Source organism: Peromyscus eremicus, chromosome 10 (genome assembly GCF_949786415.1).
Source record: "Peromyscus eremicus chromosome 10, PerEre_H2_v1, whole genome shotgun sequence".
Classification (NCBI taxonomy): domain Eukaryota; kingdom Metazoa; phylum Chordata; class Mammalia; order Rodentia; family Cricetidae; genus Peromyscus; species Peromyscus eremicus.
In genome coordinates, this window is record NC_081426.1 from 78,440,024 (window position 1) to 78,506,315 (window position 66,292).

General features: G+C 36.1%; 2 protein-coding genes and 1 pseudogene across 6 annotated transcripts; all 3 read right to left on the reverse strand.

Moving 5' to 3' along the window:
- Positions 1-1,399: 1,399 nt before the first annotated feature.
- Positions 1,400-13,385, reverse strand: LOC131920428 (UDP-glucuronosyltransferase 2B7-like; annotated as a pseudogene).
- Positions 13,386-15,036: 1,651 nt separating this feature from the next.
- LOC131920733 (UDP-glucuronosyltransferase 2B17-like) lies at positions 15,037-31,360 on the reverse strand. 3 transcript variants are annotated; one of them, XM_059275173.1, is made up of 6 exons: positions 30,885-31,360; positions 29,025-29,169; positions 27,841-27,972; positions 16,722-16,809; positions 16,034-16,253; positions 15,037-15,435 (listed from the first exon to the last, which is right to left on the reverse strand). In XM_059275173.1, exons 1-6 carry the CDS (start codon positions 31,358-31,360, stop codon positions 15,156-15,158), a joined length of 1,341 nt encoding a protein of 446 aa, XP_059131156.1. In that variant the 3' UTR covers positions 15,037-15,155. The 3 variants fall into 3 exon arrangements, with proteins under 3 accessions (XP_059131156.1, XP_059131154.1, XP_059131155.1); XM_059275171.1 differs by having other exon boundaries at positions 29,025-29,173; positions 30,637-31,360; XM_059275172.1 differs by having other exon boundaries at positions 30,633-31,360.
- An 11,496-nt stretch (positions 31,361-42,856) lies between these two features.
- Positions 42,857-54,664, reverse strand: LOC131920734 (UDP-glucuronosyltransferase 2B17-like). 3 transcript variants are annotated; one of them, XM_059275177.1, is made up of 6 exons: positions 53,938-54,664; positions 52,508-52,656; positions 49,041-49,172; positions 48,226-48,313; positions 47,238-47,457; positions 42,857-43,133 (listed from the first exon to the last, which is right to left on the reverse strand). In XM_059275177.1, the coding sequence occupies exons 1-6, from the start codon at positions 54,659-54,661 to the stop codon at positions 42,857-42,859; spliced, it is 1,590 nt and encodes a 529-aa protein (XP_059131160.1). In that variant the 5' UTR covers positions 54,662-54,664. The 3 variants fall into 3 exon arrangements, with proteins under 3 accessions (XP_059131160.1, XP_059131159.1, XP_059131158.1); XM_059275176.1 differs by having other exon boundaries at positions 54,190-54,661; XM_059275175.1 differs by having other exon boundaries at positions 52,508-52,652; positions 53,934-54,661.
- Positions 54,665-66,292: the final 11,628 nt, after the last annotated feature.

Genomic DNA, 66,292 nt, shown 5'->3' on the forward strand with positions numbered 1-66,292 from the left:
AGTATCTCTGCTCCTTTCCCATACCATGTTTTCTATTTTGTTCAGTAAATATAGACAACAACCTTTGTAAGAGACAAACAGGAAATAAGAAATATGGACAGGCAACAGAGGCAGACACAGATCAGACATATAATAAACAAGCTACAAAGCACAAACTATAGACACACTGAAATCATGGGAGAGATGTGGAAAATTCAAATTTGGGCTCACTCTTCTTTTCAACTACTAGAAGAGGAATTATTTTCTCTCTATATTTCTATTTCATGTGATATTACCACAGCTATTGTCTAGGGTACTAGACTTACAACATTTGGGATACTAACAAATGCAGTTTTGAGTAATATTATATGGCTTACCAATTTCTATTTTCTTTCAGCTCCAAAATTTTGTTTTTCTAAATATTGTATCCTACAAATGCTTCTACTTTCTCAGATGGCTTAATGTTAATCTTCATTAACAAGAAGCAGTGGAGTACATATTTTAAAATATTAAATAATTTATTTAAAAGTTTAGGACAATACCTTCTATTGGTATCTGAATATTTATTTTAAGGCCTTTTTATTGGTGGCTAGACCAAAAGTATGCTTTATCCACCAAAAATTATCCTCATGCCCAACTTCAGAGATCCAGACTTTTAACAGGCAAATCTCACAAAGATACATCAACATTAGATGAGGGTCAGAGTAACCTTGAAATCTTTACTCCTGGCAGAGCATGGTAGTTATTTTAGACCTAATTTGTCAATTATTTTAGTTAATACATCTGGATGATGGTCAAGGGCATGATAATCTCAAACGTGTGGCCTGGGCTGCTATGACTATTGGGAGAGGAAGGGATAGAATGGAGAAATGTCTAACCAAATACAAAATGGAGTCAGAACAGCTGTCTTTTTCTTATAGAGTTAGGTTCAATGTATCCTGAATTCTCTTCCCTCTGCTTTGCTGGTTTAAAGAAAATCTGCTTTGTCACTTTTTAAACAGATCATGCTTTGGTTTTCTTTGACAGATACTGAATGTCCATTTCCTTCCATTTTACTTTAAAAAAATGATATATCTGAAAATTCTCAATAAAATGACTGACCTTCTATTTTTTCCTCTGGTAACAGGTTGATGTTTCTGTGATTGTCATTATTCTCAAGATTATTATATCAATAAATTAGTTTGAAATATAATTATGTGATAAAATAAAGATTTGGAATTGTTAATCTTTTAAGTTTTAAACTGTAAAATACATAGATAAACTAAGTAGCCAAATATCTTCTAAATTAAGGAGGATAATCTTGCTGCACTGAATACACAGTGTTAGAACTGAATGGAATAGTCTTCCCCATTATGGCTGTAGATATTATCCATGTGATTAAAGAGCCCTATTTTTTTTTCTTTCTCATCTTTACAAAGAGTCAGTAAACAGTCAAGCAGCATTTTACAGCAAGGAAAGCCATGGCTGCCACACAGGTGAGTAGGAATCCAACCACATCCAGAGAGTGGTACTGGTACCAGGTGAGGTTAAAGGCAAATGGCTTCAGATGCTTGGCCCCTTTGTGGTGCATGACAAACTCAATCCAGAAGACTGCTCTGTCCAGGGGCTTCATAGGCTGGTCGTGGTGATTGGCTGTCAGCCACATAGCTTTCTCTTTATAGCTAAAGGAAAATACCATGCAAATAAACTCAGAGAACAAATTAAAAACATACATGTTTGTTTTTCCACAGGTAGTAGAAGTGATTACAATAAATGTAGAACAAAATAAATTATTTTTTCACTCATCATTAAAGAGATCTTAATATTCAGGCAAAAAATTGCCCACAAAAAATTGAACACACATGAAAAGAAGACAAGGACAAATATTTCTAAGCAACAGACTGGACCTCTAACACCCTAAATACAAACAGAAAAATAAATAGAACTGAATTGTCATTTGTGTTTATGAAACTTGAGTTATCTAGTAAGTAATTATTAGTTTCGTAGGTGTACAAAGTTCATGCCAGTACCACAGTTTAGAGACAGGGACAAATCTCTGTCAAGTTATGGTTGTGGTGCCTATGTAGGCAAAGCTGAGAGGGAACTGGAATTGTTTTGGACTTTGTATTGACCATTTATCAGCGATTGATTATAACTATCATTGTGGGTCATTTCTTTTACTTAACGACCCTGATTGTTCCTTTCTGCCCTTTATATACCTCTCTGTGAATTTGAGCCTTTTGATAAATTATTAATGTCCTCTAGAAAATTTTTTCCTTTTGCAGTTGAGGACATGGCTAATCCAGCCTGAATTCTGATGTGTGCTATACCATAACACAGTAGAACGGCAGTGGAGGTAACATCCTTCCCTGCTATTATAAATATCATAGTGAGAAGACTGTTTCTCATGTGAGAGTGCTTATCTTAATGAGTTTTATAACATAATACATTATTTTTCAAATAAAATAAAACAAACCATGTTCCAGAAAGTGCTGGTTTAAATAACCTATATCTCCTAAAATCCTAGAAACGTTGTGTATAAATGTGTGTTTTTTTAATCACCTCTGTACAAACAAAAGTGTTTTCTTGTTATTTAAAGTCAGTAAAGAAAAGGAAAAATACAGAGAATATTTCTGATGAGAAGAGAGATGATATAATACAACTAATATTGATGTATATACTGAAGATTTGAAAGGTGAATTTTTGTACTTTGCATAGCTTAGGTTTTAAATAAATGTTTTCCAAGTTGTAATTTTGAGAGGAAACTTTTATTATTATTATTATTATTATTATTATTATTATTATTATCCAAAATAAGACAAACACAGCTCTGACTCCTGAGAATCTGCACAGATGTAAAAAGCAGCCTCATCTCTCCCCACTGGTGTTAAATGGGTCAAATATAAAGCCCTAGTTCTTTGCCATTTGTCAGCAATGGAGTCAAAATACTTGCTCAAAATCCTCGGGGAGCATTAATTACTATTCAAAGGAGAGCTTGATTATGTCCGGTTGATTATTATTAATAACATAAGTCATTATAGAAGAATTTTAAAAAGCAAAGAATTATATGCAAAAGAAGTATTTTGATCATTTGTTTCACTAAAATAATGTTTTTAAAACATAAAATTATTCTCAATTAAAGGTTCTATACTTTAAATATCTACAATTCATTTATTTATGTTTAAGGTTTATTTTGTTAATGTTTCTGAATATTTTGCATGCATTAATGTTTGTTCACTATGTGAATTCCTGTTGTGCCTGGAGACAAGAAGAAGGAATCCAATCTTCTGTAAATGGGATTATGTAAGCCTGTGAAGAACCATGTGGGTGCTGGAGACCGAGGCCCAGTCTTCAGCCACAACAGCAGGTTTTTTTAACCACTGAGCCACAAATCAAGCTCTGAATTTTTACATTAACCTCCCTAGTGAAGTCTAATGCTAAAAATGATAGTTCTAATAAGTGATAGTTTGATTATTTGCATTACACTAATGACTTTTTCCAAAATGATGTACTGTCCTTCAAATTCTGTCAATGGTTTTCCACTGAAAGAAGGAAAAGGGAAATTGTTCAGGGTGGTAGCACATGCCTATAGTCTCAGCACTCTGAAGATGAAACAAGAAAATTGAAATTTTAAAAACATATCTCATCTCTATATATAGTCAGACCTACCTTGTCAAAAACCCAGAAAACAGCAAAAGTAATTCCACTGTGACAATCATACTGATTTATCTTTGCCCTATTTATTTTTGCCTTTACTCTTATAACGGCACCTCTGCTATACAACAAATAGCTAAGAAATAAATACTGAATAATGAATGTATAAATGAATAGGTAACTATTCATAAAATCAGATGAAGACAGAGCTCACTGGTAAAGCACATGCCCATCTTGTGTAAAATCCTGTTCAAAGGTAGGACAAATAAATCAGTAGACACATAAGCACATATGGAAGAGGTTATACTCACACAGGATTGTTAATGACTGCCTTCAGTGCATTACGCAAATCTGAACTGGACATCGTGCTGAATTCCAACCCAACAGCGGCTCCTTTGGCTTTCATGTGAGCAACGTTATCACGTTGTTCCCCCAAATAAAGGGATGCCGACCATGGGGATCCCATGATGGATCTCCTCATAGACCCCATTGGCTCCATCATGAATTTCAAAAGCTTTGTAATTTGGGCATTACCTAACATCAGATGACAGACAGTAAATACCCTGAGAAAGCATAAAACAGAACATAGAAAGTGGAAGGACTTTCTGTAGGTATTATGTCTTGTAATTGCATTTAAATTGCTTTTGTATATCAGAGCAACAAGCACCCAAGCTTACATATAACACAATGGAAGATCACATAGCACCTGTTGCATTTGACCTGAGACCTGAAAAAGAAAACCTGATTATTGTTGAAATTATTAAGGCAACTCCACGTAGTTAAACGGAGGTTTATTTTATGGGATAACTCACAAGTGAAGGGATAGGTTGCAGGGTCTGAGAAAGGTGTAGCGCAGTCTGGCGCTGTTCTCTGGAGAACTCTGCACGGTCTACCTCCAGAATCCAGGGTCCAGGAACCAAGAGAGCTGGTGCATCTGGATCTCGGGTCTTCAGGGTCCTCTCTTGGCCCCGCCTTGTAGGCATGACAGTTACTGAAGTCTCAGTGGGGGTTGGAACTTCCAGATCAAAGCTGGAATGGCTACCCACTACACCTGATTGTCAGCTGAACACACTGAAATCATTTAATAGGTCAAGTGAAGCACTGTGAGAAGAGTCCAAGGACGTGTCAGAACTGGTTTTCCTACAGAAACAGTGGGTTCACTCTATTGGGCATAAAAGTGTTTAAGAGAATCAGGAGAGCATATGTGAATCACAGGAAGTATGTGATCACTTCATGATAAAGACTGTGAATCTTTAAGCACTTACAATAGAATAACTAATAATAAAACAGAATGAAGAATGTTTCTTAATGGTATTTGGGAAACAGCTTCATTCAGAAAAAAATGTGATAACTGAACTGGAAAAAGAAAGTTAAACTCAAGTAATTATAGAAAATTCTCTTTCAGGAGCAGTTTCAATTAAAACATACTTTATGTCCAATCAGAAATATTATTATAATCAAAAGATTCCCATTAAAACTCAAAAGACATTTAAACAGCGATATTCCTTTGAATTTTCCATGACTAAAATCTCAGTTGTTTTTCTTTGTGCTATCTATCTATGAGAGATTGCCTTTCACTCATCATTCAGTGTTCCAGCCTTACCCAGAAGGTCGTTCTGGGGGATCCACTTGTACATATGAGTATTTGGTCCTAAATTTTTTGGTTCCTTGCCCTCAAATCTCCATAGAACCTGTTAGTTGTAGGACAATGCTTTATTACAGGAGTCAGGGTTTTCAATGTAGTATTTAAAATTCAGAGATTGTATAACTAAATACCTTTCATAGGACAGATGAGGAAGTGGAAGAAGAGAAATTGAGTATTTAGAATTATAAAAAAAGAATGCAACAGACAGTATAAGCTTATTTTCATATTCATTCAGGTTGAATGTAGTCACATTTTCCCAGACATGTTAGACAAATGAGATAAATAATGTTTCATGGCTATATTTAGATACTGTTTTGTCTCAAAAACTCTGTAATGAAGTGTAACAAATTACCAATGATTCATATTTTGCATATATTTACTATAACAGCTAAGATGAAGAAATTACGTTTACATGAGATGTCTAAAGTTCATGCTACATTAAAATCTTTCAATACAAATTAATATTATTGTGCTAGTGCAGTTATTAAGTAAAATTTACCTCTTCCCTGAACTATCTTTAGCTTACACATAATCCTCAGATAATCTTCAAGAAAAAGGAGCAAGTGAGTTGGCAGAGTACTTTTGTTCTCTGTACTCCTGCTAGTGTTATCTCCAGATCAACATAGTGTCTCACGTCTAAACTACTTAATGTAATTTAGAGTATAATGTTTTTTATCTCTCACATACTAAATACTTGAATTGTCTTTCATATATATTTGGTATCTCAACCTCAAGAGAAAGCAGCAAGTGACTGGGCAGAATTGGTTGTTTTTCTGTACTCTTGCTAGCAATACCGTCAGAATACCAGAATTCCTCACTGTGTCCATTAACCACTCTTCTCTGTATTCATGAAACTTTTTTTATCAGTGCCACTGTCAATCAAAAACTCATTCTGTATTATTGGATAATTTACCATGTATAACTTTTACTTAGAGCTATCATAATTTTAATATATTACATACTAAACATCTGTAGTTAGCCTTTCCCAGATTTTAACAGACTTGATATATAGTGCATTCCATGGGAGCCCATTACCTCCACCTTTTGGGGAATCTGTGCAAAGGATGATGCAATTTCCTTAGCCTTTTCTTCTGTCAAATTTCTGTCATTGACCCCAGAGAAAACACCTTCACACCATACTCTCCAGAGCTCTAAATGAAGTTTTCCACTTCTTCTAAAGAATTTGTTTCATCAGGAAATAACAATAATAAATACAACTGAACAGGTTATTATGAAAATGTTTGTATTAAATATAAAAGGTTACAAATTATTAGAGGATTATACCAGGTAAAAGGCACAGAAGACGAAATATTCCATCTTATAAACTTCATATTTTATAGATATCCATACTAAGTATATTCACATTGTTGTAAAACTAATAGTCCTGATACTTTCATTTGAAACAATATAGACTTCATAGTCAGTAAGAATTATTAGAGGTGTTCCTAAAATTATTATCCTCACTTAAATTTATTTTTTATCTTATAAAAGTATGATTTTAGTTTTCTTTGTTGCTCTGTTTCCTGGAAAACTTCTTATAATAGTTGTTTGGTAAAACAAAGTCTAATGATGTGTCATATACATGCATAAGTTAGCTCATGTAAATTCTAGTGTTGTGTTATACACACACATAAGTTATTAATCTAAATGTCCCCTCATGGCTCATTCAGAGTTATTAAATATATTTGGTACTATAATTTTAAAGGTGTAATGTACACACGTTTAAGTCTTATAATCATCCTTTAATATTGTGTAGAAGTTGAGTACTTCCAATGTTGACTGTATATACAACTGATGTATATAGCAAGTATGCACACTCTAACTGCTTCTCTTTATTATTCAAATAGATATCCTATACAGTGATATGGTAGAGGAATTCATAAGACACACATTAAGAAATTTCTTTTTTTCTTTATTATTATTATTATTATTAAGAAATTTTCTATTCACTTTACATACCAACCACAGATTCCCCCTCCCTTCCCTCCTGTCCCCCAACCTTTCCCTCCAAACCACGCCCCATTCCCACATCCTCCAAGGCCAGGCCTCCCATGGGGAGTCAGCAGAGCCTAATACATTCAGGTGAGGCAAGTCCAAGCCCCTTCCTCAGCACCAAGGCTGTGTAAAGTGTCCCACCATAGGCAGTGGGCTCCAAAAAGGCTGCTTATACACTAGGGAGGGATTTTGATCCTGCTGTCAGGGGACCCCTTGAGCAGATCAAGCTACAGAACTGTCTTGCCTATGAAGAGGGCCTAGTTCAGTCCCATGGAGGCTCCACAGATATTGGTCCACAGTTCATGAGTTCCCACTAGTTTGGTTTGGCTGTCTCTGTATGTTTTCCCGTTATGATCTTGATGCCCTTTGCACATAGAATCCCGCTTCACTCTCTTTGACGGACTCCTGGAGCTTGGCCTGGTGCTTGGCTGGGATCTCTGCATCTGCTTCCATTAGTTACTGGATGAAGGCTCTATGATGACAGTTAGGGTATTCACCAGTTTGATTTCCAGATTTTTAAATTTTTCTTCCTGTATTTGTTCTTTGATAATTGTGTGCAAGTCCATCCATTGACTTACAGATTCATAATTTTGTTCTTAATAGGTGAATAATTTTTTTATTGTATAAAATAGCACATTTTCATTATCCATTAGTCAGTTGACGGGTGTATAGATGAGTGTATAGGTTGTTTCCATTTCCTTGCTGTTGTGAAATTAACATATTAAACATTGATGTCTAAATATAATTATAATATGATACAGAATCCTTTGGGTATATGCCTAAGAGTGCTATTATCTATTTTTAGGTTTTTGAGGATTCTACACACTGATTTCCATGCACAAATTGAAAAATCATCTCAAGTTTCATATGCAAACATAAGTGACCCAGCACAATCAAAACAATCCTGAAAAAACAAAACTGCTAGAGGTATCACCATCCCAGATTCCAAGTTGTACTGTAGAACTGTTAGAGTAAAGCCAGCACTGTACTGACATAAAAACATACGGACTGATCAGTAGAATAGAGAAGACAAGCACAAACCCACATTCTTACAGCCACCTGATATATGACAAAGAGGCCACTGATATTGACACAGAGGCCACCAATATACATTGATAAAAGACAGTATCTTTAAGTAGTGGTGCTGGTCAAGCTGAACAGCTACATGTAGAAGAGTCAAACTGGATCCTTATCTCTCACCCTTCATAAAACTCAACTCCAAATGGATCAAGGACCTCAATGTAAGACTTGATCATCTAAATTTGATAGAGGAGAAAGTAATGAATAAACTTGAAAACATGGTCACAGGAAAGGACTTTATGAACAGGACTCCAGTACCACATGCATTAAGATCAACGATTAATAAAAAGGACCTCATGAAACTAAGAAAAAAATCTGGACAACAAAGGACACCATCATTTGAGTGAAAGAGAAAAGTTACAGAAAGGAGAAAATTGTGACTAGCTATACAGCTGTCCTGTTTTTGTTTGTTTTTGTCGACTTGACACAAGCTGGAGTGATCTGGGAAGAGGAACATCAACTGGTAAAATGCCTTGATCCAGATTGCCTGTAAGTCTGTTGCGAATTTCCTTAATTAATTGATGATTGATTGATTGATATGGCCAGGTCCAGCACACAGGGGTTTGGCCCACCTCTGGGAAGATAGTAATAACTTGTGTTAAAAAAAAAAACTGATGTAGGGAGAAGAAGTCATAAGGGATATTAGTAACTACCCACTTTAAGAAACCCTGTAATACACATACACACAGACTCACACACACACACACACACACACACACACACACACACCCATACACACTCAAATACATGCATGCACACACATAGGAATATGCACATATATACACACTTGCAAACGTACACACACATACATTCACACAAACACACACACACACACATATATATATACATAGACACACATATACACACACACACATATATATATATGCAAACACATATACAAACATACACATACATACATGCCCTCCCACTCAAACACACACATGCATTCATACATATACACACAAACACAAACAAACACACAATGAAAATTTACGAACTGGGCTCACAATGTCTTCTGCAACAATGAAAAGCCATCTAAAAAAACTTGATATCAGGCATAAAACCCCCTGGTGAGTCATTAGCCAGAGTTGTATAAGATACTCTCCAAACATTACAGACTATTGTTATTGCCCTTGGTTGCCTCCTGTAGGTGGAAGGTAAGTCCCTGGTGCCGAAGAAATCATGCACTTCAGACACAGGGCCCAGAGACCCCTGAGTTGCAATTGATCTGAAAGTCTTCTATATGAGTACTAGCTTTCTGTACCAGAAGGCACCATGCATTCTTCCAAAGGAGGGGAGCAACCAACAGTCCTACCCAGATATGCTGTCTATGAATCCTAACAGTAGCCAGCATGGCAGAAAAACCCTAAGAGTGTAGTAGTGGCATGCATATCTTGGCAATGACCAACAGCTCTCTAGATTTAAGGCCCATTCAATAAGATGGATATCATGCCAAGTACTAGAAACCCAGTCAAGTACCCAGGGCTTGTAAAGTCATGGATCTTGGAGAAGAACCTTCAAATGCCAATTTACAAAACTAGCATAATATTGAACTACATTCTCAGTATTTGTCCTTATAAAAATAGGTAAGTTAAGTGCAGTCTTCATTCCTCACTAAGGAAACTTCTCTTTTCATCAGACAGAAACTCTTACAGAAAACCACAACCAATTGAAATGCAGAGTTGGAGAGCATTGTATTCATCTACAATGTAACTCCCTCAACAAAGGATCATGCGTCACTGCTGAGGAGACTGTGAAATATATTGGAAAAGCCAGAGTAACAATGCGTTTGCTGTCAGATTGTGTCTCCTAGGAATGTTAGCAACTCCATGAGGTCTCATGAACATGACTGTCTATACATGTGATGAACAAGGACAAGAACAGATATACTAACTTGGAAGGAGGAATGCTCATAAGGCCTCAATCATATACAAAGAACTACAAGCTGAGAAACAGTTTTAAAACTTTTCAACATTCTTAGCCATCATGAAACCATGAATTATAACTACTTTGAGTTTTGATGTTATCCCAATAAGAAGAGCTAAGATTAAAGGAAAAAAAAAACAAATAATGGCAAACCCTAACATAGATTTGAGGGGATAGGAAAACATCATTGACCATTCATTTACACTATTAATAGAGACACCATGATATAAACTCACAAAAATCACAAAACTTACATAATCTTATATCAAAAAAAGGAAACCAGTCCTGGTGTAGGTCAAAAAGTTGGAAACTGAATCCTAAAACATCAAACAAATAAGAGAATGAGTATATCTAATACCAGAATGGGAGCACAATCAGCCCTTCCATGTAGCTAGCTTAAACTTAGCTTTCAGAGAATACAGATCAGCAAGATCTTGTTATTATTCTCCTGCTATTTATATTGGCAATATTTGTTGCTTGATGACCCTTAAGAGTTCAGAAGTCACTACGTGGATTGCTGTAGGATAATTCTCTTGTGTACTGTAAAGATTTGTTACTAAAATTGGTTTAATAAAATGCTAGTTGGCCAGTAGTCTGGCAGGAAGTGTAGGTGGGGCGACCAAACCAAGAATGCTGGGAAGAGGAAGGGCAGAGTCAGGAGTCGCCAGCCAGATGCAGAGGAATCAAGATGAGAATACCAGACTCAGAAAAGGTACCAAGCCTTATGGCTAAACATAGATAAGAATTATGGGTTAATTTAAGCATAAGATCTAGTTAGTAATCAGCCTGAGCTACCAGCTGAGCATTTGTAAGTAATATTAAGCTTTCAAATCAATTATTTGGGAAGCAGCTGCTGGGTACTTGGGAGTTGCTGGCCAGACAGAAACTACTACCTACAGTGGAAGGAGGGTCTTCATGAGTACTGAATAGTCAATACTGCACCAAAAGAAAGGACCCAATGAGATTCTATTTTGTGATTTATGAGTTTCTGCCTAAAAAAGAAATATATATATATATATATATATATATATATATATATATATATATATATATGATAGGAAGGAAGGAAGGAAGGAAGGAAGGGTGAGAGGAAGAAGTATGTCTGAAAGTATTGCTAACTAGTCTGCCAAATCTTCAGCTCAGTTGAGTAAATTACCAGACAGGGAATTGGTATATACATAAGAGCATAAAATTAAAGCAATGAATTTAACATATCCTAAGGTCAACTTCTCATAGTCATGCAGTTGGACATTAATTCTACTTGACTTCTCAGAACTTTAAGCTCTAATCAGAAACACAAAATGCTGAGTCACAGAGTTAAGCTGCAAGTATTAAATTTTATCACATCACTAGAACTGTAAATGTTAGCATCCGTTAACATGACTCAACAAAATATTGTCAGTTATCTCTAGACACACCAGCTCAAAAGCTTGTTTACTTAGGGCTGTAATCTAAATGTTGGTATCCGTTAACATGACTCAACAAAATATTGTCAGTTATCTCTAGACACACCAGCTCAAAAGCTTGTCTACTTTCAAAGTCTATGTTAAAATGCAATGTCCAACATTAAATCAGATTAAAACACTTTTATTGTTTTATAACATGCTTACTTCATTATAACTGCCACAGATTGAGGCTTTATGACACACTATCTTGCAGTTTCCTAAAGCATGATCTGTACTTTATTACTGTAGTAGACTTTATGACTTACTTTGATTTTACTTTTTGCTTTTACTCTTTCTCTTACATCTTCCTACTTCAGACAAAGATAGAGCTACCCTTCTCTTTTCGGGCTGATTTTTTGGTGTCTCTTAAAGACATTTGGCTGGGAAGGTACCTGGACTCAGAGTTGGTGTATCCCATTCATCTTTCTCTCTGAATAACTCTTTAAGAAGCATAGGGCCATGACTTTTTCAATATGTAAGCAATACAAATATGATCAGATTGTATATCAAGCATATACCACATAATACAAATCAGAATTTCATAATTTTTTATACTGTATCAAACTAATCTACTAAACCAACTTGAACTTCTCTGATAGCATCTTTAGAGGGTGCCACACTGCCTTTAGGAATTTTGCTAGCGAAAGCAAGCTAGAGGACATCACTTAATTATTCTATATGCTTGTCTGCAGTACTATTATAATGTTTAAATTTACATTGTACTTATTAATACATTCCTTTTTAAAAATGATAATATTAGGCTGAAAAGATGACTCAGCAGTTAAGATTACTAGCTTCTTTTCCAAAAGACCCAGATCAATTTCCAGGAACCACATGGTAGCTCACAACCATCTGTAATTCCAGTCCCAGGAGAGATGACACCAGGCAGCCCAGATAGAGCCAAGCTAAAGATAGTGCTAATGATGTGCTAATGAACTAACCACAAGGTAGCACTGATATGTGAGTAAACAAGATGTAAGCTGTGACCCCTAATAGCAAGAAGCTAAAGCAAAATGAAAAGAGACAAGCCTTGGAACTTTGGAAGTAGCCCCTTGGATCACGTGCTGTGCTCTTTCTGAGAAACAGCTTATTGAGCCTTCCTGTTGATACTCATCTGCAAGAGGACTTTGAAACTGGCCTGTGTGTGACCCTAGATTTGGTTACCATCACACTTCCAGCATTGTTGCTAAGCTCACACATGCCCAGTTGTGCTCTCAGAGACCTCTTGGACCCTCACATGTGCTGGCCTGACACAACTGATCAGGACCATGGCTTCCTAAGCATCCTCATGGGAGATTTCCCAATGGAAACCTGTAGCAGCATTTTCTGCCTATCAACTATTCCCTGCTTGGTGAGGTTTTTGCTTGACTTTTATTAACATGACATTATAAGAAATGTTTGTTGTAATAAACCGAGTATATTCAAAAGACAAATCTTGTGTGTGCATGCTAGTTGCTGAGGTCCTCACAGCCCACTGGCCATGCCCTCTGAATCCTCACTCTTACTTGGTTGCCTAATTCAAAATCGTACAGCTGATAATAAAGTGCAATTTTGAGAGCAACATTTAACCTTAACCATAAACTTTGGTCTTTGACAAAAAATGCTAACTGGGCAAGGATGTTTGCCAGGTAGTGTATTTCCAAATTTATTAAATATAGAACTTTCTTTATTTCATTCAGCATTTCGACAAAAAAGACAGTATATTTTATTTACATTTCCCCCCTCTTTTACAATACAATTTCATTCTTTTCTTAAATTCCACTTCACATTGTCTGCTTTTCCTATTCTGAGGCAATTATCAATACGATATTATAATAAAATGTATGAATTTTTTAGTTAATTGTTTTTTAAATTAATGATTGAACTAACTCCCTCATATACATGTAATTACCCAACATCCAGCTGTAATCATGACACCTACGAATATGAGAAGGGGGGACAGGATGAGATCACTACTCTTTTCAATTTTTTTCACACTATTATTTCATAATAGAATGTGGGTGATTTCTTTGTTTAAATTTCTTCCAATAATTTTTTATTGACTCTTTGTGAATTTCACACCCTGCACCCCAATCCCACTCATTTCCCAGTCCTTCCATATCTGCCTTCCACCCCTATAACTCAACCACACACACACAAAAATTAAAATTACAAAAAATCTCATAGTAGAAGCTGCAGTGTGCCATGGTCTCTCATGCAGTATACTCTTTTGTACAAACAGCTTACTAGCAAATGCTCATTGCAATGAGTCGTTGGTCTGGTTCAAGGCCTCTGGCTTCTGCTACACTATTGGTACTGGACCCTCCCTAAGACTCCTTTAGGATATCCTGTTGTTGCCCTGTGTCATGGAGATCCTTCAACTTTGGTTCTGCTGGTCCAGGCCCTTCATGAACTCCAGCAGTTCATAGATGCTGGTTGGGCCAGCTCAAAGCCCTACATCTGGGCCTGGGTGGTAACTGAGTTGGTCAGCCCTCCAGCTCTCCCTTGCCCATGACATCAGAGCCAGCTCTCCCATAATGCCCAGGCAAGGACTGGGGCTGTCTCTCCTGTGCCCATGCTACCTGGGCCAGCTCTTCTACACTGCCCAGATGAGGGGCAGGGCCAGCTCTCCCATACCAAGTTATGAGGCTAGCTCTTCCACACCTCATCCAGAGCCAGCTCTCCCACACTGCCCAGGCAAATGGGGCAGGGCCTTCTCTTCTGTGCTCATGTCACTGCTGGTGCTACTGTGTGGTGGCTGATGAGTGGTTGGACCAGCTCATCACAGTACTCAGACATTAACATGGCCTCAAATGGCAGCCCAGACCAAGGAGGTCCACATCACCATGGACATTGACACAGACCCCTGATACAGAAAGTCCACGGACCCAGATATGGCCCTCTGTGGCATCACAGGTATCACCGTGGCCTCAGGTAGCAGTGCAGGCCTCTGACATCCAGTTGTTCCCTGCTGCCTTCTCCTCTGCAGTTCTGCCTCTCTTCATAGAGCACAAACTGCTTCTACTTCTCTTTCTCTCCTGTGTCTCCACCACTTATTTACTCATCATAGTGGTGCCTGCCCCTGCCCAGGCCCAGGCCTCTCTTTTGTTTGAATTTTTTTAATGTTCATTTTTATTTGAAAAAGGGGAGGGTTTATTTCATCTCATAGCTCCATGTCCATTACTGAGGAAAAGTAGGTCAGAGGTTAAAGACACGAATCATAAGGCAGAACTGAAGCAGATATAATGGAGGAACTTGCTTACTATATTGTTCCTTACAGCTTGCCCAGCTTTTTCCTTTTAATTATGGTTTTTATTTTTTGAGATTATAATATAATTACATTATTTTCCCCTTCCCTTTCCTCTCTCCAAAGAAGATATGACTTGATAAATTAATCAGTGAATATTTAGAAGGCAGTTCATAAATTAGAATGATGCTGAAATTTAGTTCATGTAGTACATTCCCAATGAGCTCTACTCACTCTTCATTTTCTTTCCCATCTTTGCAAACTTTTGATAAATGAATAAGCAGGATTTTATGGTAAAGAAAGTCACGGCTGCCACACAGGCTAGTAGGAATCCAATCACATCCAGAGAGTGATACTGGTACCAGGTGAGGTTATAGGCAAGTGGCCTCAGATGCTTGGCCCCTTTGTTGCGCATGACAAACTCAATCCAGAAGATGGCTCTGTCCAGGGGCTTTATGGGCTGATCATGGTGAATGGTTGATAACCACATAGCATTCTCTTTATACCTGAAATTAATAAAATGGACATAAACTTATCTAATGAATGGAAAATGCACATGTATAATTTTTGGGGAGATAGTACAGATAATTATACAAAAGTGGAAGGAAAATGAATTATGTTTTATGTTCATAACTAGAAAGAGCTTCAGAAGCATGTTTGAGCTCCTTGAGTATGCAAGATTCAGCATATAAAAAAAATGGAAAAGATCAAATATTCCTAAGGTAGAGTTTGGAGACAGCTAAGCCTTAAATACAAAATATATCAAAAATGAGATACTATTTGACTATATAAAACTTTAGTTATCCATAAGCAATTATTAATAACTTTGTGTGCAAAGTGCATACTAGTGTTGGGAGGTATAAGTAGAAGGAAAACTCTTCTCAAGTCTCCATGGTGGCTCATATCTCTGTAAAGCAAAGAGAGAGAAAAACCTATGACACTGAATCATGCTCTAATTTGTCTCTGTACCTACCGTTATTTTTGCCTTCAAGATAATTCTTGTTCTTTTGGCCATCAGTAAGAAGGACAATAAATAATAAATAAATAAATAAATAAAGTAAAAAAATGAATAATGAATACACATTTTTAAAAGGTTATACTCACGAAGGATTGTCTATGACTGCCTCCAGTGCATTGAGCAAATCTGACCTTGACATTGTTCTAATATTTAATGCAACAGCTGCTCCTTTGGCCACCATGTAGGCAATATTATCATGTTGTTCTCCAAACAAAGGAATGCCAATAATTGGGATTCCAAAATGGATCGCCTCATAGAGGCCATTGGCTCCACCATGAGTTACAAAGGCTTTGGTTTTTGGATGACCTAGAATAAGATGAATTCTGGTTAGCATTAATTAGCTGACTTAGACATGAAATGAGAAATGTATACTATCAGGAACTGAAAGGAGATTTTCTACATGAAGAATCTTTTTTTTTAATTAATTAAATTTATTTAGTTAGTTTAAATCAGTATTGCAGTTTCCCCTCCCTCCTCATCATACGAAAACCTGTGTGAAGATTCTTATGCCCTCAACCCGAGTGAAATGTTTTCCTGTCTTAGAGCAAGATACTTAATTTACAGAGAGATGTTTGCAGATTGGCTTGTGACTTGAGACTTGAATACTGATTTCCAGTTGAACACATGGAGCACATGGTAGATAAGAGTAAATGAGTGTTAAAAAAGACCAAGTGCACACCAGAACTTGTTATCTTAAATAAATAATACATTCACTAAATGTAGTATAAGGGATTTTGAAGTCAACTAGGATAGGTTTGCTTTCCAGAGTCTTACCTAGAAGGTCATTCTGGGGGAGCCAATTGTAGACTCTGGTATTGGGTCCTAAGGTATCCGGTGTTTTACCATCAAATCTCCAAAGAACCTGTTAAATGTTAGATAATCTTTATAGCCTGAGCCAAATTTAATAATTATACTGACTGAGCAGGTTGTGTTTAGGAATCTAAGTGTATATTCATTGCATGTATGTGCATAACTACATTAATGAATAAAGATCTATGAATTGAAAGAGCACAAGGAACATGGATATGAGAGGGTTTGGAGGGAGGAATGAAAAGGAAAAAAATGATACAATTATATTGTAATTTCAAGACCAAAATAGAGCCTTTTTTTCTTTTCATTTGTCTTTATTATGAAATTTTCTACTCACTCCACATACTATCCACAGATCCTCCCTCCTCCCTCCTCCCACCCCCCAGCCCTCTTTCCCAAGTCACCCCGATCCCCACATCCCCAAAATCGAGGTCTCCCATGGGGAGTCAACAGAGCCCAGCACACTGAGCCTAGGCAGGTCCAAGCCCCTTCCCATTGCACCAAGGCTGTGCAAGGTGTCACACCACAGGCACCGGGTTCCAGAAGCCTGCCCATAGACCAGGGACAGATCCTGATCCCCCTGCCTGGGTGCTGAAAATAGAGCCTTTTAAGTTTACCTATAACTTAGCTAAATACCTGCCTGAGGAGGGAGGAAGAAATCAGAAGAGGTGAGCAGTGAGAACTATTGAGAGACTGAAATGAAGAATGTGCCAGCAGTTTCTGTGTTAATTTTTACATTCATACTGGTTGAACATAATCATCATTTTCCAAGTGGAGATCTTTAGACAAATGAGATAGTTAATGATGCATGAAAATATTGAATACACTGCCATGGTGATGTAATTCAGTTTCAGAGAAGAGTGGCACATTACTAATAATTTATATTTTACATAAATATATTTTGATAATTCTAATAGTCTAGTTTTAATATCATTATATTGTAAATGCTTTACAGTTTACTTTTATTCACTTGTTCTATGTTATTTTTAATGAATTTCAAGGTTTTGTCTTTGATTATTTACTTATGACAAATATTCCTGATCCACAATTCTCTGTGGTCTGGAGTTCTTTGATACATTGCCATCGTGTTTGCCAATAGGAATAAGGAGTCATCTGATTCATCTCAGAGTAAACTTGCATAGTGTAGAGTTGGAACATTGTCCAGGAATGGAGTCACATGAGTGTTGTAGCCCACTAGGCTTCCTCATGGCTGTACCCAGCAGGACTGCATAGAGAGGATGACTGGACCACGGACCTGAATGCAGGTATTTTGTAAAAAGCAAGGGGGAGGTCTTTTGCTCCACCCCTTAACATTGTTATAAATAGAACTTTGGAATAAAGATCTGGGCCCATTTGGATAATGATCCTGGCCCACCCAAGTCAATCCTGTGTTTTCTCTCTGTTTCTCACTACCTCTATTTCTAAATAAGTCACTTATCCCTCATTCTTCAAGAGTTCCTGGGGTAAATAAGTGTGGGGGGGGGTGGGGAAACCTCCACATATGAGGAGAATTCTGAGTGCTTGAGAGAACACTCTAAGAAAACAGGACAAGAATCTTGTGACCTCAGTTTCCTCAAAACACAGGATTGTTCCTGGTGTGTGTTTTCACCCTCCTCCCAGGTGTAGGGAGTGGGTCTACTTCAGGTTAACCACTGCTGCTTGCTATTGTTATCCAGAGAATGTTTAAACTGCCCTTTCTGTGCCTCTGTGGTGGTTTGCATAAAATGGTCCCTTAAGGGAGTGGCACTATTAGGAGGTGTGGCCTTGTTGGGGGAAGTGTGTCACTGAGGGGGCAGGCTTTGAGGTCTCTTTTCCTCAAGCTTCCCTCAGTGTGACTTTCAGTGGAGTTCCTGTTGCCTGCAAGATGTAGCACTTTCAGCTCCAATGCCATGTCTGCCTGCATGCTGCCATGCTCCCCTTCATGATGATAGTGAACTGATTCTCTGAAACTATAAGTGAGCCACCACAATTAAATGCTTTCTTTATAAGAGTTGCCTTGGTCATGATGTCTCCTCACAGCAATAAAAACTTAGCTAAGACAGCCTCTATGGAAAAACACATTTTTTGGGGGGCACACATGATTTGTCTTTATGACTATATACAGCTTCAACTCATGTGATCTTTGCTCATGTGACCTTTCTTAACCCTCAGAGTATGCATTGTCTGATTCTCTGAATAAAGTTGGCTACTGCATGAGACTTTAGACTGCCTCATTTATTTTCTCCTTTCTCCCAAGATCCACTGTCTCTGGAACTGTAACAAGGGACTTCTGAACAGGGAGATGAAATTGGCTATGTGAAAGGAGAGGGAGAACCCTCACAGAAGGAGGTAAATGAGAATAATGGGGCAGAAACCAGGGAAGGCTTTTTGCCTTATGTTGAGGCTTGTGCATCCTTTTTTTTTTTAAAAAAAAAAAAGAAAGGAAAAGCACAAGTTACCAACATCACAGCTATTAGACCGCATACAAATGGCTTGTGATTATAATCCCTAGTTTCCAGAAGAAAGGCTTTAGATGAATATATGGGAGAGTGCTTGAGTGAATACTGAAAAAGCATATAATAAGGAGAAAAGATCCTCATTCAATTTTGTGTCACTTGGGCATTGATTTGGACTATTATTAAAATACTTAAGGAAGATAAGGGGGTTATTAACCATGAGGAAGAGATGGCTAATTCCTGGCATGAATATAAACTGAATGATCACATCTTAAAATTGGTAAAGGAGGCAAAGAAAAAACAAGAGAAGATTTTCCCAGTGTAGATAAATCAAAAGTAAAAACAGCACCAGTGATATCTGTGCAGGAGATGGCTCCCTCAGTTCCCTTACTGGAGTCTCCTTTAAAGGTGTTTCCTTTATTGCCTAAAGAATATCCTGAATTATGGGGTGAGGAGTGTGATAATTAATCTAATATTGAATTCTCTCCAATTTTTTTTTATGAGGATTTAGGAGAGCCTGTGAAAAAGCTAATTTACAACCTAGACAAGCTAGAGTATGGCATAGACAAGGAATTACTTTGCCAATTCTCTCCCTGGCCTCACAAGCTGAGCTTGGTATTTGCAGTGAAATTTCAATAAAATTAAAATGATTATCAGGGACTAGATATGGATATAATGAAAGATTTTAAGAACTCTTGTGCTTCTTGTGGACCTACTGTTCCATGTAGTAATGAATATCTTTTTGGTTGTAACAATAATTCACAATGGTTGCCATATGATTTTCATATAATTGTTAAAATGGTTCTTGGCCCTTTTAAGCTTCTTCAGTGGCAAATGTGGCCAGCAGATAAAGTCCATAAAAAAGTTCTACAGCTAGGACTGGCGGGGGAGGTAATCCTAGAAATGTCACATTTATAGGAATATGATGACAGGGAATGGTAGATGGGTATCATCTGACTATTAGCTGCATAATATGCCTCCTGCAGCTCACCCACACATTAGGGATGTAGCTATGGCTGTCTGGATGAAAACTGATATGGAGTCTGACTTCAGATCTAGTTATATAAAAAATGTACACCATCCCTCTGAGCCTTATGCTGATTTCATAGACTCAAAGATGCTATTGAAAATCAAGTAAAAGGGGAACAAATTCAAGAGTTATCATTAAAACAGTTAGCTTTTGACAATGTCCATGAAGATTTCCAAGGATTAATCAAGCCTCAAAGAGAGATAGAAAATATTATGGACTTTCTGAAGTAATGTAGAAATGTAGGGACCTCCAAACAAAAGCAAAATTAGCTGCTATAGAAAGCTATGCTATACAAAAACAGATATTAGCACAGTGGCCACTTAAAGAAGCAATATAAATTGACCCTACACAAACTGAATGTTCAGAATCAATGAGCTCCTGGCTAATGCCCTTTATGAAAGAAAGGAAAACATTGGCTTAAGAAATGCTGATCTAAATGTGATAAGGATAGCAATACATTGCCTGACAACAATAACAGTACCAGTCAACAATAGGGAAGCATGTTGAGGGGGTTTCCTAAAGACTCCACAAGATTAGAGGGTTTAAATCCAAAAACAATAACATTTATGGCAACTTCTGATTGTAATCAATCTATTCTTTTGTTATAAGATGCTCCTCAAGGAAGTACTTTTGGTAGTCCTTTCCTCTCTTCAATGCCCCTTTAAGCTACACACTGGATGTGGGGGACCTATACTGCCTCAAACATTTGGACTTTTATTGGGTTGCAGTAGTTTATCCATGAAAGGAATCATAGTTCATACAGGAGTCATTGATGAAGATTATACAAGAGAAATTGCAGTCACAATCACAGTGCCTTCTAATTGGCCAGGCGAAATGATTGCAGTTATTATTACTGATTATATAGTCCCTTCATGAAAAAAATTGCTTTGTGACTGAGGATGTATTAGTACAGATAAGACTGTAGCATTAAGCACCTTATTTAAAGAAAATGATAAACCATCATTGGATTTTAAAAAATGTTTACAGGATTAATTGGTCATGGAATTGATGTTTCTCTTATAACCATGGAATAATGACCACCTAAATGACCTGTTATGGGAGGTAAATTCAACACAGATAGGGTTGGGATCTGTGAGTTCTAACAAGATTAAACAAAATGCTACAAAAATTTTAATGTGTGGGCCCAGAATTTATGGAAGTTCTCCGGTTTTACATTATTCAGGTTCTAATTAGTCTTTGGGGAAGAGACTTTCTACAAGGTCATGCAGAAATCTATATTCCCACCTCAAAAGCTGCCCATTCTTCACAATCGCAATTGCTGATGAAAAGAATGGGTTATCAAAACCGAAAAGGATTAAGAAAAGAGTTACAAGCGATTAGGGAACCTATATTCCCACATGGACAAGATCATAAGCATGGTTTGGGTTTTGCATAGGAACCCAAAATTGTACAAATATCTGGATACTTCAGTGGCCTGTTCCTAATCACAAGTTAGTCAGAGAATAGTGAGAATGGGCACACAGAGCTCTCTTTTTCTCTCTGCAAGTCTCCTCTTTTTGTAATTAAAAAATATTCTGGTAAATGGAGATGGTTGATTGACTTATGAAATGTTAATGCCACCTTGTGGCCAATGGGAACTTTACAGCCTGGTTTACCTACAGACAGCTATTTTTTTAAATTAGTATTTAATTTTTTTGTTGTTGTTGCTTTACATATGGACCACAGTTTGCCCTCCATTCCCTTCTCCAACTCCCCTTTTACCTCCCCCACCCCCATAAACACTCCTCAGAGAGGATAAGGCCTCCCTTGGGACTCAACAAAGTCTGGCATACAAAGTTGAGGCAGGACCAAGCCCCTCTCTCCCTGCATCAAGGCTGAGCTAGCTATCCCACCAAGGGATGGACTCCAGAAAGCCAGTTCATGCAACAGGAGTAAATCCTGGTCCCACTCTGGGGGCCCCACCAATAGATCAAGCCACACAAGCATCACCCACATTCAGAGGGCCTAGTTCAGTTTCATGCAGGTTCCCCAGCTGTCAGTTCCGAGTCCGTGAACTCCCACTAGCTCGGGTCCACAGTCCCTGTGGTTTTTCCCATGATTATCTTGAACTCCCTTGTCATATAATCCCTCCTCCGTTTCTTCACCTGAACTCCAGGAGCTCGGCCCAGTGCTTAGCTGTGGATCTCTGCATCTGCTTCCATCAGTTACTGAATGAAGGTTCTATGATGACAATTAGGGTACAACAAAGGAACTTCTGGAGGCATCACCATCCCTGACTTAAAGCTCTACTCTAGAGTTATAGTAATAAAACAGCTTGGTATTGACATAAAAACAGACACATAGATCAATGGAATTGAATTAAAGACCCTGACATTAATCCACACACCTATGAACACCTGATTTTTGACAAAGAAGCCAAAATTGTACAATGGATAAAAGAAAGCATCTTCAACAAATGGTACTGGCATAACTGGATGTTGACATGTAGAAGAGTGCAAATATATCCATATCCATCATCATGTACAAAACTCAAGTCCAAATGGATCAAAGACCTCAACATAAATCCAGTTACACTGAACTTGATAGAAGAGAAAGTGGGAAGTATCCTTGAATGCACTGGCACAGGAGACCACTAAATATAACACCTAAATATAAACCTAAATATAACACCAGTAGCACAGACACTGAGAGCAACAATTAATAATTGGGACCTCCTGAAACTCAGAAGATTCTGTAAGGTAAAGGACACAGTAAATAAGACAAAATGGCAGTACACAGAATGGGCAAAGATCTTCACCAACCCCACACTTGACAAGGGGCTGACCTCCAAAATATATAAAGAACTTAGTAAACTAGCCATCAAAATACCAGACAAGTATTGTTAAAGATTGGCCTTTAATAGTTTTACATTTAAAAGGTTGATTTTCTATTATACATATTCATCCTGATAATAAGGTACGTTTGGCCTTTTCTGTTCCTACATTCAGTTATAAAGAACCTCAGCTCTGATATCAATGGATTGTATAACCTCAAGGCATGACAAATCCTCTATTACGTGTCAATATTATGTAGGAAAGCTTGTGAGGGAGGCCCTCCCTCAGGCTTGTATTTGTTAGGTTTCAAACCTGGGACAAATGGCTGAGGTGCCTATTTCACATTTCAAGGCTGACCTGGCCTCCTGGTTTTCCCTGCAATCCCTCAGTCCCTACCTGTCACAGGGCCCTTCTGGATGGCATACCCTGCCCCCTTTCCTGAACTCTCCAGCCCAGGAGGCTGGTCTGGTCTTCCCTAGATAATCTAACCATTTTGTATGCCCGCTATTTTTTTTTTTTGTACCTTTGACGTCCTGGCTGCTTCACTTGGTTTCCCTCTCTCCCCTTTCCCTTCACCTCTTCTCTCCTCACATGGCACAAGTCAGTCTGGTCAGGACTGCTCTGGACTCTCCCTGTCCTTGTCCCTGTCTCTGGCTATGCTCTCTCATATATTTATAATAAACCTTCTCCACCACCATACCTAGGGACAGTCATGTCCTTCCCTTTCCTTTTTATTTTTTTCATTCCATATTATTCATTATATGGGTGATATCCTGTTAATCACCCCCAAAGAGAAAGAGCTGTAATCCATATATGACATGATTCAACATGTGCTACATAAAAATGGGCTTATTATTACATCTCAAAAAGTACAATGATCATGCACTTTGTAATATTTGGGGTAACTAGTTACTAGAACAAGTGCTAAGAACCACCACCCCTGCCCCCCACAAATGTCCATTAGACTCGACAATTTAAAAATACTCAACAATGACTTTCAACCATTATTAGGGAGTATTAATTGCCTACATACTAGTTTAGGAATACTTTATTATGTGCTAACCAATCTATTAAATCTTTGAAAGGAGAGACGGCATTGGACAGTCCTTATTTTATCTTGAGAGGCAAAGGAAGAATTACAGCTTTTGAACTGAAACTGAAGGAGGCATTTGTGTATCGTGTGGGTCCTTTGCTGCCTTAAAGCTACTTATTTTCACCACTAAATTGTCTCCTACAGGTAATATAGCATTGGAATGGATTTAATTACACCATAAGGTCCATAAAATACTAACAGCTTACCTTACTCTTCTCTCTCAATTAATAAATTAGGGGAGGATCCAATGTCAATAATTATATGGATTTGAGTCTTGCTGTATTATATTACCCCAACTAACAATAAGTTTTAAAGAGAGTTACTGAACTCTATGAATTTTCAAATTTCATTTATGCATTACTATGGAAGGATAGGACACTGTTTTAATTTCATCTTCTATCCTATTATTTCCTGGAATGTGTTTTTGCTCTCCTCCCAGGTGTAGCAGACAGGAGTGGGTGTACTTCAGGTTAGCTATGACTGCTTGCCATTGTCATCCAGAGAATGTTTAAAGTGTCCTTTAGGTGCCTCCATGGAAAACATGTTTTTGCCACACATGGTTTGTTGTAATGATTGCGTACAGCTTCAACTTATATGATAATAACTCAAATGACATTTCTTAACCCTCACAATATACATTGTCTGATTCTCTGAATAATTCTGGCTATTGTGGCCAGGCCGTGGTGGCACACACCTTTAATCTCAGCACCTGGGAGGCAGAGCCAGGCAGATCTCTGTGAGTTTGAGGCCAGCCTGGTCTACAGAGCGAGAGCCAGGACAGGCACCAAACTACACAGAGAAACCCTGTGTCAATGTGCGCCCCCTCCCCCCAAAAAAGCTGGCTATTGCATAAGATTTTAATCTGCTACATTTTATCAGTTCCATTCTTCCAAGTGCCACTACCTTTGGAATGGTGACAGTGTAGATTTTAAAACAAGACATTAAACCTTCTGTATCATTTTCACCCAAAACGACATATGTTCTTTGTAGAGCAATTTCTGTGGACAAACAGGCTCAGAACATGCCTGCATTACCTGCACTTTGGAACTCCGTCTGCTGTCCAAATGATAACTATGACCACACCAAGTGAGACTGACATTTTGTGGTGATATATTGTATACTCAAATAAAGCTTGCCTGAGGATCAGAGGACAGAGCCAGCCACTAGATTAGACATAGAAGTCAGACAGTGGTGGCACACACCTTTAATCTTATCACTTGGGAGGCAAAGATCCGTCTGTACCTCTGTGAGTTCAAGACCACACTGGAAACAGAGCCAGATAGTGTAAGCATACATGCCTTTAATCCCAGGAAGTGACAGCAGGTTGGAGAAAGGTATATAAGGCATGAGGAAACAGGAACTAAAGCAGTTCAGCTGAGACCCTTTCAGGTGAGGACTCAGAGGCTTTTAGTCTGAGGATTCTTGGGAACAGGATCGGCTTAAGGCATTGGCAAGGTGAAGTTGGCTGTGGCTTGCTCTGCTTCTCTGATCTTTAAGCTTTCACCCCAGTATTTGGCTCTGGGTTTCTTATTATAAGACCATTCTAAATTCGAACAATAGCATTTCTCTTTCTTTTTCATTTCTTTGGGATTTTCATGTAATGTGCTTTCATCATATTCACCCCCGTCCCTATCCACTACACTTGGTATCCTTAAAAAAAGAATCTTTCAAGACCAATTGTGTACTCTAAATATTCTTGGATGTGTGGTCTTCCAGTAGAGAGTGGTTGACTTACCAGGGGCTACTCTCTTCCTGTCTCACAAGCTAATCATTGTCAATAGTTCCATGGCCTTGGGTGGGATTGTATACCCACCTCCCCTTTCCATGCTCAGATTTTCTCTGTTTTTGGTTGTACAAGTTATGTTCACTTTTTTATTCACATGAATTCAAATCAATGCAATCATTCTTTTCATGAGAAATCAGTTTTGCTTTAGGATTCTAAGAATTCTAAGATATACAGATCTCTAGTCACTAATGACAGGAAAAGTTGCATATAGACTTTCGAAGGTGAATCCACATTATTGGATTGTCACTGAGGTTGGAAATATCTTCCCCCATCTCTACCTCATTCTCTCTTTCCCTCCCTGGGTGTTCTGGGTTGTGTTGGAGTATATACGAGCCAATTTGTGTGTGAATGCTGATTAAGCGTTCCAAGGTGACTGTGCGGAATGGAGAAGAATACTTACTCTTCAGGTATTCATTCTGATGTCTCTCCTGTTGGAGACAGAGATGGAGACAGAATATCTAATTTTCTGTTTGATTTTTTTCCTGCTGCTGGCCCACAGGAATTCTCCTATTTCTGCCTTTCATCTCTGATAGGAGTGTTGGCATTACAGACGTACAGTATCGTTTCTGACTTGATATGGGTTTTGGGGATTTAAACTGAGCTGATCACACTGCACTGAAAACATTTAACACACTGAGCCATTTTTGTAGCTCAGAACTTCATTAAATGTAGCAAATAGACATTAAACATGTAGCAAATGCTCCATTTTATGAGGTTTGTCATGGAGTTCTTAAATTATTACCTTATTTGGGGCCTGGATTGGAACTGATTTGAATATTGATGAGCATATTAATCTCTGCAAGGATTCTTTGCAGTCTACGGTAAATAATTTATTATTCACAAGTGATGTTATTGAAAAATATCCCCAAATTTAATGACACTACTTTACATCTTGCTGATGGGAATGTAGTCTTTATGATGAACTGCAAAGATTTTCCTTCAGAGTTCAGAATGTTCTGTGACAGGAAATCCAGTCTCAAACCAAAGCCTATGATAGGTGCTAATGTTAGAATTCTCAGACCATCTCAGAAAATGGAACATTATCAATATAGCCAACGTAGATTATAAAATTATGTAAACAAACAAAAAAATTAATGTAGATGATTAAAAACAAAAAAACTTAAAACTTAAAAATATTCATGAACACTCAAATTTAATCTGTAGAAAATTACTTTGTGGTATGCTTAATGAAGTGAGTCTTCTGAGACTTATTTTAACTTTAAGTTCCTCTGGACTCTGTCTTATTTTCATATTTCTTCCTTGAATAGTAAGAGCTTCACTCTGACTGGTGACAAGCAGGGTCCTGTCTTTCATCTTTTATGATGCACAGAGATCACTGTGAGGGAAGCTCCCATCTCTACCTTTCCTTTATCTGCTTCTCCTACACATATTGGCAGGCCAGTCCATAATTGTTTTTTTTATTTTTATCTCTTTCTCTCAGTTAGCCAAAAATGTACTTTAAGTGTTGCTGACCCTTGGACTTGCTTCCTTTAAACACCCCTTTCAACTGTGCATTGAATAGGCCTACTCCAAAATGAAGATGCAGAGTCATGCTACGCTTCGAACTTTTTCAATATCTGCTTACTGTTATTCTGCTAGAAATAATAAATACAAATTAACCTCCCCCCCATTTTAATGTATGCAGTGACTTTAAATATTCAACAAATACAACAAGTGACTCTGAAGAATTTGGCTGTCTACGTACTCTGGATAGCAAGTCATCATCATGCCAGCCTTTCAGAATGTGCCCACAGTGGTCACAGTGTTTTATCCAAGTCATTCTCAGTCAAAAACACCTTCTGTAGCATTGTACATCTATTGTGAATATCTGTTTCTAAATGTGGCTAAGGTAGATTAGAGCTTTCTTACAACTTTACCTTTCACACAGTCATTTCTATAATCAGACCTTCGAGGACTTTCACAGACTTAGTATACAGTTGCCTCCCATGGAGCACTTTACCTCACCTTTTGTGGAATCTGGGCAAGGGCCCACGCAATTGCATTGGCCATTTCTTCTGTCATGTTTCTGACCACTGACCCCAGAGTAAACACCACAACACCATGCTCTCCAGAGCTCTGGACAAAGTCCTCCATTTCCTGTGAAGAGAATTTGCTTCATGACAAAGTAACAATTGTAGAAAAGTTACCTATGAAATCTCTATGAAAAACTAGGAGAATAAAAATTGAAGTGTTCCTAGGAATTTTTAGAATAGTGGTGTTAAAACATGCAGAAGACAAAAATGGCAATGTCAAAGACTTTGAACTTCATAGGCATCAATACAGATTGTACTCACACATTGTGCCGCAATCATTCCAAATATTTTCCTCTAGCAAAATTAAAACTCAGGAGTGCAAGCATCACATATGAAGTATTTATATATCTTCATTGACATGTTTTCATCCTACAGATAGGGTGATATTTTTCCCTTGCTATTATTTCCCTCCTATTATGGCTGATTTAATATTATTATCTAGTGTTTGATGAAATAATATATATGTTGCAGTATGTACATATGTGATAGTTAACACAAACTTCCTATTATGATAAATGTTTTGGTTCTTTATAAAATAATCATGACTGCATGATAAACACATATACTATATAATAGTTTTCTGATATTTTTGTGTATAAATAGGGTATTTTCAGAGATGACTTCCACAATTTACTGGTTGAATAAAAACTATGTTTATGCTATTTCTCTGGATATCAAACAATTACCTCGATAAATTTTCATCATAGCTTTTGATGATTTTCAGTTTCTGATGTGAAAAGTTTAACTGACTTAATGTCTCTGTTTATGTGTGTGTGTGTGTGTGTGTGTGTGTGTGTGTGTGTGTGTGTGTATTGGGGGTGCTGCGGGGGCTCCCTGTCATTATTTAAGCACATGGATGCAAAAATTAAAATATGATGTCTTCCTCCATCAATCTTTAACATAGTTTTGAGACTGTCTCATATTGAACACAAATACTGATATGATTATTTCCCAGGTCTATCACATTCTTTCCTGAGTTTATTGAACTCCTAGTTAGCAGGATGTTTAATTCCACTTCCTATCTCTATCACAAGGAGAACTATGTAAAGAGAAGTGTCGAATCACTTTCACCAGAAATTAAATCAAATGAAAAAGAGATTACAACAACATATTTACCTTAGGCAAGGGTTTTGCAGGTTTGCAGTGGAGTCCTCCAACATAGTCAACATTCGGTAAAGTTGGGTGAGGAAAATCCAGATCCCAATAGGATCTAATGAGCCACATTTCCGCTTTGCCTCTTGTCTCAGCTAAGGTGATGGGCCTTCCTAGATGAAGAAAATGAGCACATAAGGAAGAAAAAATTTGACAGGATTGTTATCTGAATATAAAATACATTTCTTAAAAATGAAAAGAAGTAATGTTTGATGTAGAACATACACATTTAAGAACCAGTGTTTATTGATATGTAACATAATTTGCATGTGTAATGGATTTGTGGCTCACATAATATATATAAATGTTAGCTTTGCTTTATTTTTAAAGCAAACTCTAAGAATTACCTCATATTTCCTCAGTAATTTGAAATAATAAATAGTTATTGAAATAACCCACTAAGCCAGTATATCAACGAGAACACACTTTACTCCTCTCTAAATCTTCAAAAGGAACATTGCAAATATAAACACACATTCCAAAAGTCACACCACACTGTGTACCCTGGCCAGATTTCCAGGGTCACTGTAGTTTGTGGCTAGTCCTTCTTTCTCGTTTTGCCTAACGAGCTGTAGAGTTGATGAACATCTGAATTTCTGGTTAGTGTCTCTACTGCTGTTTCATTTTAAGACATTTAATAGTGTTTATCCTATATATATACAATCACAGTATTTTCAGAAATTATGAGAATAGAAATTTTTTGTCTTTACTACGTCTTATTTTTTAAGAGAAAAAAAAAAACATGACTTCAAAAAACTCAGACTAAGTAGTACATGTGTGTCCCTGCTTTTGTAGTGTTTAAACAGTGGATGTAAGGAAAGTATAAAATAAAGGATGTGGCATTGGCAGGAACCTCAGTTCCTTTTTTAAGCCCGTGAACTTACATGGTATCTTTCAAGAATAAGGGAATTCTTTAGGAAATACGAAGAAAATATTTTACGATTTGTATTTTTATTTATGTGCCTGTGTGAGTATATGCTAAGTTTATTCAGGTGTCTGCAGATGCCATAAAGCAGTAGCTCCCTGAAGCCGAAGTTATAGGCAATTTTGAGCCACTGAACCTGGGTGGGTGCTAGGAACAGAAATCAGGTACTCAACACGAACAGAAAACACTCTTAATCATTTGGTAATGTTTTCAGACTCCACAGTTTAATTTTTAAGAAAGACAGTGGCCTGTGCAAAAGAAAATAATTTCTTGAGTGTGATATACATATTGAAACCGTAAAATATGTCATCCTATAATCTACAGTAATCAAGATTTGGTTAACTAGCTAGTAACTTGTTAAAATAGATGAAAAATAACAGTCAAGTGAGTAAAGAATCACTTAGGGAAGTCTGCTTCCATCTCTTTGCAACTGTCTAGCTCACCAGAATGTCCCATGTCAGGACTGCTGACTGCTTCTATTTGATCAATATCATGAGCTTTTACAGGGTTTGTGAGTTTGGTAGCTAATATTGTATTACATTTGATCACCTATAAAACACAGTTTCACTTTGTATTTCATGGACATAAGAATGTATTTAAATACTCATGAAATTTAGGTCAATGAGTTACTGATAAGAAAACATAACTTACCCAAAGTTTCACTGTAAAACTGATCCCATTTCTTCTCATTTAATGGCTGGAACCAAAAGTCAAAATAAAGCATACATATCATGTTTTTTACCCTCTCCATGAATGTCATTTGACCACCTAATCCTGACAGAATCATAGGTACATAGGAAGGTGGGAGTATTAATCCTCCACTGTACTTTTCCGCTGTATAACCAGGAGTGAAGCGAAGACTGTACAGAAAAGGGATCTGGAGAAGTTCAGCTATCAGCTCCCCACAGGGGGCAACAGCATCTGAGAAAAGGACATCAAACTTGGAATTCTGTAGTTTTGTCATAAGTTGTTTGTTTGTAACTGTGTCTTCACAAAGACTTTGATATGTATCAGAATATTCATCATGCATGTTTTGTAGCAAAGGAGAGTATGATAAGCATGTATCTCTTGGTATCTCGTAAATCCATACATCTACAAACCTTGTGAAAAACTCTTCCAAATCGTCTTTACTGAGAGATGTGGGAAAAGTCTCAAACTTCAGGCTAGGTGATTTTTTGGGATCAACAAAGATAGAAGATGCAGGTCTCAGAACTGTCACTTCATGACCCCTCTGTGCAAGTTCATCCAGTATTATCTTCAGATTCAGCCAATGACTGAATTCCATCGGCCATACCAACACCTTCCCACAATTTCCAGGTCTGAAGTAGCAACTCATCTGCAGGAGCAGCAGAACAGACATCCACTTCACAAACATCCCGGGAAATCAAATCTTCTGTTCACAGTGTGTTCCCTTTTGTCCTTGCTCATCCTTATATCTAAGATGAAAAAGTCATGAGTTAAAATATAACCCAAGTTGGTTAAAGCAAATATAGTAAATGACCGCGTTGAACTTGGGAACTGACTGGAGATAGTAAAAGCAAATATTAATTATTTCAGATTTGCATGTGGTATTTAATGTCACATGTTTTATAATGAAGTAAATTTAGGAGTCAATGACCTGTTAGTAAAACTTTTGTTTGTAAGAGATTTGAGTAGTAGCAAGAACACTGGTTTAGTGCAAGGTTAGTCTGAACTTTCTTCTCAACACAGAACACAAGATGCAGTAATTACATAGTTTATAAGTATTTTATAGATACCATTTTTCAAGAGTTTTTGAAAGAATGTTGATTAATGTATTCACTGATATGCAGTTTCTAATATATCTTGACAGTGTACTTAACTAACTTGACTGACAGAATTCCTGGGAAGCAGATAGGCAAGAGCCTCCTCCTACACATGTCCCTAGGGAAAGAGTTACACAGACTTGCCTATATGATATTATATCATAAAGCATCCAGTTGATTTAATTTATCTGCCCACTGTCTTTTATAAGCCCAAGAAGTAGCTGAATAGCTTATTGTCAGAATCTTAGTCCACAAAGGCCTTGAATACTAGATAAGTACATGTATATGTATATTCCCTTCTCTCAAGGAAATGCTATGATCACACTTCCTGAGGTCAGCAATCTCTGTAAGATTGCCCATGCAGGTGTTGGATACTGACATTTGATCTGCCTGTGTTTTCCTGTGTGCCTTGTTTTTCCTATGAAGCTATACATTTTCAAATCACTCTAGGAGGTGTCATCTGGAGAAACTCTTTGATTATAAAAGCTACTTGTACTATTTAATAACTCATCACACTGACCAGTCCTTCACCAAAACCAAATTTTGATATTATAGATGAATTTTGTCCATGATTTGAAGGGGTAGTATCCATCGTTGCAAGCAAGGTCTATAGGAATGTGTGTGAGGAGAACCTATGACAGGAAGACACCCACATCATGGAGAACTGAGAAATTAATTCTTTCTGGAAATCCCCTTACAGATATATACAAATATTTCTTTCTGTAGTGCTTTTACCAGTCAACTGAGCAATGAGAATACTACCAACTCACAAAAATGAACAATAGGAGAGAAGAAAAGAACAATAGATACACAAATAAGAAACACAAGTAATTAAATGACAATAGGATTTATTGAAGTATAAATAACAAGCTTTGATGTTAATATGCCAAATTCTTTTATTAAAATATATGAACTATATAATTCAAACAAACATATAAACATGAGACTCTATATATAAGAAAATTACTTCATAGGTAAGAAAAACTTGCATTGAATATTGGAAAAATAAATATACAAAATGCAAACTTCATTAGTGGATACACTTATAAGTGTCAAAAATATAATTAACTTATAGAGTATAGAATATGACCTCTAAGATCACTGTATATTTACAAAAATGACAGTTTGACAAAGGAAAATCACTGTAATACATACAGATCCAATTATATTCAACAAAACTTGGATGTTAAAAAGAGACTACCTCAGTAAGAGTTGGAGTTCTGAACAACTCACTTCAAATCAATGGGAAGATCACTTAGGCAAAAATTCAGCGTTAGACTTTACTATAAATTAGAATTTACTATGAACTCAACTGGCTAAACGGATAGTTACAGAAAATTTCACTCATCAGGTATAGGATACACATTCCCCTCATCAGCACACTGCCCTGGATTTACCATGAATAGGACCACAGAAACAATTCCCAATAAACTGATACAAATTAAAAGCATAATTTGTGGTCACAGTATAATAAAACCACAATTCAACGTTAGAAACATTGTAAGTTGTAAAAACATAGAATTTAAAAACATTATTTTGTATAAGCGGTGAGCCATAGAATAAACCAAAAATGAAATAAAACAGTTTCTTGAAAACAATGAAGAATGGAAGCACAGCCTACCATACCCTATGGGGTCAGACAGAAGATGAAAAAGTAAAGTTCATAGCACACACGTCTACATTAAACCAGACAATGTTCAAATAAACTCAAATGATTTAATTCAGTTCCCCAGACAAGCAAAAGTAATTAAAACAGAAGAAATTAGAATAAGAATCATTCATGAAAGTCCCTGAAGAAATTGCACCCAAGGGCTGTATTAACAAGTGGAGCTGACAGTAAAAGTATTAGAATAAGCATAATGTAAATCCCAGAGTTGAATGAGTTGTTAATTGAAGACCAGCATATTATGAAGAGAGAAGGATGGATCTAAAGCAAAGAATTAATAAATTCTGGAAATAATAAGAACACTCTTTTTGTATAAGTAATATAATTAAAATGTAATATTTGTGAATGAGTAGATAAAAAATGGATGCAATCAATATGGATCAGATTAGTAGATTTCCTGATTTCTTTAATGAAACTGACATGTAATGTTACCAATAGCTCATTCCTGACTGTTCCAGAAGTCGTCAGTAAAGCAAATAGACGTACTTTAATCTAATACTCTACAAGAATGTCTCTTTGTCCCTAAATAATGTCTTAACATTCTCTTTCAATTTAGGTGATTTATTAAACCTAACTATTTTGTGAATTCATTCAGTGTTGTCTCAATTTATCTCTTCCCAACTTATATCATAGCTTTACTCATTACAGTAGCTCAATTTTTTAAAATGTCATCTAATCAGACCCGTAATTCTTTATTATTACTAGTTCATCTTACGTTGATTTCATTTCTTCTACAGTAATGCTGACTCATTTTCAACACAACTCATCAGTTTAGCTTAAATAATTCAGCAAAATAACACTACTCTTTCTGTACCTAAGAGGAGTAGTATATAAATGTAAAAATTTCCAAAGATATAGATATGCTATTTATATATAATATAAATATATTAAAAAATAAAAATTGAATAGAGCATACTCTTAGAAAAGTATTCAGTTATATTATTAGACATATGCTACTTCAATTAATATTTTTTCTTACATAGTGATTTAATAAGGACAAATATCATTATAATTATAGCACAAAACAACTACTTCTTATGTTTCCTGCTAGACACTTGTGCATATGGAATGATGATATTTAATGGAAACTAGTGGGACTAAAAATATTAATCCCTTTATCTGGCACTGATCTAACTACTGTAGAAAGAGGATCCAACTTACTTTTATTCTCATTTCACATTTGGATATCAGATAAATCACCACTGTTGTGGCCATAAACAACATCCAGCTCTAAACTCACCTTTGTCAAAATTCCTGGATGTTCTCTTGTTCAAATATTTCATTTTCAATAGAACTCCAAGCCTCTTATTTATGATTATCTTAACATGAGGCAATACATAGCTAGCAATATGCTACTATAGTACTAATATTTGCAATGCAAACAAATAAGAATTTTGAAAACATATTAATTGCTATACCAATTTTTAGTTTTCTCTTGTTTTCAAATTTTCTTTGCTAAAAACAAGATGAAGACCTTGACATATTAGTCATTTCCAAAATAGCTGAACATTGTTCTTGGTGAACCTGGAATCTTGAGTGTTTAATTTAAAATATTATAAATTTTACATAAATAATGTAAGAGGAAACTTAACAGTATGTCTCCAAGTCTTATCCTTTAATACTTAATGGTTTCTACATGTGTCAATTCAGAATACTATTAGTTATATGATGTGGTCTTGAAGTAGTTGACTCAATTTCATATGTTTTTAAAATTAAACTCATGGTTCTCTAAGTTTTGTCTCCAATCTCAATGGTAGTTGGTGTTTCTACCTTTAAGAATTATATTTAAATTAAACACATATGCCTGGATTATTAAAGACATAGAATTTTATAAATGAAACAAATCATAAGTAATTTCATTGTTTATATGTTAATTAAATATTTTAAATAAAGTGGAAACAGATGAGTATTCAAAAAAGACTAGATACAAAGAGCACTGGAAAGAATTAGTGAATATTCTGTTTTCTTAGTGGATCTTGTCTGTCTTTGAAATGGGTGTTTCCTAAGTATTCTAGAAGGTGCCCACAAATTGCATAACAGTTATGAGTTTTCTTATTACTTTATACAAGGGGCCTCTTCATTTTTAAACTGATCTCAATTTCTCTTTCTTTCATAATTCACATTGTATGTACTCATTAAGATGGATTGGTTGTTTTTAAATGTCATCATGTGAGACAAATGATCATTGGTTAATTATTACCAGGATACCTCACAATGATTTACCTCATTTCTTCTCCACTGATGGTGCTTCACTGTCACCATGACTCATGATTTAGCTTAATATAATATAAAATAATATAAAAATTACCCTATTTGTACCCATAAGGAAAGTATGCAAATAGAAAACTTCTCAGCAAAGACAGATGCAATTTAAATCAATTTTATATTTTTTTTACATCTTTAATTAGTGTAGCTGGAAGTTTTACTGTGTCCTGCCTGGTCCTGCAGCTGCTCAGATCCAAGTAAACATACAGAGGCTTATATTAATTGTGAACTGGATGGCTTATGGCTTAAGCTTCTTGCTACCTAGCTCTTATAACTTAAATTAACCCATTTCTACTCATCTAGAAATTGCCACGTGGCCATAGCTTACCAGTATTTTCACATCTTGCTTCTCCTACCAGTGGCTCTTAATGTCTACTTCCTCTCCTTTTCCCCTCCCACTTGGATTTTACTGTCTGGCTCCATCCTGCCCTGCCATAGGCCAATGCAGCTTTATTTATAAACCAATCAGAGCAACACATATTCACAGTGTATAGAAAGACATCCCACAGCACTTCCCCTTTTCTGTTTACTCAAAAAGAAAGGTTTTAACTTTAGCCCAGTAAAATTATATATAACAAAACAGTTATCAAGCAAGAATTACAGTTACAATATCTAGCCTATTTATATTTGGAAATTCAAAGAAAATATTCTATTTATCCTATATTTGTGAGTCTAAAGTTTTATATCTAATTTATCTTTTATCATAACCAAGGAAAATTATAACTATCTAGTCTTCAACTACATCAAAGACCTCAAAAGCAATTTCCAAAATTCTGGAAATGACAGAGACAGCTGGCTGCCTAGACAGTCATTCAAAGTTCCTCTGCAATGTTGGGGCATCCATCTTCAGCCTATAGGCCCAGTGTCTTAGTGACTTTTTCCTGTGTCCTGTAGAAATTCTGGCAGTCATCTCTGTGAAGCAGGAATATGAAGAACCATTTCACTCCATTTTAGCAAATTCAGTGGTCATTTTCCTATGAGTCTTGCATGTCCAGTTTATACAACATATTAGCATTTCAGGCAAAAGCAGTTTTTTGCTCAAATGGCTATTTTTGCCAAAAAGAACACAAAGTCCAAATAGAGTGTCTTTGATGCCATCTTTCTTTTTGAAGTAAATCAGTGCTGCCAGAAGCAGACATGTCTCACTGCCCAGAAAGTCTATGTTTTTAAAACACTTTAAATGCCATATTCTGTAGGTCTTTGAAGTGTTTGAAGATTACCCACCTAACTGAAATATACCTTGATATATCTAAAATCTTAACTAACATAACTATAAATTTGATTATCCTAGATGACTATTAATCTGTATTTTAAATGAGCCAGACAAACATAATACCTTAAAGAAGAGTAGAAATATACATATAGTATAACAAAATTAACTTTAAATTTTTATTAATAAACTAAAATCCATAGCAATGTAAAACATTTTAAACAAATTGTGGGTCTTTAAAAGTAGATTCAATAATCTACTCTTTCATCATATCATATTTATATCCTATCCCCCTTTATTCTTTAGAAAGATACTGTCTATGACCAATAACAATTTGTAACCAATCTCTAAACAAAGACAAATATCCATAATCCATTTTTTGGGAATGTGGTTGTAGTGTTCTAGGCTACTTCCTGCTGATAGGGGGCACTGGTAGTCATCCTGCGAAAATCTGAGATAATAGTCAGGTCCTAGGAAGACCAGCTATAACCTTTGTTGATAGGTACCATCTGTAAAGGTTCAGGAGGTCTGGCTTGATCAAATCTGATCCATCTTAATCTAGAACAAATCCATAGCCTCTTGCTTCCTATGGAAACAAAAGCAGAGCCTCCTTTCCAAAGCAATATATCTTTAGATCCAAATTTTGAAGTCAAGATACCTTTAAAATATACATATTGGTTTAACTCAGCAGCCTTTATAATCAAACATCTTTCTGCAGTTAAAAATCCCAAAGACAATATAATCCAGACTCTCTGTGTGATTTCCGTGTTTACCTGGCTTATTTTTTATATTACTTTTACTGTCTCTTTAAAGACTTTTTTTTAAATACTATTTTTATATAACTTTCTACCCTCCTTTTCCTCTCTCTTCCAAGCCTACATGCATTTTTTTTCACATAATGTAAACATTTAAAGTCTTATTCCATCTGAATCTGCCTTATTGTGAATCTGTTGCTTTAAACTGCAATGGAAGCCTTGGCTGCTGACTTTACCTATTTCAGCTTCCCAATATGGCGGTGGTACATTTACCACCAGCTCTGGGAGCCATGTGCACCACCAACTCTTGGAAGCAGTGGGTCTATGCCTCCATCAAAGCAGCGTGTAGCCCAGAAATAATTTTTTGTCTGTACTAGCGAAAGCTAAATCCACTATGCCACATACTGTGCGGCTTGGAGATGCCTCTGTGTACCATGGCGGAAATCCACCATGCTGCTTAGCTCAAGCCCACACACTGTGAACCCACCATAGATTAGCTCACAGTTTGCCTGAGCAACACACTTAGTGCTGCAATCCACAGGAAAACGCAATGGAATTCAGCTACTATCACAAAAGCTACTACTTGGAAAAGTCAAGGACTTCTCCAAAGGTCAAGCCATGGCTTAAGAAGTCTTGGTAATATTTTAGCTTTTGTATATATTAGCTGGTTCCTACAGTGATTTTCTTATAATGCCATGCATGCTTCTTAGAACTTCTAACAGTGTATTTATCTAAAATACCTATCAAGCATCCAAAGCCAAAAGAAACAACACCTGTCTACTAGGTCAGGCAGATAGCTTTATTTCTTATGCTATTTAGGGTGAGACCCTCTTTTCTTATACAACCTTACTAATAGACCCCTAACTTCTTACCTAACCACTTCTAGGAATGTAGATTGAGCACATAGATCTCCTTTTTGATATACTAACCGGTCATTAGCACTCAGTTGACCTCCTCTTTTACCACTCCCATTTTGGGTTGTAACAGAAAGCCTGATGGTGACTGCCTGAGGAAAATTCTTACCTACCTTTATGACCCCAGTAAGAATTCAAGCCTGGTGACCTTGCTCTAGCAGAGGAGCTCTATGGCTTGGGTTTATAATTAAACACTTCAGAGACTTGAGGGGACTTAGAGTTATAAGGAGACAGAGAGGAAGAGAGGAGTGGAGAACTTGAGGATGGAAAACTGAGAGGGATAAGAAGGATTTTGACCAGAGAGAACATGAAGACGAGATGGAAGTTGAGGAAGAGCCATATGGGGAAGTACTAGCTGAGTAAGAACAAGATGAGAAGGGCCTAGGTGAGGCAGAACTAAGATGAGAGAATTAAGATAGAACTTAGAGGAAACAGTAGCTAAAGGTAGAGAGAAATCAGGCAAAAAAGGAGCTAGGCATGAGAATAGACCTGAGCTGTGTAGATAGGATTTTATCTCAGAGGAATATAAAGTAGACAGACAAAGACCTCGGTGTACTTAGATTCATTTCCCTAAAATAATTCTCGCTGTTTGTTGTTTTCCCCTCTGAGCTCTTGGGAAGTATAATATTAAGGCTGGTCTTTTTAATATTATACAAGAATTTAGGAAGCTGTTTTTCCTCTATTTTAGAATCTGGTTTGTGGGGTTTTTTTTTGTTGTTGTTGTTTTTTAAGCTTTCTCAGGTTTTTTCATGGAAATTCTTGCTTCTACATCTGGACACCAAATTAGTAAGGATAAGTATCCACCACATCTCATTCTCTAAATAATTTCCTATTCTGGTTCCTGTTTGACAGGATCGTGATGGAAACTAATGGCTTGCCACCATTGACTCATTTATTCAACATTGACCTAATTATTTCAGAAATTAAACAACAGCTATGCTAATATATCAATTGTAATTGTGTATCTGGTTAGCTCATGAATAACTGCTAGTGTTGTTTCAATATGATGTCCAACTCTATATTCATCTTTCTAAGAATGTCTGTATATTATACTCCTTTTTTTTAAAGGCATGCACCACACTGCCGAGCTCTTATATTCTTTTTTTTTCAAGCACTTCATTTCTAAAAATACTCCATGTCTCTTTCTTATGGTATATTACCATGCACCAGTACCTAAGTAGTAATGGTGCTAGAGCACTAGAGTAGTTGTGTAATATCTTTTCTGAAAAAGTCTCTTGACTTCAAATAGAGTGACCTTTTGCTAGATCTTACAAGCAAGTTAATAATATGGGTTAATCTAATTGAATTGTTGGCCAAAGTGGCCTCATGTTGCCAAAACAACTCAGATTGTGTCCAGGGCTATTCGTTTTTCTCCACAAACTGATAGTAATTCCTGTTGCTGGAGATAGTGCCTATATATCTCATGGAACACGAAAAAGGTGAGATGGTGCCTACCTAGAGCCTTCACCCCTATTGGCTAGTGTTCATGGTACTGGGAGGCACTCTAAATGCTACCATAGGAGAAAGGTAACCAACAATATAGTTACAAACTTTGTGATTTACATTGTTGAGTTACCTACGTAAAACACTGGTACAATCATGTTACAGACATTGAGTTAGCAACTAACCAGTCTCTGATGGGATTGAAGGCCTCCTCCATGAGGTAGATTTTTTGTCTGACACTTCTTGGGTCAAAAACTTGAGACTCTATAGGGCCTAGGGAAAACCAAAATACTATTGTGCAAAATTAACGTAGCAATAAAATGACTCCAAATGATATTCTGCTATACCCCTAGATCAGTGTCTCATTCAGCCATCAGTGGAGATGCTTTGTCTTGCAGTGTAGGGGAGCTAATACAGGGATACAAAACTGAACAATGTATAGAGAATGAGAGACTTCGCAAAACTCAGTCCTAAATGGGATGTCATCATCAAACCACTACCCTCAGGGATCAGGGAACACGTTGGAAGAGGAGGCAGAAGAATGTAAGAGTCGGGAAAGATAGATGACATTAAGTAAAAAGTTTCTTCAAGATACAACAGGACCAACACATATATGAATTCACAAAGACTTATGTAGCATGTACAAGACTTGCACATGTTCAAGCCAATGGGGTCAAAGTATGAGAGGGCGTCACAAGCTCTCATGTCTAAACAAGAACCTATTAACCATTAACAAGTGGTGAAAAGAAAATTGTTTTTTTTTCCCAATGGAATCTCATAGGATATATAAACCACATTTAAGTATAAGCCTAATGTCTAGCTGTAGATGGCTGACACAAAACAAACCCAATAATATTTTTGTAAATTTATGACTCATATTGCTGTGTTTGGGCATTTTTTTTGTCTTACTAGTCTTTCGCTCATACATTAGGATTTCTGATTCTGTGTTTTTAAGGACTTTATGTGTATGTTTCTCGTGCTATTTGTTGATAACTTTTTAAATTTAATAATCCATGGAACTGGTTGGGTGAGTAGGGATGATCTTGGAGATGAGAAAAGAGAAATGGTGATACGAATATACTGCATGAATTTGAACAAAAAAGGAAAAAAGTGTACCTTGATATTATTTAGAACTTTGTACTCAATCTGCTGTCCTCCTGTGTGCTTAGCCTGTTTGTTTAACCTGCCACTAAGAAAACAATGACACCAACCTCATTATGCCTTCCAATCACAACCTTTCACAACCTAAGATAAATATGTAGCCTTAAAGTATGTGCTATGCCATGCCTATGATCCATAGTAATATGTGAGTGCATATATATGTGGTGGTAATAATTTTTGCAAACAGAAACCAGACTTACATGACCCTTAAGTGACAAAAGTATAAATTTTGAGGGCAGCACATGAACATAAGTTGATAATATCCATGTGTTGCTTTGGGTGCTGTTTTAGGTCAGGTGGTGTCAGTAAAGTAACTTCTTCCCTTGTGAAACTTCAAAAAAGATTTCTGTAAAAGTATCTCTACTCCTTTTCCACACAATTTGTTTTCTATTTTGTTCAGTAAATATAGAAGAAAGTCCTTTGTTAGAGACAAGTAGGAAATATGGACAGGTAACAGGGGCAGACACAGATTATACATAAAACAACAAGCTATACAGCACAAAATATAGACACATTGAAAACATGGGGAGAGATGTGGAAAAATCAAATTTAGGTTTACTCTTCTAAACTGCTAGAAGAAGAAGTCTTTCTCTTTCTGTTTAATGTAATATCAACACAGCTATTGTCTATGGTACTCGACTTAAAACATTTTGGATGCTAACAAATGCAGTTTTAAATAATATAATATGCCTTATCAATTTCTATTTTCTCTTAATTTCAAAATTTTATTTTGCTAAATATTGAAACATACTAATGTTTCTACATTATCTATAGCTTAATGTTGATCGTTATCATAGGGAGCACTAGAATAATTTAAAGTATTAAATAACTATTTAAAAATTTAGGACAATACTTCCTATTAGCATCTGAATTATTTATTTTAAGTTCTTTTTATTGACAGTCAGACCAAGAGCATTCTTCAGCTCCAAAAATTATGTTCATCCCCAACATCAGGCAAATCCCACAAAGATATATCAACATTAGACGAGGTTCAGAGTAACCTTGAAGTGTTTATTCCTGGCAGAGCATGGTAGTTATTTTAGACCTAATTTGTTGATTATTTCAATTAATACATCTGGACGATGGTCAAGGGCATGGAAACCTCCAACATGTGGCCTGGGTTGCCATTACTGTTGGGAGAGGAAGGGATAGGATGGAGAACTGTCTAACCAAATACAAAATGGAGTCAGAACAGCTGTCTTTTTCTTATAGAGTTGGGTTCAGTGTATTCTAAATTCTCTTCCCTCTACTTTGCTGGTTTAAAAAAATCTGCTTTATCACATTTTAAACAGATCATATTCTTGTTTTCTTTGACAGACATTGAATGTCCATTTCTTTCATTTTACTTAAAAAAATTATATATCTGCAAATTCACAGTTATACGTCAGGCCCTCTATTTTTCTCTAGTAAACAGGTTGATGTTTCTGTGATTGTCATTATTCTCAGGATTATTACATCAATAAATAAGTATGAAATATAATTATGTGAGAAAATACAGATTTGGAATTGTTAATCTTTTAAGTTTTAAGCTGTAAAATATACAGATAAACTAAGTAGCCCAGTATCTTCTAAATCAAGAAGGATAATCTTGCTGAACCTGAAACAGTGTTAGAATTGAATGGAATAGTCTTCCCCATCATGGCTGTAGATATTATCCATGTTATTAAAGAGCTCTATTCTCTTTTTTTCTTTCCTGTCTTTACAAACAATCGGTAAACAATCAAGCAACATTTTACAACAAGGAAAGCCATGGCTGCCACACAGGCGAGTAGGAATCCAACCACATCTAGAGAGTGGTACTGGTACCAGGTGAGGTTAAAGGCAAGTGGCTTCAGGTGCTTGGCTCCTTTGTTGCGTATGACAAACTCAATCCAGAAGACTGCTCTGTCCAGGGGCTTCATAGGCTGGTCATGGTGAATGGTTGATAACCACATAGCTTTCTCTTTATAGCTAAAGGAAAATAAAATGGAAATTAACTTAGAGAACAAATTAAAAACAAACATGTTTGTTTTTTCACAGGTAGTAAAGATTACATTAACTGTAGAAGGAAAATAAATTATTTTTTTCACTCAATATTAAAGAAGGCTTATCATTCAGACCAAAAATGTGCACAAAATATTGAACACTGATGAAAAAGAAAAGAACAAATATTTGTTAGCAACAGAGTGGACCACTAAAGTCCTAAGTACAAACAGAAAAATAAATAGAACTGAGCTATCTTTTGGGTGTATGAAACTTGAGTTATCTGGTAAGTAATTATTAGTTTCACAGGTGTGTAAAGTTCATGCCAGTATCACAGTTTAGAGACAGGAGACAAATCTCTGTCAATTTATTTATGGTGCCTATGCAGGCAAAGAAGAGAGAGAATTGGAATTGTTTTGGACTTTGTATTGACCATTTATCAGCAATTAATTATAACTATCAGTGTGGGTAGCTTGTTTTACTTAACGACCCTGATTGTTCGTTCCTGCCCTTCATATACCTTGCTGCGAATTTGATCCCATTGTTAAATTATTGTCCAGTAGAATTTTTTCCCTTTTGCAGATGAAGACATGGCTAATCCAGCCTGAATTCTGATGTGTGCTGTAGCATAATACAGTAGAATGGCAGTGGAGGTAACATCCTTCCCTGCTATTGTAAATATCATAGTGAGAAGACTGCTTCTCATGTGAGAATGCTTATCTTAATAAGTTTTATAACATAATACATTATTTTTCAAATAAAATAAAACAACCCATGTTTCAGAAAGTAGTGGTTTAAATTACCTGTATCTCCTAAAATCCTAGAAATGATGTTTATAAGTGTGTGTTTTTTATCACCTCTATACAAACAAATGTGTTCTCTTTTTATTTAAAGTCAGTAAAGAAAAGGAAAAATATACAGAATATTTCTGTTGAGAAGACAGATGATATAATACAATTAATATTGGTGTATATACTGAAGATTTGAATGGTGAATTTTTGTACTTTAGATAGGTTAGGTTTTAAATAAATGTTTTCCAAGTTATAATTTTGAGAGGAAACTATTATTATTATTATTATTATTATTATTATTATTATTATTATCCAAAATAAGACAAACACAGCCCTGACTCCTAAGGATCTGCCCAGATTTAAAAAGCAGCCTCATCTCCCCTACTGGTGTTAAATGGGTCAAACCAAAAGCCCCAGTTCTTTGCCATTTGTCAGCAATGGAGTCAAAATATTTGCTCAAAATCCTTGGGGAGCATTAACTACTATTAAAATGAGAGCTTGATTATGTCCAGTTGGTTAGCAATGAAAGTCATTATAGAAGAATTTTTTAAAAATCAAAGAATTATATGCAAAAGAAGTATTTTTTATCATTTTGCTTCACTAAAATAAAGTTTTAAAAATATGAAATCATCCTAAAGAAAAGGTTCTATACTCTAAATTTCCACAATTTATTTATTTATTTTTAAGGTTTATTTTATTAATGTTTCTGAATATTTTGTATGCATTAATGTTATATTCACTATGTGAATGCCTGTTGTGCCTGGAGACAAGAAGAGGGAATCCAATCTTCTGTAAATGGGATTATGTAAGCCAGTGAAGAATCATGTGGGTGCTGGAGACTGAGGCCAGGTCTTCAGCCACAACAGCAATTTTTTTTTGGATTTTTTTTTTTTTTTTTTTTTTTTTTTTTGGTTTTTCGAGACAGGGTTTCTCTGCGTAGCTTTGCGCCTTTCCTGGGACTCACTTGGTAGCCCAGGCTGGCCTGGAACTCACAGAGATCTGCCTGGCTCTGCCTCCCAAGTGCTGGGATTAAAGGCGTGCGCCACCACCGCCCGGCTTGGATTTTTTTAAAAATTTATTTTATAATTTAATTTAATTTAATTTAATTTATGTATCAGACACACGGATTCCCCTATCCTCCCCGCTCCAGCTCTTCCCCCCCACCCCTTCCCCCCAGCCCACCCCAGATTCCCATCTCCTCCAGGGCAAAGATTCCCCTGGGGATTCAGCTCAACCTGGTAGATTCAGTCCAGGCAGGTCCAGTCCCCTCCTCCCAGGCTAAGTGAAGTGTCCCTGCATAAGCCCCAGGTTCCAAACAGCCAGCTCATCCACTAAGGACAGATCCAGGTCCCACTGCCTGGGTGCCTCCCAAACAGTTCAAGCTAATCAACTGTCTCACTTATCCAGAGGGCCTGATCCAGTTGGGGGCTCCTTAGCTATTGGTTCATAGTTCATGTGTTTCCACTAGTTTGACTATTTGTTGCTGTGCTTTTTTTCAATCATGGTCTCAACAATTCTTGCTCATACAATCCCTCCTCTTTCTCGCTGATTGGACTCCTGGAGCTCCACCTGGGGCCTGGCCGTGGATCTCTACATCCGCTTCCATCAGTCATTGGATGAGAGTTCTAGCACGACATTTAGGGTGTTTGGCCATTTGATCACCAGAGTAGATCAGTTCGGGCTTTCTCTCTACCATTGCAAGTAGTCTATTGTGGAGGTATCTTTGCTTCTTCTAAGCTCTCTTTCCCTTGACCCTTGCCTTTCATTACCACCCCCCCACCCCCCCCACCCCCCGCCGCCGTCCAGTTTGCTCATATAGATCTCATCCATTTCTCTGTCGTTGGGCAATCCCTATGTCTTTCTTAGGGTCCTGTTTTCGAGGTAGCCTCCCTGGAGTTGTGAGTAGCAGTCTAGTCATCCTGTGTTTTACATCTAGTATCTTCCTATGAGTGAGATATCACCTTACACCTGTCAGAATGGCTAAGATAAAAAACATTGAAGACAGCTTATGCTGTAGAGGATGTAAAAGAAGGGGAACTCTCCTCCACTGTTGGTGGGAATGCAAGCTTGTACAACCACTTTGGAAATCAATATGGCGCTTTCTTAGAAAATTGGGCCTGGCGGTGGTGGCGCACGCCTTTAATCCCAGCACTCGGGAGGCAGAGCCAGGTGGATCTCTGTGAGTTCGAGGCCAGCCTGGACTACCAAGTGAGTTCTAGGAAAGGCGCAAAGCTACACAGAGAAACCCTGTCTCGAAAAAACCAAAAAAAAAAAAAAAAAAAAAAAGAAAAAAGAAAATTGGGATCAATCTCCCCCAAGATCCAGCTATACCACTCTTGGGCATATACCCAAGGAATGCTCAATCATACCACAAGGACACATGCTCAGCTATGTTCATAGCAACATTATTTGTAATAGCCAGAACCTGGAAACAACCTAGATGTCCTTCAACTGAAGAATGGATAAATAAAATGTGGTACATATACACAATGGACAACTACTCAGAAGAAAAAAAAAATGACATCATGAGGTTTGCAGGCAAATGGATGGATCTAGAAAAAATCATCCTGAGTGAGGTAACCCAGACTCAGAAAGACAAAGATGGTATGTACTCACAACAGCAATTTTTTAAACACTGAGCCATATGTCAAGCTCTGAATGTTTACACTAATCTCTCTACTGAGGTCTAATGCTAAAAATCATAGGTGAGGTAAAAGACTCAGATTTCCATTTTACATTAATGCTTCTCATCATCAGTGTTTTCCCAATTTGTCCTTATAAAATTTTCCTTGACAGTTTTAGTGATTATTTGCATTACACTTATGAGTTATTTCAAATTTTTTACTATACTTCAAAATCTGGCAATAATTTTCCACTGAAAGAAGTAAAAGGGAAATTGTTCAGGGTGGTAGTACATGATTATAATCTTAGCACTCTGAAGATGAAACAAGAAAATTGAAATTTTAAAAACATATCTCATCTCTATATGTAGTCAGGCTCACCTAGTGAAAAACCCAGAAAACAACAAAAGTAATTCCACTGTGACAATCATACTGGTTTATCTTTGCCATATTTATTTTTTCTTTACTCTTATAACTGCACCTTTGTCACTCAACAAATAGCTAAGAAATAAATACTAAATAATGAATGTATAAATGAATAGGTAACTAAGTCAAATGAGATAAAGATAAAGACAGAGCTCACTGGTAAAACACACACCTCTTTTGTGCAAAATCCTGTTCAAAGGTAGGACAAATAAATCAATAGATACATAAGTAAATATGGAAGAGGTTACACTCACACAGGATTGTTAATGACTGCCTTCAGTGCATTATGCAAATCTGAACTGGACATCGTGCTGAATTCCAACCCAACAGCCGCTCCTTTGGCTTTCATGTGAGCAACGTTATCACGTTGTTCCCCAAATAAAGGGATGCCAACCATGGGGATCCCATGATGGATCGCCTCATAGACCCCATTGGCTCCACCATGAGTTACAAAAGCTTTGGTTTTGGGATGACCTAGAATCAAATGAAAGACAGTAAATACCCTAAGAAAGCATAAAACAGAACATAGAAAGTGGAGGGACTTTCTGTAAGTATTATGTCTTGTAACTGCATTTAAATTGTTTTTATATATCAGAGCAACAAGCACCTAAGTTTACATATAACACAATGGAAGATCACATAGCAGCTGTTGCATGTGACCTAGGATTTAAAAAAAGAAAACCTGATTGTTAACTGAACACACTGAAATCATTTAATAAGTAAAATAAAGCACTGTGAGAGGAGTCCAAGGACGTGTCAGAACTAGTTCTTCTACAGAAACAGTGGATCCACTCAATCAAGCATAAGAGTGTTTAAGAGAATCAGGAGAGTGTATGTGATTCACAGGAAGTCTTCATGATAAAGACTGTGAATCTTTAACCACTTACAATAGAGTATCCAATAATAAAACAGAATGAAGAATGTTTCTTAATGGTGTTTGGGAAAACTTTACTTCATTCAGAAAAAAAAATGTGATAACCGAACTAGAGAAAAAGAGTTAAACTCAAGTAATTATAGAAAATTCTCTTTGCGGAGCAGTTACAATTAAAGTATATACCTTACTTCTGGTCAGAAATAGTATTATAATAAAAAATGTATGTTATATTCCCATTAAAACTCAAAAGACATTTAAACAGTGATATTCCTTTGAATTTTCCATGACTAAAATCTCAGTTGTTTTTTGTTGTGCTATCTATCTATGAGAGATTGCCTTTCACTCATTATTAAGTGTTCCATCCTTACCCAGAAGGTCGTTCTGGGGGATCCACTTGTACACATGAGTATTTGGTCCTAAATTTTTTGGTTTCTTGCCCTCAAATCTCCATAGAACCTGTTAGTTGTAAGAAAATGCTTTATTACAGGAGTCAGGGTTTTAAATGTAGTATTTAAAATTTAGAGATTGTATAACTAAATACCTTTCATAGAACAGATGAGGAAACTGAAGAAGAAAAATTGAGTAGTGAGAATTATATATTTATATATATATGCAACAAACAGTATGTGCTTATTTTCATAATTATTCAGGTTGAATGTAATCGTGATTTCTCAAATATGTTAGACAAATGAGATAATTAGTGTTTAGTGGTTATATTTAAGATATTGTTTTGTCTCCAAAATTCTATTGTAATGAAGTGTAACAAATTACCAATGATTCATATTTTGCATATATTTACTACAATAGCTATGATGAAGAAACTGTGTTTACATGAGATGTCTAAAGTTTATGCTACATTAAAATCTTTCAATACATATTAATGTTATTATGCTAGTGCAGTTATTAAGTAAAGTTTACCTCCTCCGTGAATTATCTTTAGCATGTACAGAATCCTCAGGTAATTTTCAAAAAAAAGGAGCAAGTGACTTGGCAGAATACTTTGTTCTCTGTACTCCTGCTAGTATTATTTCCAGAACACCATAGATTCTCACTTCTAAACAAGTTAATGTAATTTAGAGTATAATATTTTTTACCTGTCACATATTAAGTTTCTGCAATTAGATCATCTAAAACTTTACAGAATGAGTCCATAGTGGGCTCCCATGTGGACATATGGCCTCACCTTTTGTGGAATTTGTGCAAGGGCTGATGCAATTGCCATGGCCTTTTCTTCTGTCATGTTACTGACCATTGACCCCAGAGAAAACACCACAATACCATGTTCTCCAGAACTCTGGACAAAGTCTTCTATTTCCTGTGAAGACAGAATTTGTTTCAGTATCAAATAACGATAGCAGGGAAAGGACTATGGAGAAAATGCCATGAAAATACTGGGATTAAAAGTCAAATGTTATTAGGAATTATTAGGTACATCAAAGGTAACACCAAATTTTCCATCTTGCATACTTTGTAGTTTTCACACAGCAGTGTTAAATATATTTATACATTTGTGCAACAAGAAATGTACAAACTAAACCTTTAGGCACAAAATTTATCATAGGAGGTATTCGAAAAATTAAAACAGCAATTTATATGTATCTTTCACTCTATGAAATGTGTGATTTTAGAAGTGTGTTTTGATGATGTACCCTTAATCAAAGATGAGTCCTGCTCTCTTGGGGAAAGGCCTCCACACAGGAGTGTGTGGCATTGGAAAGGATATGGAGCAGGGAGAAATTTGATCTTCACATAGTCATCTAGACCAACTAAGTTAATCCTGGATATTACTGATGTGTCACCATTAGATCACCTTCACTGACCTACAAGGCTACCCATCCACCATGCTGCCAGGGGACTGCTTGGTGTTCTGAGACCACAGGCCCAGGAAGGGTACTAAAAATAAGTTTGCCTGTATACCTATCAACAACCCTAACAATCAAGTCATCCAGGAATTGCAACAGGTCCCGCACCCCTAGCCCCAGATAGAGACCAGCAGCCTACCCTACACCACAACCATCTCTGCCTGAAGAAAGTATCACATTCTGTACTCTGCCTCAAGGATTACCCACGCAGAAGTGACCCCAACCCCTGATAAACAAGGGTCATCTTTAAACCCCAGTGAGCCCTTCACAGATACCTGAAAACCAGCAGTAAGAACCTTCTAACTCTATGGATATGTTGTTTCTGGACTTGGAAGTTGTACCAATCCCTGGCTGAGCTGGGACTACTTCAGATATACCATGAATATTTGGACAGCTAAAGTTAGACCTGAGTATATGCTATTATGTGAATGGGAAGGTGAGGGTGGATTTTGTGAGTAGATGATGGAAACAGGTGAGTATGATCAAAATACACTGTATGATATTTCTAAAGAATAATAAAGATATTATTCTAAAACTATGATTTTATCCTTTATATTCATTTTATAATTAATTTCATATATACCTCCTATCATTCTTAAATCAATGTTACCAAGGACTGTTAGGAAGAATAATTCTAATGTTGTGTGTATAAATACAAGTTATTTCATCTAAACTCTCACTTAGCTCATTTTGTGTTTTCTGAGATTCTTAGTACAATTATAAAGGTATTATATACACATATGTAAGTTATATGATAATTTATAAAGTTGTATATAATTAGGATAATTCCAGTGTTTACTTCACAATAACTGATGTACACAGTGACTGCAAATTCTGATTACTTTGTATGGATTTAAGTGAACATACTATATACTAATAGAGATACCCATTCTTAAGACCCATTACTTGACTTCCAAGTTTTGAATTATGATCTAGAAAGGAAGGGCAATAATCTGAGCATTTGAAAAGTACTGAGTAGCAAATACTTGTGGAAAAGGCAGAAATATTTCACACAGAATATGACTCCACAATAGCTGACAGGGAACCAAATATTGTTTATGAAAAATAATAACAGTATTGTTACTAATTATTGCTAAAGATTGTGACTCATTGTTTTGTCTTCTTTCCATACTTTTTTCTCAATGATGGTAACACTGTATGTTTCCCTTTATTGAAACTGAGAAATACTCCAGGTAACAGAATATTTCCTGCACCAAGTAATATAATATTGAGTCAACCTTTGACTTTGAAAAGTTATTATGGATAATCTTAATAATTCAATTGAAGAGTAGTATTTGGTTTTGTTAAATAAAGGGATATAATTCTATTTTCAGGAGGAATTCTTTTATAAATTAAATTTAGTGATTGTCTTCAATGAAAATAAGAATTATTAGGTTTTCACATGCAATGCTTATTTTCTCTGTGTTTAATTTTCTAGTCAGCTGTGATGTCAAGAGCCACGCTCCTCAAGAAATCTTTAGTGCAGTGAATCTCAACCCGTGAGTCACGAGATCATTTGAGATTGCCTAAGACTATCAGAAAACACACATTTCCAGTGGTCTTAGTAACTGAGATGCACTCTTCAATCAATCTCCAGGCAGGTCTGCCCACATGCAGATATGCCCACATGTAAGTGCAACTATATTAAAGGGTCTCAGCCTTAGGAAGGCTGAGAACCACTGTCTCCTGTAGGCATTGCATAAGACCTTAAAAATATACACCAATGACATAATCTTCCAATTTGTATCCAAAACTGAGATCTCAAGTGATGAACGCTTTAAACGATAGAGTGAAAGCCAGAAGTATTAATTTTGCCCAAAGTATTACTGAGACCATTCCTAGTATTGTGGAATGTATTTTTTGTTTGAGCTAAAATACTGGTGAACAACATTCCATCTCCATCTTACTGTCTAGATGTGTACATTTACTTTAAAAAATCTGTAATCTATTCGTTCTATGGTTATATTTGAAAATATAATCTTAATATTGTGGCATAATTTTTCCTACTCAGCAAGATACTTAAAGTGTCTTCACATACATTAGATAATTACTAACATTAACAATCACTATAATTTGAAGATTAATTGCCCCCCACAGGCTCAGTGCTGAAGGATTTGGTCTCTAGATAGCTGTACTGTTTCGGGAGTTTCTGAAAACTTTAAGAGGAAAGTCTAAATAGAGGAAATATATAATTACGGGTGTGTCTTGGGGGCAGTATATTGCTCAACCGAACTCTACTTCCTGTCTTCTATGGAATGTGTAGCTTCTCTCATATTTCAGGTGTTATCTAACACAGTCTCAGAGTTCATAGACTCTGAGACGTTCTGTGATTCCAACTTCTCATAGCATTGTAATCCTTTCTTTAAAAGCAGTTTTCACAAAGGTTTTATTAAGTTATAAATCTTTGTCTTTCCTAAGGAGCTTTATAATAGGGGTGGTGGCAGAGACCATGTCTATGCTGTCTATCCATACTTTGAATATTTATTTTGTAGTATTCTAACTACTTCACAGTTTTTTAATTGATGAGCTATACTCTCTGACATGATGAATTTAACTGATTTAATCTTGCTAACTGGTCCTGTATATTTCCAAGGTCTCTCATGTTGTTCCCTAATTGTGGAAATACAGAAACACGTGACCCGGTAAAAAAAAATTTATCCTTTTTATTGGCAAGACTGAATACCTCACTTCCTACATCTTTTTCACTGAGAGAGCTGAAGGAATGGTGTAGAACCATTTCCACTGAAAACATAACCATACAAATGTGAACAAAAAGGCATTTATTTACCTTGGGCAAGGGTTTGGCAGGTTTGCAGTGATGTCCACCAATAAAAACAACATTTGGTAAGACAGGGCGAGGAAACTCCAAATCCCAGTAAGACCTAATAAGCCACATCTCTGTTTTCTTCATCATTGCAGCTAACGTAGTAGGTCTTCCTACATAAAGAAAAATGTAGTGGTCAGGGAAGGGAAGGGATGAGAGAAAATGGTAAGGTTGTCTTCACAATATACTAAGATTTCCCAAAAAGTGTTTGAATAATTTGTGCTCAATTATGTAGAAAATATGCATTTATAAACAAAGTATTTATTCAAGTACCATGTAATTTTGTGTGTAATTTATCTGTGGCTTACACAATAAGTTAACATGTATGCTGTAGGCAAACAGAGGAAATTCTATGTCCATAGCTACCTCAGTAAAGAACCATCATAAAGACTCATTAAGACTCCATATAGTTAAGCCTGCACTTCCTTCCTCCCTAAAGATTTGAATGTATTCGGGGAAATATATAAACAAATACTCAAGCTCCAGAAAAAATAATCCCATCACAGCCATAGACACAACTTGAAACTTGACCCAGCAATTCTCACCCTGTTTGTGAAACATAAGCAGCTGCTCCTTGTTCTTGGTTTTCAAAGTGATTTCTGAATTTGATGCCTGGCTGAATTCATGATCTCCCACTTCCACTTCTCCTTTATAGTAAGAACTTACTAGTTCTTAATATAATTCTACTTATATATCAAGAACTTAATAGTATTTATTTATTATATAAATATAGTCATGACATCTAGAAAATGTACATAAATTATGAGAATAGAAATTTATACTCACCATTAATGGGGGCTTATATTTATTAATGAAGAAACTTGACTTTAAACAAATGACAAGGAAATTCATATGTAGCCATGCTTTAGGAGTTTTAATATACTGAATGGTTACACAGAAAGGAAACTTGTGAAGGAATACAGAGTCATTAGAAACTTCAAATTAAATGTTTTGAGTCTATGGTTAAACAGACTGTCATGCAGTAGGGAGTAAATCCTTTAGGACATATACACAATTTTTAAATAAAGAAAAAATTATCTACCTAACACCATCAATAGACTATAAATTTATGCCATTCCCTATTCTACACATGTTAAGCTTATTTTCTTTATAAATGAGAAAGAATTGAGGAAAAGAAATAGGCAATGGCTTATAGTAACCCTGGAATCTTTGCTTGGTAATCACATGACCTCCTTGAATGTCCTGTGTCAATTGTGTACTAAATGATTCTCTCTGACCAATGACCTGACTGCCTACTGTTTGTGAAGATGCAGTTTTACAAATCATTTATCAATTGCACCTTTAAACGACAAATGCATCTTATTTTAGATGCATATGACAATAGATAAATGCAATGAAACAGCCCCCACCTAGAGATAAAAAAGTTAACTTACCCAAAATTTCAGTGTAAAACAGACCCCATTTCTGTTCATTAAATGGCTGGAACCAAAAGTCAAAATAAAGCATGCACATCATATTTTCCACCCTCTCCATAAATGTCATTTGACCACTTAATCCTGACAAAATAATAGGTACATAAGAGGGAGGGAAAAGAAGTCCCCCACTAGTCTTTTCTATTGCATAGCCAGGAAAATAGCGAATGCTGTACACAAAGGGTATTTGGAGTATTTCAGCTATCAGCTCACCACAGGGACCGTGTGGATCTGAAAGAAGGACATCAAACTTTGATTCATGCAGTTTTGTCAGAAGCTGTTTGTTCAAAACAGCTTCTTTACACAGATTTAGCCACAGATCAGAATATTGCCTATACACTTCATCCAGCGATGGAAAATATCTCAGGCATGTATCTCGTGGTACTTCATTCATCCAGCCAATGACCCACTGTGTATAAAAAATTTCCAGATCATCTTTACTAATAGATGTAGGAAAAGTTTCAAACTTCAGGCTAGGTGATTTTAGGGGATCAAGAAAGATGGAAGATGAGGGTCTCAGAACTGTCACTTCATGACCCCTCTGTGCAAGTTCATCCAGTATTATCTTCAGATTCATCCAATGACTGAATTCCATCGGCCATACCAACACCTTCCCACAATTCCCAGGTTTCAAGTAACAACTCATCTGCAGGAGCAGCAGAACTGACATCCACTTCACAGGCATCCTGGGAAGTCATAAGGCTCCTGTTCATGTAATGTTCTCCTTAGTTATAACCTGGAGATATAGAGTTCTTTGTGTTTATATCTGAGTGAAAATTAAACTGTAAGTTAAAATATAACTTGGGTTGAGCAATGTTGACATAGTAAATGATTAGGCATATATTGACTGAAGTTATACATTAAGTTAGTTAATGTATACATTAGTGTGTTTAATGTATATTTTGCAATGAAGTGTGTTCACATAGTGTTGTGTAGGAAACTTCTTTCTTTGAGAAGATTCAGGACAAACACATGTGTATCTCTTCACCCCAGAAAAGGAATCCACCAGAGATTATAGTCATGTTAGCACCAAAGTCCAACTTGCAGAATCAATGAGTTTCATGAAAGGTTTTCAGAGCTAGAAATCATTAAAAAGAAGCAAACATGCTCTAGCTATATTGGTCCTCCAAATGAGATAAAAGTACGGTCCATGTCAAAGCAGTGAACTAGGAAGAAAAAGAGTTTCTGTGATAGAATATAAATAATTTGGAACAAGTAAGTGAATTTGAAAAAGTTAAATGAACTTAGTACATGATGAACATTAAACATTCAAATATTGCCATTATGGATGGTACAGGAGAAAATTAAAAATTATCCAAAATAATTCTACACAATAACTTCTGGAAATATTCTGTTATAGAAAGATCCTGACAAAGAAATTAAGAAGATATCTTATATATTACAATCTAAATCAATATTTCACATGTGATCATGTTGTCAAAGTCCAAAACAAAGAGTTAAGCATAAATCAATTATTAATCCACTATGTGGAGTTCTACGAGACTGAGAAAAGATTTCTCAGCAAATATTTAATTATGTAGCACAGGGAAAATATATTTAAAATTCTCAAAGGAAAAAAAAATTCAGACAGGATACCCAGACAAACTGCTTTAGAATTTAACGAGAGTTGAACATTTTTGAAACAAGAAATACTGAAAGCAGTTATTATCATCAGGACAGGCATATACCATATATCTGGGGAGTCCTATGTTAGAAGCAAATTACAGCAAATACAGTCATAAAAACAATGTAAAACAGAATTTAATAGTAGAGCAAACAAACAAAGAAATTGGAAAAGAACCACAAATTTTCCTATACAGAAAATGAACAAATCATTAATATGGAAAATAATAATAGGAGCAAACATATACAAGACAAGAAAAAATGAGCAACAAGGCAGGTATATGTATTTATTTATATATAAATAACAAATAACACTGTGAATAACAGGTAAATCCTTCAGTGATTTTTCATTGTTTATGCACCATATAATTAAAAGTGTACAAAAGGGAGTGAATGTGTAAGTAAAATAAAGATGGATATAAATAATACAGGAGAAAATCTATCAGTTTTCTGATTTCTGATTGATAGTGTGACCATTAGTAATTTACTAATTTTCTAGAGACTGATGGTACACTGAATAACATTATTTCCAATACTTTGCCTGAGGAGAGTCTGCATCCCTAAATTATATCTAAATATCTCTAATTATTTTACTGAATGCAACCACCCATTTTTTTTGTTTTTTTTTTAGTATTTGTGAATCAATTCAATTTTATCATTTCAAATTGTATCTATTTTTCCTAATTTATGTCGTGCCTGTATTTACTGTTTCAAAAGTCATCTTGTCACTCTAACAAATTTTAAATAATTTGTTAATTTGATATTAATTATTCTCCTTTCTTTTCTAGTGATGATGTGCCACTATTATCATGGCTCACAATTTTAAATTAACAATATTAATAAGACTATTTCCCATTTCTCTGTCTATAAGAAAAGATAATGAATTGGAAATTTTCAGAACACAATTTATATGTATATATACATACATATATATCTATAAATCTATTAGACACTTGTCACTTCAATCCATTATATACTTTACTTTTTGTTGATAAAAGTAAATATTCATGATAACTGAGACACAAAACTTTCCTCCTCAGTTCCCCTTGGGTGACTGTCCATATAGTCATATTTCATTGTCATTTCTATAGTTTTGGAAGTTGCCTGCTCTGTATTTCCTTTTCACTCAGGTGGTATTTTATCCTTCTTGAGTCTTTGATGGAGTTGGAGGCTAGATAGTTATAGTTACAGTTTTCCTTGTTCCCAAATTCAGAAAAGAAACTTACGTAAGAGATGTAAAGTTTATAAAGGGTGAGAAACATAAAAGCTTAAGTTGTTTATCTAAAAAATATTTAAAGGTCTATCTAAAAGGATATTTTTAGGATGGTAATACAAATTGTGATAGAAAGTGGTTTAGGTATAAAATGTTGGATTCATCAAGACAGAAGATAATAAAATAATTTCTACAAATACAAATGCACTGGACATTATAGATGTAATTCTTACTTGATAATTGTTCTTATTTTATATAGTTTTGCTGTATTAAAGTTAAAATTTTGCCTTTTAATCTAGACCAAAAGGGAGAAATGTTGTTGGATATTTGAACACTGTATGAAGATGGATTGTTGTGATTAATAAAAAGCTAAAGTGCCAATAGCTAGGCTGAAGAGATAGGTAGGACTTGTGGACAGGGGAGGATTCTGGGAAGAAGAAAGGCAGATTCACCAGGAGACTCTGAAAAAGTTGGATATATGGTACAGAACAGAATTAACCAATCCACGTGATAAAGTGCATATTAGCATAGACAGGTTACTTTAAGTTCTTATAACTAGTTATAGGTAGTTAGGAAAAAAGCTTAAGTTAAGGCCAATCTTTCATAATTAATAATAAGTCTCTGTGCCATTATTTGCAGGCTGGCAGTCCTAATGAGAAAGTATTACTATAGCCTTCAAATAAAATATGTGTACAACATTTTGTCTTTTAAAATATATTAATAAAGTTAAAGGACATTAGTGTATTCTTATTCGTGAACAAACTATAAATATATGAGTTTTACAAATTTTTACTGCAAATATATTTTTAAAATATAGTGTCATACCTAAAAACAGCTGTATCATGAATCTTAAAAGATCTTATTAATAAAAACAAACTCAGAGCCAGGTATTGAGGTGAACGCTGAAAGAGAAACAGAGAAACAGAAAAACAGAATAAGCCACATCCAACCTCACCTTGCCAACTTCTCAGCTGATCTTGTTTCCTCAGACTGAAAGCCTCTGAGTGCTCACCTGAATGGATCTCAGCTGTACTGCTGCTAAAAGCCTAAAAGCTTAGAAAGACTCTAGTTCCTGGTCCTCATGCCTTATATACCTTTTTGCTTCCTGCCATCACTTCCTGGGATTAAAGGCGTGTGTCACCATGCCTGGCTGTTTCCAGTGTGGCTTTGAACTCAGAGATCCAAACAGATCTCTGCCTCTTGAATGCTAAGATTAAAGGTGTGTGTGTGTGCCACCATTTTCTGGCCTCTATGTCTGTCTAGTGGCTGTTCTGTTCTCTGGCCCCAGATAAGTTTATTAGGGTACACAATATATTGGGGGACACAATATTACCACAAATAGAGCTTTCTATTCCTGAAGAGAGTTTTTGTATTTGGAAGTTTTCCTGTGTCCTGCCTGGCCCACAGTCAAGACAAATCTCTTACCCACAGTCCCACAGCCTTTATAAAATAATCACACAGAGGCTTAATATTATTTATAACTGCTTGACCATTAGCTCAGGCTTATTACTGACTAGCTCTTACATTTAACTTAACCTATAATTCTTATTTATGTTTAGCCAGGTGGCTTGGTACCTTTTGTCAGTTCTGCCTTGTCGTCTTGCTTCCTCTGTGTCTGGCTGGTGACTCCTGACTAGGCCTTCCTCTTCCCAGAATTCTCCTAGTTGCTCACCCCGCCTATGCTTCGTGCCTGGCTACTGGCCAATCAGCATTTTTTAAAATCAGTTTACAAGAGCATTATCCCATAGCATTTCCCCTTTTCTGTCTAATCACAAATCTTTGGGCACCATTTATAGCCAGAAGTTTTCCTGTGCTCACCTGGCACCAAGGTCCCACAGGCACTTATAAAATTCCTGTGTCCGGTCTGCAACTGCTCAGACCCAAGTAAACACACAGAGGCTTACATTATTTACAAATGATAAGGCCTAATGGCTCAGGCTTCTCACTAGCTAGTTCCTATATCTTAAATTAACCCATTTCTATAAATCTATAATTTGCCACATGGCTCATGGCTTACCAGTACCTTTACATCTTGTTTCTCATGGTGGTAGCTAGCAGTGCCTGCTCTGTTCTGTCTTTCTTCTTCCCCTCTCTCTCTAGTTAGAATCTCCTGCCTAACCTTATTCTGCCTCACCATTGGCCAGCTTTATTTATCAACCAATCAGAGCAACACATTTACAGCATACAGAACGATATCACCAATCAAGTTATCATTGTTATTAGTAAAAATTATTCTAAGAGTTTTATATCTACCCCTTTGGTCAGAACATATTCAGTAAATCTTCACTTCTTTTCCCAGTAATTTTCCATTTACCAGTAGCTGAGCATTCTGTCCTGATTTCTACTCATTTGATTCCCCTTACTTTCTATTTCTATTAAAACCCCAGACACTGTATCTTGCAGGGTTGGGTTTAGTTTATCTTAAAATCTCTCTCTCCTACTTTCATAGTTTGAATAAAACTACATTGCCAATGTGCAAAGAGGTTATGCCTTTGTTTTTTCTTTGACTGACTTTGGTAGTCAATTTTAGTAAAAAGATAGTGCTTCTGAAAAAGCTCTATAAAACTTCAGACTTCATTCTCTTGTGCTTTAAACAGGCTGATTATTCAGTGAATATCATTATTTTTAGGATTAAAACATCCTTAAGTCAGTACTAAATTGTTGAAGGAAAATGTATTAGAATTGCCTAGTTTTTAATGTTTATGTAGAAGGAAACTATGTAGGTATATCAAATATTCCAACGTCTTCCAAAACACAGAGGATTATCTTACCACAACTGACACACAGTGCTGTGTTAAATAAAATACTCTGTATTATCACAAACACCCTTAGATCATATACTCAGTCTCAGTGAGCTCACAAGTAGATTATTCATATTAGTGGTTCACTCTGAGTCATCAATAATGCATCTCTTGGTATCACATTAAGGAAAGAAAGAAAAGCGCTTCCCCATTGAGTCATTTAACCAAAACTGAGTCCAGATTTAAATACTTTTTTTCATGCTCCCCATGTCTTCAACCCTTTTTGCATGAGTCTGGATCTGTGCCTACCTGAAGGCTGTGTCTGCCTCTGTGTGTCTTTATTGAACAGCATAGAAAACATCACACAGGGAAAGACTGGGATACTTCACAGAAATCTTTTACAGAGTTTTACAAAGGATCCAACCACTAGCTCCAACTAATCTCAACTGACACAGACAACAAATGGTATTACAAACATCATTATCATCCAATCTCCACACATGGTTGCTTTCAATCTTTATGGTGGGTTTTAGGAAGTTGCTTTCAACTTGTATATTTGCTGCTTTCGGTAAATGACACACATACATTGTCTGGGTTAGGGGAATGAAAGAATATATGATTTAAGATTACAGTTATGCCTTAGCTAGGATTATAAAAGTTGATTACTTGTGAAATCTTAGGCAAATAATTGTTACATTGTCAAGTGACCTCAAGGTGTATTAGTAACTCTGGCTGTGAGATCTATCTAGCAAAAGTTCCAGTCTCTTAGAATGTAAGAGATATTTCCAGAATATTGCATTGCCACAAGATCTACTCATTCTCTTTCTTTCTTTCCCGTCTTTCCCAAATTTTGATAAACAAACAAACAGAAATTTTGTTAAGGCCAGGAAAGCTATGGCGGCCACTCAGGTGAGTAGGAATCCAGTCACATCCAGAAAGTGATACTGGCACCAGGTGAGGCTGTGTGCAAGTGGCCCCACATGCTTGGCCCCTTTGTAGTTTATAATAAACTCAGTCCAGAAGATGGCTCTGTCTAGTAGCTTCATAGGCTGAATAAGGTGAATGGCTTATAGTCATATTGCATTCTCTTTCTAGATAAAGAAAATGAAATGCGTGTCGTTATGCAGTGTGAATTAGAAAATATGAGCATTTTCATAGATAATGAAGAGGACTTACATGAAAAGTGGAAAGTGTTTTATCTACTCTTAATTATGGAGGTCTTAGTATGTAGGCCTCAACTAGAACACAAAGCACAGAAACACAAGAAGAAAATACAGAAAAGCCTAATTGTTTCTAGGCTACAGTTTGAACCTGTAAAAACTCCTCAAACTAAACAACAAAGATGAAAATGAACTGTCTGTCATTTGAGGCTTATAAAACTTGAGTTAGCTGGTAAACAATTATTAATTGGCTAATTGTACAAAGTCATAATTCAGAGATAGGAGCCAGATCCCTGTCAAGTTTCCAGTGTGGTGCTTATGTGGCCAAAGATGAGAAGGAATTGGAATTGACTAGGAATTTGTACTGACCTCTTACTATTGATTGATTACTGTAACTACCAATGTGCATGGCCCGTATTATTTACAATAAGCGTGAGAGATTGATTATGACTTACTGCTTAACATAGAAAGTCAGTCATAGACACCTTTTAAGAAGCAGAGAGAAATGAATTGAAATGTCAATACTAGTCTAGCTTTCCTACATAGCCAGACATGCTGTAAGAAATAAAACAAGCCAAAACAAAAACCTGGTAAACAAAGCACCAAAGTTTTTTTGTGGTACTCCACCATATTTTCACTTAACCTGCCCCTATTTTTGCCTTCATTATTACTTCTCTTTTCATTCAGGTAAGAACTCAACAATCAAGTCGATTACATAGTCATACATGCCATGGGCTCCATCATGAGTTACAAGACTAGAATCAGAAAGAGTGACTAGGAGTCAGATCTCTGACAGGTAGACAGGTACGGAATGGGGGGTCACAGATAGATAAGAAAGGCGCTGAACTTCTGGCTTCTTCTTCACCTCCTGACCAGAGGCAAAGGCTTTTCCACCTACCAAACAGGCCCTGTCACCTATGTACTGGTCCAGGCTGGTCAGTTAAATGCAAGTGACTTAACTTGATTTGTTTCCCCAAAGCTGTTAGCCTATCGGTTTCCCTATCTTTGATTGAACTAACCAATCCTAAACTAGGGAAGGAATCAAAATCCAGGCTTCCAAACAAATTTAAAAGTCCAAGCCCTCTAGGTAAGAATGGATTTTTATTTTTTGAGTTCTACAAAGGGCCTTTGTCTCTACCTCTTTCTGTCTGTCTGTCTCTGTCTGTCTCTCTTTGCAATCCTTTTCTCAATTAATACAATTATTTTTCAGCCCCTGATTCTGCTGATGAGTCTGGAGTTTTCTCTCACACTGCTTCAGGTACTTTCCTGCCTCGTAATTGTTACCTGATAGAGAAAAGAAACCTGATCCAGACCCCTAGACAACAAGAATGTCAATAAATACATAAGAAAGAATTAAATGGTGGCACAAGAAGTAGCAGGTTGTTCTTTTAATATATATAAGATTAGTATAATTTCATACCTGAATTTAAACTGCCAATATATCTTATACTAACAAACAACTAGGCCTACACATAAAGCATTTGAAGGCTCCGTAGCAGATATGGCATGAGAGTTTAGAGTTAAGAAATGAAAACCTAATTGCCAGTTGAACATGCAGACAGAACACATTATGAAGAAGAGGAAATTACTGTCAAAGAAAGGCCATTTGTATGTTAAACATTTCTTAAAGAAATAGTGGATGCTTTTAGTCTGGCCTGAGGCTCCTTAATAGTGCAGGGGACACTTGTGAATCACAGAAGGTGTGTTATTATTTATTGATAAAATTGTGAATCTTTTTCCTTTAGCATAATGTAATTGATACTGAAACACAGAAATAATTACTTTACAGTATTTGGTCTATCCATACACAGAATAGAAATGTGTAATTATTGAATTAGAGAGAATTAATCCAGATAATTAAAGAAATTTCTATGTAAGTAGCAGCTAGAGATAGAAGCATATATTTACTTTCTATTCATAAATATAACTGTATAACAAAATGAAAAAATATGTGTTGTTTTCATTAGATGGCATCTGTGCATGTAGTAGTTCCCTTGTATGATAAAATGTGATGCTCAGGATGCTGCTCATGATCCCTCAGAGTGAAACTACTTCCATTCAGGACCAAGATGAAGTTAGACAGAATCCAAAAGGAACAAGCCCAATGTGAGAGGAAGTTAATATGATCCATTTTATAATGCTATTCTTAGAAGAACTAATTTTCTACAGACAAAACCTTAGTCTTTGAGTGTTACCTATGGACAAGTCCCATCTTTAGTCTTTTACAAACTTCCTATTTCAGATATTGCCAGAATAGAGTTCTGAAGGAAGGATGCATTTTTATCTGTTTCTCAATAATCATTGCTGAAATCCTTCCCTTGGGATTTGGAAAAATTCTTTCTCTCTCTCTCTCTCTCTCTCTCTCTCTCTCTCTCTCTCTCTCTCTCTGTGTGTGTGTGTGTGTGTGTGTGTGTGTGTGTGTGTGTGTGTGTGTGTGAATTGTCCTCCAACAGATACACAAACAAATTTACTCCAAAATTTAGCATAATTAGGGAAGGCCTACAAGAATTCCTATATTGCTTCATTCATTTCAAACTTTTTTCAGGATATAAGTAATATTATTGTGCATGTACAATAATTACATAAAATCTAACTCATCTCTGAATTGTCTTTAATATATGTTTAGTACTTCAACCTCAAGAGAAAGCAGCAAGTGACTGGGCAGAATTGTTTATTTTTCTGTACTCTTGTTAGCAATACCATCAGAATGCCAGAATTCCGCACTGTGTCCATTAACCACTCCTCTCCGTATTCATGATATTTTTACCAATACTACTATCAATAAAAACCCAATCTGTTATTGGATAATTTACCATGTATAACTCTTTGAAACAGCTTAACTCAGAACTATCATAATTTTAATACATCACATACTAAATATCTGTAGTTAGACTTTCCCAGATTTTAACAGACTAGATATATATTGGAGTCCTTTATCTCTATCTTTTGTGGAATCTGGGCAAAGGCTTATACAATTTCCTCGATCTTTTCTTCTGTCAAGTTTCTCTTATTGACACCAAAGAAAATACCTTCATTCACATCATAGTCCTCAGAGCTCTGGATTAAATCTTCCATTTCTTGTGAAGAATGTGTTTCATCACAAAATAACAACAATAAATTCAACTGAAGAGATTTTTATATATACAAAGGATAAACAGACTGAGAAAGAAATCAGAGAAACATCACCCTTTACAATAACTACAAATAATATAAAATACCTTGAGGTAACTCTAACCAAGTAAATGAAATACCTGTATGACAAGAAATTTAACTCTATGAAAAAAAAAGTGAAAAAAGATATCAGAAAATGGAAAGATCTCCCATGATCATGGATAGGTAGAATTAATGTAGTAAAAGTGGCAATCTTACCAAAAGCAATCTACATATTCAATACAATCCCCATCAAAATCCCAACACAATTTTTCACAGACCTGGGAAGAGAAATACTCAACATTGTATGGAAAAACAAAAAACACAGGATAGCTAAAACAATCCTGTACAATAAAGCAACCTCTGAAGGCATCACCATCCCTGACCTCAGGCACTACTATAGAGCTATAGTAATAAAAACAGCTTGGTACTGGCATAAAAACCAACATGTGGATTAATGGAATAGAATTGAAGACCCTGACATTAATCTACACACCTATGAACACCTGATTTTTTACAAAGAAGCCAAAACTGTACAATGGAAAAAAGAAAGCATCTTCAACAAATGGTGCTGGCATAACTGGATGTCAAAATGTAGAAGACTGCAAATAGATCCATATCTATTGCCATGCACAAAACTCAAGTCCAAATGGATCAAAGACCTTAACATAAATCCAGGTATATGAACTTGATAAAAGAGAAAGTAAGAAGTAGTCTTGAATGAATTGGCACAAGATACCACTTCCTAAATATAACACCAGTAGCACAGACACTGAGAACAATTAATAAATGGGACCACCTGAAACTGAGAAGCTTTTGTAGGGCAAAGAATACAGACAATAAGACAAAAAGACAGCCTACAAAATGGGAAAAGATCTTCACCAACCCCACATCTGACAGAGGGCTGATCTCCAAAATATATAAAGAGTTCAAGAAACTAGACATCAAAATACAAAACAGTCCAATTAAAATATGGGCTACAGAGCTAAAAAGAGAATTCTCAACAGAAGAATCTCAAATGGCCAAAAGACATTTAAGGAATTGCTCAACATCCTTAGTCATCAGGGAAATGCAATCAAAATGACTCTGAGATACCAACTTACACCGGTCAGAATGGCTATGATCAAAAACACTGAAGACAGCTTATGTTGGAGAGGATGTGGAGCAAGGGGAACACTCCTCTACTGTTGGTGAGAGTGCAAGGAAATGCTGTTGTGAAATTAACATTAAATGTTGATGTCTAAATATGATTATAATATGATACAGAGGATTTATGCCTAAGAGTGCTATAATCTATTTTTAGGTTTTTGAGGATTATTCACACTGATTTCCATATACAAATTGAAAAATAATCTCGTTTTATATGCAAACATAAATGACCCAGCACAACCAGAATGATCCTGAAAAAAAAAAAACTTATAGAGATATCACCATCCCAGATTTCAAGTTATACTATAGAGCTATTATAATAAAACCAGCATTTTACTGGCATAAAAACATACCAATTGATCAACAGAATAGAGAAGACATGCATACATTCTTATAGTCACCTGATATTTGACAAAGAGGCCACTGATTTTTGACACAGAGGCCACCAATATACATTGATAAAAGATAGTATCAAGTGAGTTCCAGGAGAGGCGCAAAGCTACACAGAGAAACCCTGTCTCAAAAAAACCAAAAAAAAAAAAAAAAAAAAAAAAAAAGATAGTATCTTTAAGTAATGGTGCTGGTCAAGCTGAACAGCTACATGTAGAATAATCAAACTTGATCCTTATCTCTCACCCTTCACAAAACTCAACTCCAAATGGATCAAGGACCTCAATGTAAGACTTGATAATCTAAATTTGACAGAGGAGAAAGTCATGAATAAACTTGAAAACACGGGCACAGGAAAGGACTTTATGAACAGGACTTTGGTAGCACACGCATTAAGATCTACGATTAATAAAGGGGGTCTCATGAAACTAAAAATAGAATCTGTACAACAAAGAACATCGTCATTTGAGTGAAAGAGAAAAGTTACAGAAATGAGAAAATTGTGACTAGCTACGGCTGTTCTGTTTTTTGTTTGTTTTTGTCAACTTGACACAAGCTGAAGTGATTTGGGAAGAGGAACATCAACTGGAAAAATGCCTCGATCCAGATTGCCTGTACATCTGCAGTGCATTTCCTTAATTAATTGATGATTGATTGATTTATATGGCCAGGCCCAGCACACAGGAGTTTGGCCCATCTCTAGGAAGGTGGTAATAAGTTGTGTTAGAAAAAAGAGCTGATATAGGGAGAGGAGCGAGTGAGAGAGAGATGAAGAACAAGGTACAAGTGATCTGATGGGGGAATGGGAGAATAAGAGCTCTAATTATTGAGGTGGATAAATACAGAAGAGAAAGGAAGATAAAAATGACAATGAGGATGTCAGAGAAAGT

Coding starts and splice junctions, on each gene's coding strand:
- LOC131920734 (XM_059275177.1), bottom strand. CDS start 54,661: ATGCCTGTGAAGTGGATGTCAGTTCTGCTGCTCCTGCAGATGAGTTGT. Junction 49,173..52,507: donor CTGCCAAACCCTTGCCCAAG/GTAAATAAATGC, acceptor CTGTCTTCACAG/GAAATAGAAGACTTTGTCCA. Junction 48,314..49,040: donor TTGCACAAATTCCACAAAAG/GTGAGGCCATAT, acceptor TACAACTAACAG/GTTCTATGGAGATTTGAGGG.
- LOC131920733 (XM_059275171.1), bottom strand. CDS start 31,360: ATGTTTGTGAAGTGGATGTCTGTTCTGCTGCTCCTGCAGATGAGTTGC. Junction 29,174..30,636: donor GTTTTACAGTGAAACTTTGG/GTAAGTTATGTT, acceptor TTCTTCATCTAG/GAAGGCCCATCACCTTAGCT. Junction 16,254..16,721: donor CCCCCAGAATGACCTTCTAG/GTAAGACTCTGG, acceptor ATCTTATTCTAG/GTCATCCAAAAACCAAAGCC.